Below are 72089 nucleotides of genomic sequence, written 5' to 3'. Positions count from 1 at the left end.
GATCTAAAAATAAAAGGATTGCTACATGCATGATTGAAAATTTAAAAAGTAAAATGTCAAATTCTTTATACCATACATCATACATGTACCTATATGAAAGTTCAAGCAAAATTTCAGAATCCTGTGATTCATAGTTTCCATGCATGAGAAGTGTTCATCACATCTGGGAAAATCACAGATGGATGGGCAAACTGATTCAAAGACATTGGCATCACTAAATACCACCGGCTTTTGAAGCGGAGGTAAAATTACATATATATATAAATTCAATCCAAAATTGTAGGGATAAAAGAAATATATATGAATGCTTAAGTAAATGTATGCACAAATACATCTGCAAAATTCCATTCAATGCTTTATATTACATGTAAATAAGTACATGTACCATTATACCTGTCAGAAGCATTGAAAAGATAAAATAAAATGAATCTTTAATACCTGGAAGGAAATGGACCTCATTAAAAGCCTCCTGTCCCCATGGTCCCCATACTGGTCTGCAAATGTTACAATCAGCCATTCCACACTTCTTAATCATGAAGAAATACTGTCGTCTTACCGTACAATGGTTCAGAAACTCCTGATAGTTCTTCTTGCCTGTAAAATTCAGAATATATTCAATTTTGATAGTCGTGTTTTATAATATAAACATCGCATATCGCATAAATGATATCAACAATATAATTCAATCAAAAATGAACAGGTCAATAGAAAGAAAAATATGAACATGTATGTTTTTTAAATTTTGTTTTGTTGACGGACTATCTGACATTTCTAGTTTAAAAATTTTGGCTGTGATTTTCACTGATTTGTACATGTACAGGTAAATATTCATTGTTTTTTGTTTATTATTTTTTTTTGTGATACATGTATGTCACAATCAATGCTCCGCAAATGCACCCCCACCCCAACCCCCAACGCCCTCCACTAAAGGTCAAAGGGTTGTGACCTTACCTGAGAGAGATTTTGATGTGGTATCATCTTTGGTAATTGTCTCATCTACTGGTGCTAATGAACTCCATACTTCATCAATCAACAAATCTGTCGCTGGTTTCCCAATCATGCATGGTCTGTCTTTCAAAGAGAGTCTACCAAATAACTGTGAGAGTATCTCAATGACTCCTGACAAACTGTTTGATAATGCATCAGAAAATCCTTGAACTTTTTGTCCAGAATCACTGATTGCCTTCATTGTATCACAACGCTGCATTACCCGTTCATACTGAGAATCCATTTGAGATCGTTCCAGTGCAACGGACCGCAAGTCTAGGTTCATGACAGAGTGCCATCTTTCTGCAGGGTTTGTGTAGGAATGTGAAGGGCAACACCTCGCTGCCAACAAAACATCTAAGTCATCAATCAGAAATAGAGCAACAAGGGCCAGCTGAACAGACGGATATGTTACCCTATGGTCAGGACCTCCATCACTATAAATGACCCTGATCGGTTTACCAAAATTACCAGTAACCCCTAACATTTGTCGAATTTCAGCTGAATGCCTTAACGGAGTTGACGACTGAAAAAGGCTATCCTTGAGTATTGTGCAGACAGTTCCTCTGTAAAAAGATCCATCCTCAATAGAATTTGGAATGTCTGGGATGAGAATTGTTGATGGAACAATTTTGCATTTTGTTGCTGTATCATGATCAGCTACCATAAATGACATGTCACCTTGAACGATTGTTTGTTTTCCCCTGGCTACGGTTGCCATGGGAACACCAGGTTCGCCAATGGGTATAGAAGCTTTGTCATCAACACAAACCAGTGCAGTAAATTCTTTGAATTTTATACAAAATTCTTTCAAGTATCTGAATACAGCCGCAGCATAATTTGCATCTTGGTGGTCAATGTTGAACTGACGAGACTGAACTTTAAATTTCAGGTTAAATCGACCAGTAAAATGAAGCGCTGACTTCTGATAAGGATTTCTTGGTTGAAATTGTAAGAAAAGCCATTTTTCTGACGGAACAGGTACATTTTCTGGTAGTCGAGACTTAATAATCTTCCGTAAATCAGGCACCGACATAGCAATTCCACTATGACAAACTGTCCCGTGACGACGGTCATCAACAGCTTTTGCTGTTTGTTCATTGAGATATTTGTCAAGTTCTTCCCAAAACACTGTGAAACTTTCTGGTCGGCCTTCATTTATGTTTCTTAGATCATATACTATATCAGGATCCTGAGTATCAAGTAACAACTTGAGTCTAGCTTGAACATCTTTGCTTGCTTGCGCTGACATTACACTCTGATCACCTGTGAGATACTGATATAACTGAGTCATGATAGCGGGACTGATTTTTGTAACAAGACTAAATCTGTACATGAACTCTTTTCTCATAGCTCTGGTGTGAAAACTTGGAATAGTACCACTACTTTCAATTTTGTGTACAACTGCATTTGTTTTGCAAGGATCAACTGTTCCTGATTTCCAACAAAACCACAAACTGATATGTATACATTTCAATGTTATATGACAACTTGATACCTGTTATGTAGTCAAACCTATTCTTTCTATGTATAGGGAGAACATCATTGATAAATACTGGTTGGTACGGTTCAACATCTTTTGTTATTTCTTCAAGATCTTTGTATTTTTCAATTTCAATTTGTGTTCTGACACCGCCTTTGATGAATTTAACCTGAGATGATGTTCCATCGTCAATGCTTCTTGCTGGTTGTAAACTTTGATGAAGTTTCTTTTGTCTCTCATTGGTCTGAGTAAGATTGTCTATGTACGCTTGAACGCCCTTGAGAGTGCTCTCCAAAGCTTCGTTCAGCTTTTTGTATCTAGGATTTGATAAAGTAACCGCAAAGTTTAATTTAATATCATACAATCCCTGTAGTTTCTGATCAAGGACATCTGCGCTCAATCATCTTGTTTTATTTTTGTGATTCCCAGGATTGTTGTATGTCTGTTCCATGGTCATGGAATCGTTCAAGAAACAATTAAAAAGTTCTGGAAATTTGAAGCTCCTAGAGCATATTTTTGTTAAATGTGGCAAAATATAAAACAGCACATCTGAAAATGCATCGACAATCGGTTTACCCACAGTCTTTACTAACCCACTAGGGAAGCCCATACCATTTTGCTGAAGAACTAAATCTATGAAGTCATTTCTCAAACGATAGTCTCCCCTAGTGCATTCATCTGGATTCGAGCCAAATTTTTCAGGGTATTCAAGCTTTACAGATTTTCCTGCAGACATCAGAACGTCAAATGCATTTTGTTTTGCTGTTAAGGGTTCATCAAGTTTGTAATCTTTTAGAATAAAATGCACAAAAGGACCAAATAATTCGCAACCTTGCATACATTTTACAGACAAGTTTGTTTCAATTCTGTCTTTCATATCTGCAGCTTGTGACACAAAGCACTTAATCAATGTTTTATCCGAAATGGCGATGGCCTGTTTAAAACGAGTATTTGACGAATCTCTTGCACTGGCAATAAAAAGGGCTTCCAACAGTTGGGAATATGTTTGATGTTGTTCAACATGGAAAGCGTATGCTGGCAAAACATCCACATTGTTATGTTTAACTGACACGCATACTAATGCTGCTTTGGAGGCAGCCGCCGTCATAGTTTTATTTTTTTTTCTTCTCACATTTCTTGTCCTTCGTGTCCTTGACACCTCCGAATCATTTATTTCCGTTAACATGAACGTTATAACACTGTTTTTGAAATCGCAAAAAAGATCTTAATCGAGGCGCCAATAACATTAGACATGTTTCCGGTAAATTTTCCGGAATTTATAAAAAACAAAACCGTTTCCGGTACATTTTCCGGATTTTTTTCTGTGTTTGTTTTTACGATTTCGGCAGTAAAAACCTAACCGCACGCGGGACGCAAAACAAAGAAAAACACAACTTTGGCCTAATCTAGATAATACTCACTGAAGCCTGTTTGATGTTGAAAGGATTTGTATATTGGATTTTCATCTAACTCAATTAAAAAGAAATATACAAGGATAGATCAGTTTGCCTGCGGCTTTAAAATATTTCTTTTATTGAACTTGTTAAAATCAGTAACACCGATGATAAATTATTTGGACTATCTTAAAGCTTCAGAAAAGGTCGTGTGTAGTATAAACAGGGTTACAAATTTCATACAGTAAGAAAATTTACTAGATTAAGAAAAAAAAATTTAAAAAAAATATTGATCAAGAGATATTCATATATTTAAAAAAAAGGAAACATAATAACATGTAAACGTATCTCTTTTGAACCATCGTTAACAGAAAATATTCTTTCTACATCATAGGGCATGCAAAACTTTTCTTTTTTTAATTATTTCTTTTCTATCGGCAATTTCTTAATCATTCTTCTGTGTATAGTGTACGCGGGGTTTCTTTCTTAAATCCAACTGCGTTCGGAATTATCGTATAACTGCTAATATCATAAATTACCCTGTAGGCATAACGTCAAAGTGACATCTATTGGCGGGGTGTTCGTTTAGGGGAGTTATCTATTCTTATCTACTGGTCACCAGACGATGAGAACAAGATGGGAACCAGAATAGAAAAGTAACACGAGTTATCTCGCCTTGAAATGTCCGTAATTCTTGTACATGGGCAATTGTTATTTGCTGCTTCCCCGCAAAGCACGTGACATTAAGGAGTAAGAGCAACGAATGGTCGACCCAGAGTCAAATTATTGTGTCCAGGTAGGCTATCATGGCTTCCTCTGAAAAGTTATCTAGTGAGCTAGCACGTAATAAATCCTGCCTAGCGTGTATTATAATACAGCAGAGTTAGTATACATTTTTCATTATCAAGCTCTCGTCTTGAAACTGCATCTAACTTGCCACTGGACGTTAAAAATCCATCCATATGTCCAATAAATAACGCTATTAACAACGTTGCACCAGAAATTTAGAACTAGTATATGAATGATAATAATAAAGAAGGGGAAACTATTTCATCTTTATGAAAATGATGTTGTTAAAAAAGTGGAAACAAGCACGTGTGTCCACAGTACGCAGATGTACCGCTTGCACTATTATTTTCCATGCACAATGAACCATGAAATTTGGTGAAATTTGGAACACAAAGTAGAAAGATCACATCTACTAGTATATAAACGTGTGTACTTAGTTTCAAGTTCATGAGACTACAACGTCATTATAAACTACCTTGACCAAAATCTTTAACTTGAAAATGTACTGTTTCTTACACTATCATATTTTCAAATTAAGTGAAACGTAAAATTGGGGTCATAAACAACTATGAAAGACCTCATCATAAGGAACATGTGTACCATGTTTCGGTGTTGTACTTCATCAAAAACTACGTTGTCTAAAATCTTTATCCGGATGCGGATCGGAAGGACGAACGGACGAACGGACGGACAAACATCAGAAAGACCGACGCATATACCAGAAAACTATCGTAGTTGGGCCCTTTTTTTTGTGCATTTTAAGTAGTAGTCTGAGTGCTTTGACGTCTGACAACCCTTTTAAGACTTGTTCGAGCCGTATTGATATCTCTGGTGTCTGACAGTGTTTTTTAAGACTTGCCAACTAACTGGTGCAGATGACTTTCAAATTGTTGCGCAAGACTTTCTAATGCAGGCGTGCACGAGAGATTGTAAGCTTTCCACTTTTTATTTTTCGCACATTTGCTTTAATATATGATTCGGTTGGTGAGAGTTTATGGGTGACCGACTTAAAGAATACTAGAAGAATACCGCGCGATCGCGGTTTAAATGATACTTGAAATGTTTATGGTTATATATAGCACATCCCTACATCGTGCAGTTGGGTTCATGTCAGTTCTCAAACTGTTGTTTGTGCTGACGCATGATGTTGATCAAATTTATTAGTTTGTATCCATGATTTTAATCGTTTGCATTACATTGACTGTTATTCTTTAATAAGGAGTTTTTATATGAATAAGAAGATGTGGTATAAGTGCCAATGAGACAACTCTCCATCTAAGTTTTAATATCCATTTGATAGCTTCTGTTTCTGTGTCACATCGGTGCTCCGAAAACGAAGGAAATAAATCAAGAGATGAAGAAAACCTAGAACACTGATGATTTAAAACATTTCTTCAGTGGTGCGAGTTTGTAGTATTTCTTTTTTTAGTGGTGCACTGCAGTTCTGTCTCTGTGTAACACATGTGCCCCGAAAAAGGAGGAAATAATTGGTAGATGAAGAAGACTTTCTCGTACTCTTTGATGATTAAAACATTTTTTCAGTGGACAGGTGCGAAATTGTAATATTTCTTTTTTTTGTGGTGTTAGCTTGATAAAGTAATGTGAGTTGATAAAAATTGGTGCATGCGAGTGTGTGTGGTGCGAGTTGGTCGTAGGCCGAAATTCATTAATTGCATTTCCGCATACTTTGAAAATGTAGACGGGAGGGAACCAGCTACGGAACAATATTTGTTGGTTTATTTGATTAAGCAACACCGATAATTAAAGCACTTTAAATTATAAAGTATATTATATACACTTACTGTTTATAATTATATAATAACTTCAGACGATCGTCGGCTCGTAGACAAACCGACTAAAAAATTTCAGTCTACACATTTAATGGAATAGATGTCTTTCCTTCATATTCTTACTTTTCTAAACAGTCATATAACTTCTATGACCTACATGTCTATAACCACATTGACTGAAAATTATTTTGAATGTTCCGTTATTTACTGAACTGAACTGAACTTTATTCTCATAAACTAAATACAAAGTTACAGAGAATTATACATTTTACATACATAAATATTATAACATGCATGTGTGAATTACAAAATATACAATTTAACTGAGGACTGACTTTCACATTAATGATTTTAATAAATTTGCACAGCTTTTCTAGTTGTATAGGATTTATGCAATTGAACAACAGATTAAATTTACATGTATTTGGATATTTCCAAAAATATTCAGATGAGATTTTTTTTTCTATCAGCTTTCATACTATGACATATCATAACGCAGAGGTATTCGTTGCCAATATCATTAGAATCAATAAGATGGCATACTCTATTGTCTCTCGTAATACCTTGCCATCTTCCCGTTTCAATTGGCAACCGATGACTACCACATCTAAATTTGCACAGAGTATATAAATGGGGAATAAATAAGGAAAATCGTCTTCAAAAATGTGCAAAACCTTCCAAACTTGAAAACCAACGAACTAATTTAAACACAATGCATATACATATCATTTCAATGAAATAAAATAAACTATGTAAAGTGTACAAAAATAGATGTTTCATTTACGATAGTTCGTCTACCCTTTCAAAGGTATGCTTATTTTTGGCTTTGGAATACTACGCATATCATACCAAATATATAACCCAAATATTAATCTTTTAAATACAATGAATACGCCTGTAAAAGTTCGTAAATTAAAAAGTAAACTTTACACATATAAACAAACACATAAAAAATGTTGAAATATAACCACAATATTTTAAATAATTTTGACACCTAGGCAAAGAAATAGTTAACGTCAGTATCTCATAACTGTGCATACTATAAAAAAATATATTGTGCAAATACATTTTTTATATGATATATATACCTAGGTAAAACATATTGAAAAGAAGTGGAAAATTTTACATATATATATCCAAACGCAAGAAAAGACTATAAATATAATCGTTATGTTTAGAACACTTAAATACCTATGGAAAGCAACGTTAAACCATAGTCTCTAAAAACTGAACATACCATAATAAATATATTGTGCAAATACATATTTTTACAGTGCTATGCATACCTCGGTAAAACAATGTAAATAATAGGGACAATTTTACATATTTATCTGAATGAAATAAAGACTACAAATATAACTGTTATATTTAGGACAATTAAATACCTATGGAAAGCAGCGATAAACTGCGGTCTCTAAAAACTGCGTATACCACCGTAAATAAAACCTACGCACATTCAAATTTATTGATGTAGTAGAACCTATGCAAACATATGCAAATATATGTATAATCTTTATATATATTTTCGATACTTATAAACTAATGCAAAGATAAGGGTTATGTGCACCAAATATTTGCGCAAATTTTGTGTAAATGTAAGTACAAGCTGTATTTCGTATGTTACATATAAGTAAGTAAATATATGAGGCAGCAAAGGAGTTATTTTTATCAAATATTTGCATATGTTTGCAAATAAATGTAAATTGGCCTTTTCGTGTAGTGCTCCTTTATCATACTTATCTTTTTTACTCTGGTACTGTGATTACAATGTTTATGTAAAATTATCTCTTTGATCATACTTATCTTTTATTACCCTTGAATACATTATGGAATATCTGTTTCACAGATGACGGCGGATATGTTAAAATTGTCGTAACTTCAATCCCTTCCTGAGATCCCCCCCCCACCCCAGAGTTTGGTGGGTTTCGTGCTGCTCGGTCTTTTGTTTACTATGTTGTGCTCTATATGCTTTGGTTTGTCTTTTTGTGTTTTTCTTTTTTTTTACCATGGCGTTGTCAGTTTATTTTCGACTTGTGAGCTCGAATGTCTCTTTGGTATCCTTCGCATCTCTTTTACATGAATACGGAGGAAAAGTTATTGATTGCGTTGGCCTTCTCCCCTTACCACATGTTTCTCTGTTTAAAATATGACATTGAAAATGGACGGCAGCATGGAGATAACCAGAGATCATTAATATGTAAGGGTCAAACAAGATTTGTTGGATAGCATTACAAAGAAAATTAAAAACCAATTGTTCAGAGAACAATTGAAGGTCTTTCCACCAGTAAGGATCTATTTTGATATGAAAAATATTAAAATTAGGTTTTAAATGTCAATTCCAGCGTCAAATGACAGCTTAATGTACGCTTATTCGAAAAATATATGGTTTCTATACAAAAAAAAATAAATAAGGGAGATAATTTTTGACTGCCGGTTAAAAAAATGTCACTTCCGGTATTGTTTGATAGTTTACTTGACACTGATTCCAAAAATATATAGTTCTATATACTTTTACATTAATTTAGTACAATAAATAGCTACTTCCGGTTTACAAAAGGTCACTTCCGGTTGGCTTTTTCAAGGTCAAATGGCTTGCAACCTAATGCAAAAAGTCCCATGGCTTTATCATGTATATATATGAGGTAAAAGCAAAGGTCAAAATATAGAACGTCGAATCAACCTTTGACCTTGACCCCAATTTCAAGGTCATGAAACAAGGGTTTCAAATCAAAATACCCTAGGTCTCAAGTATATATGATGAATGAGTTATATCACCATACGTGTAATTTTGAATATGATAGGGGAGAAAACTCCCATTAAATGTCTCCGTACCCTTTCAACTCAAATTTATGTGTTACGACTAACAATTCTGTAAAAAAAATTGTCGATATCTTATAAGATTTCTGAAAATTAGTGATAACAAGCCAAAATCAAAATTTTTTACATGACCTTGACCTTTGACCTTGACCTCATTTTCATTTTTATGGACCAAGGACCTCAAATCTAAAGACCCTAGGCCTCTATCACTTATGGTTTTCCAGTTACAAATACATTTCACATATATCAAATACAAAAGTGGAAATAACTCTCATATGGAGTCTTCGTAAAGCTTCGGTCTAAATAAAACCTAACATCCTGAGGATAAAACGAGTAATTTGGAAAAATAAATTTGTCGCTTTCTTTTACGGTTGCGGAGGAGATCTCATAACAAGAAAAACAGTGTTTGGGGAGATAACTCTTACAAAGAAAAGTGTTCGGTTAAACAGGGTCAGTTTCAAAAGCGTATAGACTGTATGATATCATATACCAAAAAACTAAGCGACATCTTTTGAAACAAAAATACACCGCAAGAAAAAAATTAGGCGGAAGAAAAAAAAAATAATCAGAAGAAAACCAATAGGTCTTTCCACGGAAAGGTGGAAAGACCTAATAAGAACTATAGTCAAGGGGAGACAAGTCTAATACAATAAAACAAAAACAAATACAAATGTATAATCTACCAAGAAACTTTTTTGGCATGCACACGTATAAAAATTGCGGTTTTTATCCAACGCAATCATAGCTTTGAACTTTGTTTTCAATTTAGACTTGTATATATATACTTTTTTGGCATGCACACGTATAAAAATTTCGGTTGGATAAAACCGCAATTTTTATACGTGTGCATGCCAAAAAAGTTTCTTGGTAGATATATATACATTTGTATTTTTTTTTGTTTTATTGTATTATATATATCTATACATGCAAAATCTATACATAATATCAATATACATCCTCGATAGCAATGTAATGATACACATTAATTGTCCAGTTGTGATATGCATTAGCATCCTATTAATTTTCTAAATAAAGTATTGTAATGCATTAAATGGTAACAAAAGGAGAGATCTCTCCTCACATATAAAAAATATTAAGTTTTGTTAAATCAATTTTCATTTACTCTCTTGCTTTTTGGTAATTTTTGAAAGGAGGAAGATATTCTTTCTATTTGGTAGGTATTTTAACTAGTTTATTCTCACGTGAAAGAGGTGGCAATGAAGCATGATTAAAGAGACAGGTATAAGTTTAATACTTAATCATGTTAATCAGAAAAGTGAATAAATTTAGGGAAACATCCCATGAATCTGATCCGAGACCAAGAATATTTTTGTTTGCCTTTAATATTATAGTCAAATTACATTTATGGTAAAAATGGGCTGAAATTTCTATCTATGAATTTCTAAAAGGAGTACAAAAGTCATTCCCAGAAATGAAGACTGATATTTAGTTTCCTTGTTTAGTTACATAAACTATGTATACTATCTACATGAATTGGTTTCTTTTAACCCGCATTTTTACAATAACGCGGGTTATCTGTAGCAAGAATTCTATGCAAAATTTGAAATAGAAACATACTAAGTTTGTCGTTGTAGTACACACAAAGGGTAAACTATAAATGAAATCCCAATCATTCATGCGAGTGTTCAGTTCTTTTCACATTTGTCTGCTTGTTTTTTAAGAACACTCTGAATACCAAGACAAAATTTTTTTCATAAAACAATTGACACATGATTTTTCTTATTATTTTTTAATATATTGATAAAATCCTTCCAAGCTTTCGATAGTATAGAGTGGTATTCCAAGAAATTGATATTAATACAACAGTAAGAAGGTGAAGTATGATTGCCAATAAGACAACTTTCCACCAGAGACCAAATGACGTAGAAGTTAGCAACTATAGGTAATCGTACGGTCTTCAACAATGAGCAAAACCTATACTGCATAACAAGCCATTTAAAAAGATCCCGAAATGACAAATGCAAAATAATCAAAACAATATTATAACGGCCTGTTTTATGTACAAAACAATAAATGAAGAACAAATATTATATACAGCAACAAACGACAACCACTGAATGTGGCGGGGTTAAACATGTTAGTTGGCGCTCAACCCTTAACCTATAAAATATCACTGTTCTCTTTGAGTAATTCACCTACAATGAAAACTACAGTTGTAACAGTTGGCAAGCTCATTGATTGAACATATTAAAAGGAAAAGAATATATTGGACAGTACAACAGATATTGCTAACACTAGACTCATTAAAACAAATGATGTACAAAGTAAAACAATTACGAATAACACTTTGTCTAGATATCCTGATTTGGTACTGACACAAAATGTGATAAGATGATATTATATCAAATATACATGAAATATTTGCTACTGGACATCCAGACAAAGTCAATCAATAACAGCATCATAAAGTCTGTTACAGGTAAAACTTCTTGGTTCATACATCTATTATCAATTATAATAAAGGAATCCATTTTCCGATTTTTCAGGAAAACGCTTGCTCAGACTGAAAAAAAAGATATAGTTTCGATTGTGAAGGTTGTTCTTGATTTAGCATATCTACTCTTACAGGCTTAAACTAATAATGTTTTCGCGTATATAAAAATGCATTTTGAATATACTTTCGAAATTCACATTTTCACAAATTTAGATTTTTCTTGAAATTTTAATGTCACAAAAGTATCCGATTATGTACATGTATATCTAATGTAAGTAGAAATTTATTCCTTAGCATGCACATATATTCTATACATAGGTATGGTAGTTACTTTTTCGAATTATCAAATATTGATGGTTAATATGGTTAATATGTCACAATCCAAAAATATAATAAAGGATGAAAAATTAATATAATTTACATGTCGTCAAGCTTTTTTGATTTCTTAAACTAGTTAGATTGCAAATGCGGCTTTGTACCATCATGTAAACTCGCCTTAAGTTAACAAATTGGTCAAATACTAAAAGTACATTATGGTTCTTTGTGCGCCAATTTTTTTTCTTCAAATTGGGTGGTAGACAAGAATCGTTAATCTTAATGTGTATTGTTGAGTTTTGTGTCAATGTTTTAAACACAAACAATTTAGCTAAAAAAAACCTCATATACAATAAGTTTGAAGCTCATAGGAATACACACGTTATCTGACATAAACACGCACTATGCTATTGTAAATGATTATACAACGTGTATCGAATTTAAAATTTACATTGGTGTCGTTTGGCTTTAGAGATATAAAAATACGCGGCCACGTCTGGACTCATCGGCGAAATTAAATACGCGTAAAAGGGTAAAGATAGGTACTTTTGATGCTGAGTAGCCTCGGTTGGGTTTCAAAGATAAAAGAAGTGTCTCTTTACATATTTTTTTTCTCATTGCTTTGTAGCACCATTCCAGCTTCGCCTGATGGTAGAGTATTTGTCTCTTGTTTAAAACGATATTCATGAGCTTGTGTTTCTTATCGCGAGGAAGTATTAAAGTTTCAAATAACGTTATATTTCTGTGTTGGTTAAATGCTCCACGAAACCTCTTTCAAGATTAATAACATTTATTTTAACAGTAATCCAAATCCAGAGCTACAGTGACTGTGAAAATACTTAGTCTAGGGGCGTTGTGAAACAGATGTGAATACTCAAAAAGCCCTGTTAGAATACTCACATTCTAATTCTGTTTCTTCCTTCATCAGTAACAAAACGTTTGACTTCTTTACCTGTACACTTGCATCTCTCATTATGAATTTAAAATTGAGAATGGAAATGGGGAATGTGTCAAAGAGACAACAACCCGACCATAGAGCAGACAACAGCCGAAGGCCACCAATTGGTCTTCAATGCAGCGAGAAACTCCCGCACCCGAAGGCGTTCTTCAGCTGGCCCCTAAACAAAAATGTATACAAGTTTAACATGTTTAAAGACAGATTGGAAGAATTAGTTTAACTATGTTTAATAACAATGAATGGCCAAAGAAGATATTATTTACCTATATATATATATGGAATTATTCCTTTCAGTTTCTGAAGAAACAACCTGGACGATACCAAGTTTCAATGAAATGTACTTCAAGGCATTAAATGATTATTATTTACCCCGATTAGAATGCAAACGACAGAGTACTTAAAAATTTAATTTGAATGATGTTGGGTTTTACTTCCTGAACATCTTTTAAAAGTTTAGGCAGAACTAATCCTTCCCTCTATTTTTTAGGCTGACACAAATACCGTTTACTCTATTAAATGACAACATTTTCCTATTTTCTATAGGGGAACAGCCACTTTCTTTAATTGCATGATATTTGATTCTTGTTCTCAATTTTTGAAGAAAAAAATTGTATTTCCAGGCATAAGAGAGAAAACAATAATTCTGAAAAATTCGTTAAAAATTGTTAAAACAATGGTCTGCTTTTCATTGATATAAATGTCGTGAAAAATTAGAAAAAAAACCCAGCACCCCTTTTATATAGCTTATATGATGAATTACTTACAAAGTAAATTGTATGTTTCATACATCTTAACAATTCATTTGCTTCTTACTTCATGCAATTACTGTAACATTTATATTGTAACTGGACAGTGATGTCTAACGTTTATTATATACATTTATCTAGATTAAGGATGTTCGCTACTCTGTTTCAAAATAACAAGCTTTTTAAAAGACTGTTCTAAAATGATAGTATATAAATAAAGGAACTTAAAAAGCAGGAAAAATGAACGGTCCGTGTTCTTGTTTTCGAGATATAAGTCATTGAAAATTTGGCGGGAAAAGATTCTCTCTATATTTTTCTTACTTTTTACATTGGCCGCTTTTTTGTTTCAAAAACTATGAAAAAAATAACAAGGATTTTATAAGATTTTCAAATATGGCTTTTTAAACTATACGTAATAAAATTATGAAAAGAAAAGTAGGGGTTAGTGGGCAAATTCTTTAATGGCGATACATGGATAAAACCAGAGGATTCCGAAAATCTGGCAAAAATTCAAAAACAAGAGGAGCAAACATCCTTAATAAGAAAGTTTTATCCCACATTAAAAATGAGTCCTGGGGCATGTTTGTACCTGAACGCGTAAGAAAATAATATTCCACTTCAATGTGATCGGTAAAATAGGATACAATTCCTGAAAACATTGGCCGAAAATAATATTTGTTGACGGTATATAAGCCAGATAATGCATAGTTTAAGGTTTTTCTTGTCGTATAACACACCTCGTGGTGTCAGGATTGCCCAAAAGAAAGACCTCCCTACGGTCTGTCTTTCATTTGATCATTCCTGACATCCTTCGGTGTCTTATACGACAGGAAAAACCTTGAAATATGCATTATCTATAACATAATCGCAATTTGATGTTCCTGGTCTACAAATATATTCCTTAGTCAGCCAATGTATTACTTGCAAACATTTTTCATACACCTTTCCTATTTATTTTTTAATGTTTATTCTTTATATTGCAAGAAGAGGGGCGAAATTACGTTTGAAAAAAACTTTGGTAATGAATTTCAAGGTAAATGAGTGATTCGGTCATGTTTAAAAAGATAAAAAATTGGTATGTCAGAAGCTGTCTAACTGAATTCAAGACCCCTCAACATAAAATTGTCCATACTTCGAGTTGGAGCTGATGAAGTATTATATAAATATTTAGATATAATTTGACTCAAATGTAGTACACCGCACCGTAAATACATGTATAGTATTGAGAAAGCGCACCTGCGATTGTTTTAATTTGTATTTATTAATCAAAAGAAATGCACGACAAATTATTGTTTATGCTATCGTGTCGTTGTTTTGTAATTTATTTGTAGATCTGTACTATATTTTGGTGGTTCTGTGGTATTATATGGTGTTCTATGATCAAAAAACGCTCCGCACAGGAAGTAACGATACATACACAATTGCAAAATCCTAAAAGAGTAACATGTTGATATAAAATGACAAATATCACTGATAACGATTTTTGACATTTACAAATATTAAAGATAATGTTCACAAATACCAAGGAATTCCATAGATGGCGTGGAAACAATTGCATAAAGGTACAAATAGTGTTAAGTTGAAAAATTGATTTTAGTGGCATCATGTGTTCTACGGCGCATGTCAGTACATTTCATACATAAAATTCAAGATTCTTGAAGTTTAAACTACAAGTTACAAAAGTTTGCTTTGGTTAAAAAATCAATATACAATGATAGAATGATAGAGAAAAGTAAATTATAAAACATGCAAACTTTACACTACACAGAAGGTTTTGATTAACAATCAACATGATCAACTGACAGTGAAAATTGGATGCAACCACGCATGGCGAAAGCATGGCCTAAATAGCAAACGACATGCAGATGTGGAATATAATAAATTAAATCACCGACGCCGTATAAGGACACACTTGCACAAAGTCGGTATCTACCTGCATAGAATCAAGGCTAGTCTAATGTAGCGTTCACACAGTGCGGATTATGGCTCCCGTTTGAGACCAGACAACGATAAGACATGAAAAGTGAAAAAGTCGGATTACTATCCTCAATTATCTGAAATGTCCTATCATTGTCGGAACGCAGTCGTATACTTTCGTAACAGATTTCTACGGATCGGGAATGGTCCAGAGAGGTCGGCCAAGCACCCCCGACAGTAAGGTGCGTCCCGTAACATTCGGGGAAACTCAGCCGATTTTGTCTAGTCGGATTACAATCGTGACTATGTCGTGACAGATTCTGCTGTATCGGATCAAAATCGTAACAATGTTCTGTGTTTTCTGGACGGTGTCCTGTGGAACAGGCATGATCTGGAGAAGTTTGTCATTGCTGTTTTTTCTGCCGATTGAGTCCAGATCTTGTCGAATGCGATCCGTCTTTGCCGAAACCGTTCCGGAACAGTCCCGTTATTAATACGAAATTCAGCATTGATACCCACGTCAGAGTCCCGACAATTACAGAACACAATACGACTGAGTCCAGACAAAGCCGTTTGCAATGCGGTACAGCGGACCGTGATAGGATTGCGTTCCGACAGTACCTGATCGTCCCGAATATAGCTACAATTTTCTAACGGATATCTTCCGTCAGCGTCGGTTCACTATCTGGTCACTGTCTGATCTCTGTGTGATCACATTCGGCAGAATCAGGACGCTGTCGGGACAGATTCGATCGTTTTTTACCATGCGAAAGATAAAAATCGGATCAGAATCAGATTGAGAACGGGATAATTGGGACAAATTTGCCTGTTACGGCTGAATTTGAACGCTTCCTGAAAAATATCTGATTGTTGTCGTGATTAAATAAATGTTTTGACAAATTTTGATTAAAGTTTGAATTTCCAGCCACTATTCACAGGATCTTGATCAGACTTTTGACAAATTTTAATCGGGAATGGTCCTGTCAAGAACGGCAGTAAAAATCGTGAATGTGTGACCCCGGCTTAAACTATGACAATGCTCATTTTTAAGTTATTGCCAGGGCCAAGTGAGCTTTTCTCACCACTTGGCGTTCATCGATTGTCGTCGTATTAAAGTTAACTTTTAAAAGAATCTTATCCTCTGAAACGACTTGTACCTATTTTGTCATTTTTAATATTATCTTGAAAACTGTAATAGATAGAAGAGAGACATTTGTAATAGCATAAATAATCAACAAGACACCATCTACAAATGAGTCAACATAGCAGAAATCGTCAATTGGAGGTATTGCCCTTTAATGACGATTTTCACAATTTTTTGTGTGTTTTTGTCTCATATCTAAAGAAGTACAATAGTAAATAGCTTAAGTTATCAGCAATAAAGATCTAAAAATAATTCAGATAGCCGAAATCTCCGATTGTGGTTATTGCTTTCCAATGACATTTTTTAACGATTTTTAGTAAGTTTGACTATTATCTGGAAAACTATAATAGATAGAAAGAAACTTTAATACCAAAAATGATAAGTAAGACAAGATTAACAAATGAGTAAAATTGCCAAAATCGTAAGTTGTCTCCTTATTGGAGTGATTGTCCTAACATGACGATTTTTTTACCCTTTGTTGTGTTTTGGGCAAAACTAAAAAAAAAAACAGAGAGACATTGTAAACAGAATGAATGATCAGTTATAAAAGATCAACAAAAAGATATTCTTGTCATGAATTCTAGTTTGCACAATGTAAGAGATTATTCATTGTTGAAGATGCATATAGACCTAGGGGAGCGACACGGGCTCTTTACAGTCTCTAGTTGTCGTTCCAGATATATAATAAAAAGCACTAGTGTGGTATGCATACTAGCAAACTAGAGTGCCATTTTTGTTGTTGCTCGCCTTTGAACCAACAAATAACAAAACTAAAAACATCTTTACTATATCTTATCATCTGTAATTTAAGAAAAACGTCATAAATCATCATGTTCATTTGTTTATATAATTCGAATTATAGCAGCACCGATCAGGACTGAATCACCAGCACAGAGCATTCTCTCGTAGTACTACGACAAGCTTACCCATCGTGAACCTCACCACGAGACGAAAATCACATTAGTTAAAAACACGCTCCTGGCTAGAGACGTTCGAATCCGATCCTAATTGACTAGGACATTCTTCGTTTTCTACCCAAAGATCGGTTGTATTACTTTGGTTACCCGGGCTTCTCCCGCCAATACAAATGGTTGCCACGATTGCCGAAAGTGGCGTTAATATACAAAAAATTCAAGCAAATGTATTGCCGCTCGTCATTCATAAACGCTGATAAAGTTTTTGGACATTTAACCATCTGCATTTAATTGATGATTGTATATTGTTCTGCAAACAATATTAGAGCTAAATAAAGAGAAGTTTCTTTTATTAAAAATAGCTAAAATGAAGAAAAAAAAAAAGGAAAAGATTATAAACTAAAATAGATATTGTAGATAAGTAATTTGTAACTGAGTGAATTATTCATTTTAAAGTCCTGACCAATTTTTTAGTAAAGGACATGTAACAACTCATTCATTTGCTAAATAAAGAAGATAGTTTTTTTTAAATAAAGATTGTCAAACATATGTAAAATTCCATAAATATATACTTGATGATCTATTTTTTTTAATCATATCATAATAGACGTCACTGTGCTTAAACGGCTGTGGATAATTTTGTGGGTAAGTAACCACAAGATGGCGGACTCGTTGCAAACTCTGAAACAGCGGTGAAGTTGCTTCACTAAACTATCAATATTTCTCCTGAAATAAAAAGGGGGGAAAAGGAGGGTAATTACATGGAAAAGGAAAAAAAGGGGGGGGGGGGTATTTACATGATCTGTCAGAGTGTTTTTTCCTAGTCAACGTGTGCCGTGAAAAAGCAAAGAAATAATTCAATAAATTGTTTACCTTAAAAAATAATTTTTTTATTGCAAGATTCGTTATATAACCCAACATTTGTTATCAGATTTCTCCTGATACTTCTATTTAAATATGTTCTGAACAAAAAAAGAACAGATCTACTGTAATTTAAACTGTGCAAATTTCAAAGTATGTTTCACTAACTAGTATAACTGGTATGTATACAATTTTATTGTTTGTTTCTTGTTATTAAACTTTCCAAATACACCCAGTGGCTGCAAGGGAGTTTCTATAAAATGATTGTATGTTTTATTAGATAGGGGTGGGGGTGGTCATTTCCGATTTGTTTTATCTGCTTAGTATCAAAGGTGCAGAATTGTCAATGGTTTATAAGAGGCCAATATTTCTGTTTATGTGTCTTAAAGTTCTCACGATATAAACACGAGTAGTATTTTTACAATTTTATTGATAGCTTGAACAGTAAATTTGCCTGCAAAAATTTATATGCAGTTATGTAAAAAGCAGAATCACGGCCGTCACTCGGCTAACCGAGAGATTGGTCGGTTAATCTATATTGAGTATGCGGCTATATCGGCGGTTGGTCTGTTAATTGGGTTGGCTAAAGTCTGTTAATCAGGTGTTATCGAGAAAATACTTGCAAGTTCAGTATGTTTCATTGTATAACTTTTAAAATATATTTTTATCATAAAATTTATTCATGTCTGACAAAACAATTCAATGTACTGAATCCAGTGGTGTAATTATTTTTTTTCTAGCTTCGATAAACAATCAATAAAATGAAAAGGCGAGTTACTCATCAATAAATTTATACACATTTTACACACACAAAATGTACACAAAAAGACAACTTGGCTGAATTTATTTGCATGCAATATTTTGAACATCGAAAAAAGACAGGCATTATGTTTGTTAGCCATATTAATATCATTGTGTGAAAAATCTACACGAAAATCTGTATTTTGGTGATATTAATCAATTTTTATTAAAAACCTGGTCTGTTAATGTGTCGGATGTATAAAACCCGGTCTGTTATTTGGTCTGTTAAGAGTTATGAATGGCAATGAAAATATAATTTGATTGCTTTATGGGGAGTTATCGGATCAATTGGGTAGGCTCAAGACGAGTGGCTAAAATATACGGAAACAACACATGAACAATGAAACATAAATTTAGACAATGGAAATTGGAAATTGATGAAAATAGTTTCAAAAAGTGTAATATTAAAGTAATATTAATTTCATTCAAAAATGGTCGCATATATCATGTGAATTCTGTTTCGTTGTTATGAATGACACTAATTTGTCATCTACATTGGTAACCAGTATATACATCATTTTTATAGTTCGTTCTTATGTTGTACTGTTATACCACTGTCCCAGGTTAGGGGAGGGTTGGGATCCCGCTTACATGTTTAACCCCGCCACATTATGTATGTATGTGCCTGTCCCAAGTCAGGAGCCTGTAAATCAGTGGTTGTCGTTTGTTTATGTGTTACATATTTTATTTTTTTTCATTTTTTTTATATATATAAATAAGTCCGTTAGTTTTCTCGTTTGAATTGTTTTACATTGTCATTTCGGGGGCTTTTATAGCTGACTATGCGGTATGGGCTTTGCTCATTGTTGAAGGCCGTACGGTGACCTATAGTTGTTAATTTCTGTGTCATTTTGGTCTCTTGTGGAGAGTGGTCTCATTGGCAATCATACCACATCTGCTTTTTTATATCAGAGATAAACGTCGTAATGTAACTAAACATCAGTAAGTAAAATATATTGGGATGCTAAAATATAAAGAATAGAGAAAGAATAATTAGAAAAATAAATAAAATGTAGAGAAAAGTGACATAACAATTTAAAGAATACAGATATAAACAACACCCCCAATCCGGACCCTCATGGTATACACGAGAATCTGGATGGAGACGCAGAATATAGAATAATAGATAAGGACAGTAGAGAGTGATGCATTGCTAAAAAAGAGAGAAAAATAAAAATTGTTTAAGAATACAGACATGAAACACCCCTTTGTACTATTTAGACCCTCCAAGATGATTGTTAAAACAATTTTGGCATTTATTCCACATCTCCTTATTTTTAAATTAATAGTATAGACAACAATATCTATATATATGCTTTGCAATTTTTTTTACTGTATATCACTTTATGTTATTTGAGACTGGAGTCCGATAAACATTGGCCTCCTGTCAACCGCTTAATCTGATAGCTCAGTAAATATTGTAAAGTGCAAACAAAACAAAATTTCAGGGGAAGGGGGTGGTCGAAACAGTAACGGATTGCGATGTACTCAAATTGGTGACAAATGCTAGAATTTTACAAGCGCACAACTTCAGTTCTCCTCTGCACTTATGTAGAAAGGAACTAAACGGAATAACATGAATTATAACTTAAGATAATCAAATGTAGCTGCATTCGCTTCTTTCCATTTACTTCTTTAGAATATTTTGTAAACAACATATGATTAAGTAATAGAACAAAAGAACCAATTGGATGATGCTGACGAATTAGGGTTTTACGTCCAGTGGCAAATATCATGTCAATATGAGAACGACAGCACGTTATATGTACCCGGTGTTGTATTGACAGACACTTTCAGTCGGATTTTTGAACGTGCTTCTTTGAACAGACACAAAAATCAAGGCTGATTGAAACGTTAATAATAAATTCATGCATATTCCAGCGGCCAATCCATATCACGCTATATTGCAGTGACACACCTTTCAATAAAATGCAAAGAAAGTCAAAATAAAAATGCTCTTACTACAAGGATACTGTTGCACCGTATTGTAATTTTTTTTTTTACTCAAGTTCATCTCATGATCTCATTCTTAACTTTTTAATTGGAAATTATAAAGGTAGCAAAACTATTGTCGTGGCTAAATAACTCTTAACTGACACAATTTTAATTGTCCAACCCATTAACAGACTTTATTCCCCTAATAGTCACTAAAACGTGGTATTACTCACGTTATATTACAATTATTAAATATTTACTAATGTCAATTTATTTTTTAGAACCAAAGTACTATTTTGTGTTCTTTAAATGATATCTAAAATTGTTTGTTTCGCCTTTTATTAAGACAATTGCTATGCGTATAAGCATAAATACCACATACTTGCGCGACGCCTTTTAGTTTTACTGAAGTTTGCGCAGACTATGAAATGTTTTTATAGGTGGAAAATGTTCTATGATAGATATCATTTTGTCAGACACTTTTCTTTTTTTTTATTTGGTTCTTATAATATGCCAAAAATCTGTATATAAAACAGAGTTGAACATTTAAATTGTGCGTTTTACTCTTAACAGACGTATAACCGACCCGATTAACAGACCAACCGCCCATATAGCCGCATACTCAATATAGATTAACCGACCAATCTCTCGGTTAGCCGAGTGTCGGCCGTGAGAATGGAAATGGCTAAAACTTAATACAATTCTGTGTATTAGTTCTTAAAGAGTGGAGTTCTAATGAAATAAAAGGGTTCCGACTCCTATTGGTCTAGTTTAATTTGTATCTTTTTTTAAAATTGCCACAAAAAAGGGGAGATCAACACCAAGGAATCCTCTTCTGTCCCTGCCACTGTCTGTACTTGGAATTTATGTTAGATTTTTAAGGAACATGCTCTTGAACTTTATCAATGTTTTAGGATTAATTCATTTTAACTGAATTTAAAAAAAAATACACATGTTTGGTCGATTTTGTACGGTTGACGGTTTATCTTTTAATATATAGCAAAAGTACGAAGTTTTGATAATGTTAAAAATTTCATTTGAACGTTTTATTAGATTTTTTTTCTATGATAATATTATATATCAATAGAAAAATGGAATGACTAAAGACCTTATTTACATATCAGCTTTTACAAAATATTAGTAATGAAATAAGATAGCATGTACATATTTTCAACAATGCATTTTATAACTTTTGCTAATTTTCTAATGAGACGTGACGTTTTGCTCGGTAGAGATGAAAATAACAAGGAAGAATTTAATAGTACATGCAACAGCTTTGTAATGTGTCGCAGACGCGTTTATTTTAAACAAACGAGGAAGCTTTTTCATAATCATTGTAGCGTGTATATAATTATATTATTTTGATACAGTGGAACATAACATTACTGTGGGACCAAATCAAACATTTTAAATTTGATATCATAGTAATATCATTTCTGTGTGGGATTTACTGCAATCACAATAACTAATCTCGCATTTTCTTTCCCATTGTTCAACAATTGAAATGAAAAAAAATCACACGCAAAATCTTAACTACGGTTGTTCTTATCTCAATTGTTGAACAATGGGAACGAAAATGCGAGATTAGTTATTGTGATTGCAGTAAATCCCACACAGAAATGATATTACTATGATATCAAATTTAAAATGTTTGATTTTGTTTTAAAAAAACCTATTCCTCTGCAAGTTTCGCCCAAGTTTCTAAAAATACAGTAGTTGAACAGCGAAACGATTAAGAGGTCTCAAATAGTAATATAAAATAAGGAAACCAAATGACACTGATGTTTGCAAACTACAGGTCGCCGCTCGGCCTTCAACAATAAGCTAAAACCAATTCGCACAGCAAGCTATCAAAGACCCGACATAGCAAAATGTAAAACAATTCAAATTTTTTTTTCTATGATAATATTATATATCAATAGAAAAATGGAATGACTAAAGACCTTATTTACATATCAGCTTTTACAAAATATTAGTAATGAAATAAGATAGCATGTACATATTTTCAACAATGCATTTTATAACTTTTGCTAATTTTCTAATGAGACGTGACGTTTTGCTCGGTAGAGATGAAAATAACAAGGAAGAATTTAATAGTACATGCAACAGCTTTGTAATGTGTCGCAGACGCGTTTATTTTAAACAAACGAGGAAGCTTTTTCATAATCATTGTAGCGTGTATATAATTATATTATTTTGATACAGTGGAACATAACATTACTGTGGGACCAAATCAAACATTTTAAATTTGATATCATAGTAATATCATTTCTGTGTGGGATTTACTGCAATCACAATAACTAATCTCGCATTTTCTTTCCCATTGTTCAACAATTGAAATGAAAAAAAATCACACGCAAAATCTTAACTACGGTTGTTCTTATCTCAATTGTTGAACAATGGGAACGAAAATGCGAGATTAGTTATTGTGATTGCAGTAAATCCCACACAGAAATGATATTACTATGATATCAAATTTAAAATGTTTGATTTTGTTTTAAAAAAACCTATTCCTCTGCAAGTTTCGCCCAAATTTCTAAAAATAAAGTAGTTGAACAGCGAAACGATTACATTGTAAGAGGTCTCAAATAGTAATATAAAATAAGGAAACCAAATGACACTGATGTTTGCAAACTACAGGTCGCCGCTCGGCCTTCAACAATAAGCTAAAACCAATTCGCACAGCAAGCTATCAAAGACCCGACATAGCAAAATGTAAAACAATTCACATTTTTTTTTTCTATGATAATATTATATATCAATAGAAAAATGGAATGACTAAAGACCTTATTTACATATCAGCTTTTACAAAATATTAGCAATGAAATAAGATAGCATGTACATATTTTCAACAATGCATTTTATAACTTTTGCTAATTTTCTAATGAGACGTGACGTTTTGCTCGGTAGAGATGAAAATAACAAGGAAGAATTTAATAGTACATGCAACAGCTTTGTAATGTGTCGCAGACGCGTTTATTTTAAACAAACGAGGAAGCTTTTTCATAATCATTGTAGCGTGTATATAATTATATTATTTTGATACAGTGGAACATAACATTACTGTGGGACCAAATCAAACATTTTAAATTTGATATCATAGTAATATCATTTCTGTGTGGGATTTACTGCAATCACAATAACTAATCTCGCATTTTCTTTCCCATTGTTCAACAATTGAAATGAAAAAAAATCACACGCAAAATCTTAACTACGGTTGTTCTTATCTCAATTGTTGAACAATGGGAACGAAAATGCGAGATTAGTTATTGTGATTGCAGTAAATCCCACACAGAAATGATATTACTATGACATCAAATTTAAAATGTTTGATTTTGTTTTAAAAAAACCTATTCCTCTGCAAGTTTCGCCCAAGTTTCTAAAAATACAGTAGTTGAACAGCGAAACGATTAAGAGGTCTCAAATAGTAATATAAAATAAGGAAACCAAATGACACTGATGTTTGCAAACTACAGGTCGCCGCTCGGCCTTCAACAATAAGCTAAAACCAATTCGCACAGCAAGCTATCAAAGACCCGACATAGCAAAATGTAAAACAATTCAAATTTTTTTTTCTATGATAATATTATATATCAATAGAAAAATGGAATGACTAAAGACCTTATTTACATATCAGCTTTTACAAAATATTAGTAATGAAATAAGATAGCATGTACATATTTTCAACAGTGCATTTTATAACTTTTGCTAATTTTCTAATGAGACGTGACGTTTTGCTCGGTAGAGATGAAAATAACAAGGAAGAATTTAATAGTACATGCAACAGCTTTGTAATGTGTCGCAGACGCGTTTATTTTAAACAAACGAGGAAGCTTTTTCATAATCATTGTAGCGTGTATATAATTATATTATTTTGATACAGTGGAACATAACATTACTGTGGGACCAAATCAAACATTTTAAATTTGATATCATAGTAATATCATTTCTGTGTGGGATTTACTGCAATCACAATAACTAATCTCGCATTTTCTTTCCCATTGTTCAACAATTGAAATGAAAAAAAATCACACGCAAAATCTTAACTACGGTTGTTCTTATCTCAATTGTTGAACAATGGGAACGAAAATGCGAGATTAGTTATTGTGATTGCAGTAAATCCCACACAGAAATGATATTACTATGATATCAAATTTAAAATGTTTGATTTTGTTTTAAAAAAACCTATTCCTCTGCAAGTTTCGCCCAAATTTCTAAAAATACAGTAGTTGAACAGCGAAACGATTAAGAGGTCTCAAATAGTAATATAAAATAAGGAAACCAAATGACACTGATGTTTGCAAACTACAGGTCGCCGCTCGGCCTTCAACAATAAGCTAAAACCAATTCGCACAGCAAGCTATCAAAGACCCGACATAGCAAAATGTAAAACAATTCAAATTTAAAAACAAAGGGAATGGACACGTATGCAATATATAATTAAGAATGGAAACGGGGTGTATGTCAAAGAGACAACAACCCGACTAAAGAGCAGACAACAGCCGAAGGCCACCAATGGGTCTTCAACGCAGCAAGAAAATCCCGCACCCAGAGGTGGTCCTCAGCTGGCCCCTAAATAAAATTGTGTACTAGTTCAGTGAAAATGGACGTCACACTAAACTCCAAAACATATAAATGAACTAAAATTAAAAAAAAAACATACAAGACTAACAAAGGACAGAGGCTCCTGACTTGGGACAGGCGCAAAAATGCGGCGTGGTTAAACATGTTTTGTGAGATATCAACCCTCCCCCTATACCTCTAGCCAATGTAGGATAAAGAAACACATAGCAATACGCACAGTAAAACTCAGTTCAAAAGAAGTCCGAGTCCGATGTCAGAATAGGTAACAAAAGAAACTAACCAAAATGACAATGATACATAAATGAACAAAGGACTACTAGCAGTTACTGACATGCCAGCTCCAGACCTCAATTAAACTGATTGAAAGATTATGTCTTCATCATATGAAAGTCAAGTACAATCCCTCTCGTTAGGGGTTTAGTATCATACCATCATAAAATATATGAGAAGAACATTACCCGTATCATGCCAACAACTGGTTATAGAATAGATGTGTTTATTTCCGATGCAAAGACCCTATGAGTGATTCAATATTAATACCAAAATATGCAATCCTTAATGACTTGACAACAGTATCGTAACTATATCCTTTCCGAATAAGTCTGTTTAAAGGTTGTTAGATTTTCCTTAGTAAACACTTAAGTTAATGAAACTCAGCACTTTTTATTTAAGTGGTATGCATACAAAATCTTAAACTAAGTATTTCCTAAGTAAAATCTTAGTTGTTTTAAGTCACGCCTACACAACTTAAATAGCATCCTAAAACCCCTTATACTAAGAAAACGCCTAAGATTATACTTAAGCCTAATGTACCTATACAGCTACCTTACATTTTTAAAAATAGTTAAAAATTAGTCGAAAGTATGCGTTTTTGTAGAACATTAATAGATTAGCTACCATTTAATTGATTTATAATTATATCAATAATAGTTCGTTTGTTTATTGCTAGATATTAACGATCATTGTAATTTTCACAAATACGTATAGTCAACAAATCAAGAGATAACAGAGGGTAGTTATTCAAAGTTATATGAAACCTCAAATTTAAAAAAAACAGTTGAACATGTTTTATATACTTGAATAGCTAAGGTTAACTCTAAAAGAAGTAAACGTATCTTTATTTTAAAAGATAAACCTTTATATTATCAAAATCTTTATAAATGTACCGATATTGATTTATTGACTTCCTAGACATTATTTCGCCGATATTTTACCGTATGCAGTGACCTTAACTACGAGAACTCTCGTTATAACTTCGGCCACCGCACAGCGCAAGTGCGAGGGGAAACCGTGAAGAAAGAATGTAAAAACACGTGCTCTTGAAGGTAAATAGAAATAACAGATTCTTAAAGAACAAATTTGATACAATCTGAATATAGTCATTTTCATAATGAGTAGAATTAGCAGGAGCAATATAAACATGTTAAACAGCACACAAGTATACGTCATATATAAAGCCACAGAAATTTTTGTCTAGTTTAAGCCATAGTCTGTTTTGTGAATTAGTACCTACTTGAATATGAGATATTTTTTTTAAGGGTATATCTGTATCCCCCCATTATGTCTTATTGCTTTTTTCTTCTTTCGTCTTATTTTAAAAAAGGTATTAAAACCAGAAATGTTATATTTTTTACATTCTCCCTTCCAAGTTTCTAATAAGACTTTTTAAACTATTTAGAAAAAAAAAATCATCATTTGATTTGCATAAAGACCATAAATATTCCAAGCAGATATAGTAAGTTGTTCAATTAATGTGTGTTGATTCATTACTACTCAAAAGTGAAATGAATGACTGAAAACCAGTTATAAAGCTTAGTAATATATCTATAACATTATCATAATCCTGTGTCAGTATACATGTATCATACATCTGTTGAATATTTTATTGATTCTTTACCTGAAACAAAGGTGAACGTTTTTCAAAACTTAAAAGTACTAGTCACAGTGGATAAAAAAAGACGACTTGACTAGATAAGCAACGCTGAATATCACTACCTTGCATTATTCGTTAAAGTTAGTTTTAACAGACACGTTGTACAGAACAGGCAACATGCACAAGCAAACTCTGATTTATTTAATGTTCTTGATAGTTCAAACAGGTAAGAAATTACTTTATTTTTGATTGTTCACACATATAATGGAATTTTATGCGACTGTCATACAAGTGAGAGGTTTTGCTAGCTATAAAACTAGGTTTAATTCACCATTTTCTACATAAGGAAATGTCTGTACCAAGTCAGGAATAAGACAGTTGTTTTCCATTGATTTGACATGTTTGGGCTTTTGGTTTTGCCGTTTGATAAGGGACTTTCCGTTTGAATTTTCCTTAGAGTTCGGTATTTTTGTTATTTTACTTTTTAATTGTTAATTATCACACCTTTAATGACTTTTATGTACATATAATGAGATGGACACATATGATCGATGTAGCCTACAACATATATTTTAGACTCAAACATACATTTATTATAGTAAACCGGAACAATTGTTTGTTTACCTTTAGTGTTGACCTTATCAGCAAAACAGATGAATTAAAAAGAAAAAGACTTAATAATATACATCTAGTGGGGTAACAGTATTCCGTCAAATTTGATTCTTATATAAAATGTTGGTTGCTCGTTACATTAAGAGGTTGGAATAACAGGTGCATTGTTAAATTTGTTGACATCTACTGGTCATTGTAGATTTTCTGAATGGTTTTCTGTCCCGTCTAGATTTTGTTCTTGTAACTGAAACCCTTTCCTTCATCCAGGCGGAACTCCTCTCTATTGGGGACTTTCCGTTTTGAATTTTCCTCTGAGTTTGGTATTTTTGTTATCATACTTTTTGCTGGATTCATCACCAGGCATCCTGAAAATAAAGTTTTAGTAACAAATGTAACTAAATATTTCAAATGTAGTATTAAATAAAATTATTATCATTGACTTCGATATATTATATAAATATTATAATGTGCCGAATAAGTCTATGCGTAGATGATTTATTTTATTATTATATTTTTACATTCATACATATACAATAACGACTTCGTTAAAATTTTGCTTTATTTATTTATTTATTTATTGAAGCATATCCCAACATCAAATAGTAGTAAATTATTATACTTAATGTATATACCATTGGAAAAAATGATTTAAGTGAAGACAAATCACTGCATGTCCGTTTAAGAATACATTAGTTACAAAACAGAGTTCGCAGTTTAATAAATAATTAGTATTTTTTATGCATACTTTACATATTACATATGTAAACGACCTCGACCGAATGGTACCTGACTTGAAATGGAACAAGTAGTAAGGTTAAGCTCTGAAATCAAATACAGCAAGGTATTTTACATGTTTGTCAACATCATACTCGAGAGAATACACTTATTGCAATTTGCAACAAAAAATTGGTTGGACAATTTTAGGAAGTAGCAAATTTAAACCAAATTTCGTAAATACCTGAAAAATTAACTGTTATGTTTATCCCCAGTCAATGGAAACTGGTCACCATGGACTAGTTGGAGACCATGCTCAGTAACTTGTGGAAGAGGAAAGAATTATAGAATACGAACTTGTATTGTAATTCAAGGTCAAGTTGCAAACTGTAATGGTTTTTCTGCACAGTCAAAAGACTGTTACAACATAGCATGTGCAAGTTAGACTTTGTTTAAGTTTTGCTTTATTTATTCCGTGTCATGTTTGATTTTCTTATTTTTATTACAATTCACTTTGAAGCATATCCCAACATCAAATAGTAGTAAATAACAATTATTGATTCATATACCGTTGGCAGAAATGGTTTTAGTGAAGAAAAATAAATGCATGTCTGTTAAAGAAGACATTGTTTACAAAATAAAGTGCAGTTTAAATAATTTGTATTTTTTGTATGCATACTTTGCATATTACATAGGGAAACGACCTCGACCCAGTCCCTGACTTCAAACTTAACAAGTAGTTAGGTTAAGCTTTAAAATTAAAAACAGCATGTAATTTCACATATTTGTAAACATCATACTCTAGCCTGTCGAGAGAGAACACTTATTGAAATCTGTAAGAAAATATTTGGTCGGACAAATTTATGAAGAAGCAAGTTTAAACACAATTTCCTAGATACCTTGAAAATTAAAAGTTTTTTTTCCCCAGTAAATGGAAACTGGGGATCATGGACTCTTGATGGACCATGCTCAGTAACTTGTGGAGCAGGAGTGCAGACAAAAAGACGAGTCTGTAATGATCCTGCTCCTACACAGGATGGAAAGCCATGTGATGGTGCAGAAACTATATTAGAAGAATGTAACAAGGAAGCATGTGCAGGTAAGACTTCGTTTAAGTTTTGCTTATTTATTCCTTGCCGTGATTGATTTTCTACTTTTCTATTACAATTGACTTTAAAGCATATCCCAACATTAAGTAGTAGTAAATTATAATTATTCATTTATATACCGTTGGCAAAAATGATTTAAGTGAAGAAAAATAAATGCATGTCTGTTAAAGAAGACATTGTTTACAAAATAAAGTGCAGTTTAAATAATTTGTATTTTTTGTATGCATACTTTGCATATTACATAGGGAAACGACCTCGACCCAGTACCTGACTTCAAACTTAACAAGTAGTTAGGTTAAGCTTTAAAATTAAAAACAGCATGTAATTTCACATATTTGTAAACATCATACTCGAGCCTGTCGAGAGAGAACACTTATTGAAATCTGTAAGAAAATATTTGGTCGGACAAATTTATGAAGAAGCAAGTTTAAACACAATTTCCTAGATACCTTGAAAATTAAAAGTTTTTTTTCCCCAGTAAATGGAAACTGGGGATCATGGACTCTTGATGAACCATGCCCAGTAACTTGTGGAGCAGGAGTGCAGATAAAAAGACGAGTCTGTAATGATCCTGCTCCTACACAGGATGGAAAGCCATGTGATGGTGCAGAAACTAGATTCGAACAATGTAACAAGGAAGCATGTGCAGGTAAGACTTCGTTTAAGTTTTGCTTTATTTATTCCTTGCCGTGATTGATTTTCTACTTTTCTATTACAATTGACTTTAAAGCATATCCCAACATTAAGTAGTAGTAAATTATAATTATTCATTTATATACCGTTGGCAAAAATGATTTAAGTGAAGAAAAATAAATGCATGTCTGTTAAAGAAGACATTGTTTACAAAATAAAGTGCAGTTTAAATAATTTGTATTTTTTGTATGCATACTTTGCATATTACATAGGGAAACGACCTCGACCCAGTACCTGACTTCAAACTTAACAAGTAGTTAGGTTAAGCTTTAAAATTAAAAACAGCATGTAATTTCACATATTTGTAAACATCATACTCTAGCCTGTCGAGAGAGAACACTTATTGAAATCTGTAAGAAAATATTTGGTCGGACAAATTTATGAAGAAGCAAGTTTAAACACAATTTCCTAGATACCTTGAAAATTAAAAGTTTTTTTTCCCCAGTAAATGGAAACTGGGGATCATGGACTCTTGATGAACCATGCCCAGTAACTTGTGGAGCAGGAGTGCAGATAAAAAGACGAGTCTGTAATGATCCTGCTCCTACACAGGATGGAAAGCCATGTGATGGTGCAGAAACTAGATTCGAACAATGTAACAAGGAAGCATGTGCAGGTAAGACTTCGTTTAAGTTTTGCTTTATTTATTCCTTGCCGTGATTGATTTTCTACTTTTCTATTACAATTGACTTTAAAGCATATCCCAACATTAAGTAGTAGTAAATTATAATTATTCATTTATATACCGTTGGCAAAAATGATTTAAGTGAAGAAAAATAAATGCATGTCTGTTAAAGAAGACATTGTTTACAAAATAAAGTGCAGTTTAAATAATTTGTATTTTTTGTATGCATACTTTGCATATTACATAGGGAAACGACCTCGACCCAGTCCCTGACTTCAAACTTAACAAGTAGTTAGGTTAAGCTTTAAAATTAAAAACAGCATGTAATTTCACATATTTGTAAACATCATACTCGAGCCTGTCGAGAGAGAACACTTATTGAAATCTGTAAGAAAATATTTGGTCGGACAAATTTATGAAGAAGCAAGTTTAAACACAATTTCCTAGATACCTTGAAAATTAAAAGTTTTTTTTCCCCAGTAAATGGAAACTGGGGATCATGGACTCTTGATGGACCATGCTCAGTAACTTGTGGAGCAGGAGTGCAGATAAAAAGACGAGTCTGTAATGATCCTGCTCCTACACAGGATGGAAAGCCATGTGATGGTGCAGAAACTAGATTCGAACAATGTAACAAGGAAGCATGTGCAGGTAAGACTTCGTTTAAGTTTTGCTTTATTTATTCCTTGCCGTGATTAATTTTCTTATTTCTATTACAATTGACTTTAAAGCATATCCCAACATTAAGTAGTAGTAAATTATAATTATTCATTTATATACCGTTTGCAAAAATGATTTAAGTGAAGAAAAATAAATGCATGTCTGTTAAAGAATACATTGTTTACAAAATAAAGTGCAGTTTAAATAATTTGTATTTTTTGTATGCATACTTTGCATATTACATATGGAAACGACCTCGACCGAACAGTACCTGATTTCAAACTTAACAAGTAGTAAGGTTAAGCTCTAGAATCAAATACAGCAAAGTATTTCACATGTTTGTCAACATCATACTCGAGAGAGAACACTCATTGAAATCTGTAAGAATATTTGGTTGGACAATTTTAGGAAGTAGCAAATTACACCTTACAATTAAAAGTTATTTTTTCCCAGTAAATGGAAACTGGGGATCATGGACGCTTGACGGACCATGCTCAGTAACTTGTGGAGCAGGAGTGCAGACAAAAACACGAGTTTGTAATGATCCTGCTCCTTCACAGAACGGAAAGCCATGTGATGGTGAAGAAACTAGCTCAGAAGAATGTAATAAGGAAGCATGTGCAGGTAAGACTTCGTTTAAGGTTTGCTTTATTTATTCCGTGCCATGCTTGATTTTCTGATTTCTTTTATAACTGACTTTGAAGCATATCGGTCCGTTTATATTTGCGTCCATTCGTTTTTATTTTGAAATATCAAAAACAAAAAACAAAAACCGAGAGTGTTTTCATTTTTCGTTTTTGATTTCTCAAAAACCAAAACGGAAAACGAAAGTGTTTTCATTTTTTGTTTTTGATTTCTCTAAAACCAATATGAAAATAAAAAGTGTTTCCGTTTTTCGTTTTTGATTTCACTAAAGATGAATGTAATTTTAATTATTCTCGTTTTATAATGTACAATTTTTTCCTTTCTTGTTTCACAGTCATTGATAGTAAATAATGTCAATGTAAACACCCCGGTGTTCTTTCAACATAATGTAGACAAAATAGACCGCCTGACTTATGAATTGAACTACGGTGATAAATGAATCAAAGCCTTTCAAATTACCTTGTTTATATCTTTACTAAAAAAATTATTATATTTAAATATTAAACGAATCATAAATTTAAATTGTACAATATAATATTATATAAGTATCGTACAAATAGATAGATTGAATACAATATCACATTAACAAGGGAGGTTACTACTTTTAAAACTGATAAGAAAACTCGCCCAGTCCTTAAAGTATACATGCACAGCGGTTATCAGATCTATAGTATTTAAATCGAAGTTAATGTCGACGGATGCAAAAGTCTTTATCAATCTGAACAATAAGGGTGCGTTATCTTTACTTTTAAGTTTAGAAAGGTTGATCTAAGATGATTAGAATTGAAGACCAAGGTCCATCTGCCAGTATTATACGAACATTCAGGACGATAATGTGTTTTGCTTGATCAATTGATTGAAAAACAAATTTGCGCAATTTCACAGTTCAAACCGGGATAAGCATTCAATCATTTTGCCATTTGGAGCCTATTCGGTATTAGTTTTGCTTATTTGTGAAAGTTATATGGTGACCTGAACTGGAGGGTGTGGAAGGGGGGGGGGGGGGGGGTACATTTACGGAATAGAGAATAGTGGGCAAAAAATATATATAAAAGAGACAATGAACCAAGACATGAAAAAAATAGAATAATGAGGTGTTTAAATATGAATAGAACAAAATAATTGGCAAAAAGTAAAAAGAAATAAAGAATAGAGATAAATGGCCTAAAACACTAATTAAAGAATAGAGAAAAATGGTATAACATATCAAAGAATACAAAAATGAAGAACCCCGCATCCAGACCATCGTACTAGTTGCCTAAACCAACGTTATTTTGTTTCCGGTAGATTGTTATTGGTTATCATACGTTTTCTTTTTATTTCTGTGCCTATCAATTAAGACGTGAGCTTTCATGATTTGCCAGCTTATTACATTATAAAAACAGACTAAGCCGAACATCACCCTGGATTTTTTCTCAAGTAGACCTCAGATACCCACCCAACCACACCATTACCGAAAAGTTAATAAAAAAATGTCTACGGCAATACTTTTGTCCGCACTAGGTGCAAAAGGAAGCTAGGTAGCTGAGGTTTACTGTAGAAAAATCCATGGTGTTGTTCGGCTTAGTTTTTTTTTTCTAAAGTACATTTGTAGGTCCAAAGTTGAGGTCGGATACCCTACCCAACCCTTCCAGAAAAGATAATAAAAAAAAAATCTACGGCAATACTTTTGTCCGCACCAGGTGCAAACGTAAGCTAGAGATCTAGCGCATACTTGATCAGAATTCCTAGTTTAGGTATAGCACGGATTATTTTTTTAAAGCTAATAAATAATTTCCTTGTCCACCATACTTTGAGTACAAAAAATAAACCTTTCGTCCAATCATAAGTAAGCGAAATCCACTGGTTCAGAAGTAGAATCTTTTGTCAAAAAAGTTTAGTGTGGCAAACAAAAAAGTTAAAGCACGAGTGAAACTTTCTTTTCTTCTAATGCATCACAATAGTTACTTTTCATGAACTATTTGACAGGATGCCGAGAATATGGAAAGCTATTTCACACAATAGTGCAATTTTGCCAACATTTAAAATAATTTCATAATTATTTACGATTCTATATACACTCAAAAGTGTTGACTATTTAAAATGTAAAGCGTGCAGCACGCTGTGTGATATATTGAAAGCGATTTCTATTGCATTTATATAATTAATGAACAAGAAATGAAATTTTAAAATTCATTGAATAATGTCTTTGACTGCTTAATTATTTATCAAAAACTGATAATATAGTGGTTATATATTAATAAAAACATCTGAAGAACGTTTGAATCTTATGCAACATTTGAGTTTATATAAATATCTGAAAACTGGCTGCTAGCGAAGTGGCTGCTAGCGAGTGGCTGCTTGCTTGAGCCTGGTCTTACAAACTCCGCATTTTCATTCACGTCTTCACATTACAGGTTGCAACACCTTGCCAAATTATTGGGTTCCAATAAACGTTTAGCAAATTATGCCAATGTGCTTTCCCATGGGATTTTATACAGAACAATTACCGGAAATCTATGGTAGTTTGCAAAATAATTGTCAAAATCGAAATCTTACTAACAAAGTAGATACTCACATTAAAAAAGGTTGAGGCATTGAAGGCCAAATAAGTTTTTATATTTCACATTCTTACCTGTCTAATTGAAATCAGACGGTCATTGTAGAGTTCCAAGAAGTTTACAAATTAATTTAATACAATGGCAAAAAATAATGTAAAGTTTCATTGGTGAAATAATAAATTAATTAAGACTGAGAATGGAAATGAAGAATGTGTCAAAGAGACAACAACCCAACCAAAGAGCAGAAAACAGCCGAAGGCCACCAAATGAATGGGTCTTCAACACTAAGGGAAAATCCCGCAACCAGAGGCGGGCTTCAGCTGGCCCCCAAATAAAATGTATACTAGTTCAGTAAAAATGGACGTCACACTAAACTAGAAATTAAAAAAAAAAAACATACAAGACTAACAAAGGCCAGAGTCTCCTGACTTGGGACAGGCGCAAAAATGCGGCGGGTTTAAACATGTTTTGTGAGATCTCAACCCTCCCCCTATACCACTATAGCTATCCAATGTAGAGTAAACAAACACACAGCAATACGCACAGTAAAACTCAGTTTAAAAGAAGTCCATTCCGATGTCAGAATAGGTAACAAAAGAAACTAAGCAAAATGACAATGATTCATAACTTAACAAAGGATTACTAGCAGTAACTGACATGCCAGCTCCAGACCTCAATTAAACCGATTGAAAGATTATGTCTTCATCACATGAAAATCAAGCACAATTCCTCCTGTGAGGGGTTTAGTATCATACCGTCATTAAATGTACGAGAAGAAAATGACTCGTATAATGCCAACAACTGGTTTTAGAATTAATGTGGTTATTACCGATGCAAAAACCCTATAAGTGAATCAATATTAATACCAACATATGTCATCTTTAATGAACCTTTTTGTGTGATTATTTGATTACTAGACCAAATATTTCATGATTATTTGATTATCTAGGACTGTATTTTAGATTAATTAATTACCAAGTTTAGAAAATAAATGTGTGTGTATAGCAAACATCTAAAATTTGGCTTGAAAGACGTCAATGTTTTTCGCCTCGCTCCGCTCGGAAAAATTGTTAAGAATTAAATCCGAAGATTGAACGCGTCTGTCCAGTAATCTTATTAAAATTCATACATATATTAACGTGCTCATACATATAAGTATAACGAAATCAGAGATATATCTTGTAATTAGATTGGTTCGTCTAATTAAGTATTTTTATCCGAAGTAAATTTACTAACTTCTTTAATAGAGAATTTGAACAAGAATGTGTCCATAGTACATGAATGCCCCACTCGCACTATCATTTTCTATGTCCAGTGGACCGTGAATTTGCCGTCAGAACTTTAACTTGACATTAAAATTAGAAAGATCATAATATTATCATATGGAACATGTGTACTGAGTTTCAAGTTGATTGGACTTCAACTTCATCAAAAGCTACCTTGACCAAAAACATTAACCTGAAGCGAAACAGACGGATGAACGGAAGAACGAACGGACGCACAAACCGAAAAACATAATGTCCATAAATGGGACATAAAAAAAGTACTGAAATTGAATGAAGGTCTGGTAAATCTCAATGAGACCATAACAGGCATATCCAAATAAAGTTCCCTGAAGTCAAAGACAACTTCCCCCACCTGAGATCTATTTCCACTACTTCTGCAATATTAAATTTATCAATAATAATATAAATAGAAATTGTATGTATGTAAATTAAAAACGATCAGGGTAAACTTATCAATCCTTTAAATAAACTTATTTTAAAAGGTTACCAATTGAACACTGTAAATAGATCTCTGAATATTGTTTTAATTGGTATAAATATAAATTTTGTTATCAGTAACTTAAAACCATACTACATATTATTGTTATACACACCAAGGTACTACAATCTGTTGATACCTATGATTTAGCATTGCACAAGGTCATGTCTTTCTCTGACTGTTAATAACGTCTTTACACTAAGTCCATTGGATGTTGGATGTGTACTGATTGATATGTTAGTCTTAGATGCAGGATTTGTTTTATTAGTTGTTATTGGCTTTAAACTAGCTGTCAGTAACTGCGATTACTCTTAGATCTGTACTTTGTGTCATTTTTTTGTTTATTAAGGATGTATAAATACCCTGCCACGTCCGGTCTGTGCTTTTGTTAGATGTTTTTTTCCCCTGTTTTTATCGATCTGATATGTTAAACCCTTTTCAACTGATTTTCATAGTTTGTTCTTATGTTGTGCTGTAACAAAACTGTCCCAGGTTAAGGGGAGGATGAGGGCTCACAAACATGTTTAACCCCGCCACATACTGTATGTGCCTGTCCCAAGTTAGGAGCCTGTAGTTCAGTCGTTGTTGTTTGTTGATGTCTGTCATATTTGTTTTTTGTTTTATTGTGTTATAAATTAGGCCGTTATTTTTCTCAATTGAACTCTTTCATATTTTTCATGTGAGGGCCTAGTATACCTGACTATACTGTATGGTTTTTTTTCTCATTGTTGAAGGTGGTACGGTTGCCTACATTGTATATATAACTGTTTACAGCCACTTCATTTGAACTTTGGGGATAGTTGTCACATTGGCAATCATACCACATCTCCTTATTAAAAAATGTTGAGGGGGTTGAAATTTGTATTTCTTAGAAAAGTTCCAATGTTTTCTTCCCAGGTCACCCAGTTTTAATTGGATATTTTTACATTTTGCTGTACCCTTGGATTTGTGTTTAGAGCCAACCAGAGCTTACTGCCTTTTGATGGGTAGTTGAAGACCGTATTGTGAGCTCTAGTTGTCTTTTTGTGTATTGCATATGGTGATTTGGTGATGTCTTCATGCCATTGTCCCATTACTTTGTATAGACAGCTTATAAGTCAACCTTATCTTTCAAAGACGACAAATGATGGCCAAAGCTCTCCTGGGCTTTTGTATAGTCAGGCGAGAAACAATATATAAACTGATTTGGCTTGGTATAAACATGTATATTTAGTAAACTCGAATAAATTCTAGTCAAATTAATATTTTAAGACAACAAAAAATATAAAAGTGTAAAAAAAAATGTTTTTAATACATGTTGAAAATATTATTAGGGCCCCGCCGAATGGCAGCGCCCTATAGTGATCAGTCTGTCCGTCCGTCCGTCCGTCCGTCCGTCCGTCCGTCCGTCTGTCTGTCTGTTCGTCCGTCCCTAACAAATTGTGTCCACTCTATATCTAGAAAACCGTTACAATTTCAAAGTTTATACTTGACATGTATATTAACCAACACCAGAGGGTGTGTCATAATGTATGTACAAATTCCTAGGTCAAAGGTCAAAGTCAAAAACTTTGGTTTCAGTTGAGAACCCCATGTCCTATGGTAAATATCGTGTCCGCTCTATATCTTGAGAACCGTTATGATTTCAAAGTTTATACTTGACATGTATATAAACCACCACCAGAGGGCGTGTCATAATTTATGTACAACTTCCCAGGTCAAAGGTCAAGGTCAAAAACTTTGGTTTCAGTTGACAACTCCATGTCCTATGGTAAAGATACAATTTTTTTAATGCACATTATTCACAGCGGGGCCCACAGATATGGCTCCCATCTCAATGATATCTAGTTGTATTTGTGAGTGGCCGTGGATAAACGCATGTTTTATGGTCTGGATTAAAAAAAGTATTAACTTCGGGTACAAATCCCTGCCCCACCCCAGAGAATCAAATGGTTGCTTCCTTGGGAACAATAGAGATTGAAGATGTTGAGAATGAATATCAGATAATATTGTTTTGTTCTGCGGCGACGTTAAAGGAACACCAATCAGTTAATCGATCTTTATGACTATGACTTCAGTTGTGTTATATTCCTTGTTGTAAAAGTTCATTTTCTGCTTTGTGTAGACTTATTAAAACTTGGAATAGATCTACGAAGACTAATGAACGGTCATGTGTGGTTTTGCAATTTTATATGCCTACCGATGTCTAGATATGATACGATGCTACCGGACATAAAAAAAACTGTCCCTTTTTCATGGAAAATTAAACTGTTACAGTATATTAAAGAATACAAAACTGGCTCTATTTTCTGTAAATACAAATAAAAAGCTGACATGGGTTAAACTAAAGCTAGAAATCCCAATCTCCCGACATCAATTCATTTAAAAAGACCATTTATATATTTGTAAAAGAAAAACCATTAAAGGTCAAAGTACGGTCTTCAACACGGAGTTTTGGCTCACACCGAACAGCAAACTACAAAGGGCCCCAAAATAACCAGTGCAAAACCAATCTAACGGGAAAACCAACGGTCTAATCTATATACTAAACGGGAAACGAGAACACTTATGAACCACATCAACAAACGACAACTACTTCACATCAGGTTCCTGACTTAGGACGGGTGCAAACAAATGCAGCAGGTTTAAACATTTTAATAGGTACCAAAATCACCCTTACCCGAAACACTAGTGTAACATATGACCTTAAAATTTAACGTTGAAGGGCTAAACTTGCATTGAGCCTTGTTTAGGCCCTAAAATAGAAAATAAAGAGAAGTGGAGTAAATGTGCATGGGACAACATCGCACACAATACATAGAAAAAATGAAAATTATCAATGAACAGGGCTTTTATTCCTGTTCTTCATCTTGAAAGTAGCCGGAGGGTCTTCAACGAGGCAACGAACCATTCATACCCTAAAACAACAGCCACACACCTGACTATGTGGATTACAATGTTTTGTTTTATCCTACATATGTCTTTTGATGTTGTCCCTAAATTCTAAAAGTCTTACACTGAATCTATATATTTTGATATATTGTCGAAAAAATAAATAAAACAAAACTTGCGTTTTAGATTAAGAAAGGGTCCGAAAGAAACGTTCAGAATGCACGATTTTGCGTCATTTTTTCCAGATCTTTTTGGGCCTTGAGCCCTAGACCCCTCGCCCAAAATAAATTTTGCTTCACTTGTAATAGAGGCTATAGTTACGGCCCTGTCTTATCACCTTAGATCAACCTTTCTAAACTTAAAAGTAAAGAACACGCACCCTTATTGTTCAGATTGATAAAGACTTTTGCATCCGTCGACATTAACTTCGATTTAAATACTATAGATCTGATAACCGCTGTGCATGTATACTTTAAGGACTGGGCTAGTTTTGTTATCAGTTTTAAAAGTAGTAACCTCCCTTGTTAATGAGATGTTGTTATCAATCAATCTATTTGTACCATACTTATATAATATTATATTGTACAATATAAATTTATGATTCGTTTAATATTTAAATATAATATTTTTTTTTTTAGTAAAGATATAAACAAGGTAATTTGAAAGGCTTTGATTCATTTATCACCGTAGTTCAATTCATAAGTCAGGCGGTCTATTTTGTCTACATTATGTTGAAAGAACACCTGGGTGTTTACATTGGCATTATTTACTATCAATGACTGTGAAACAAGAAAGGAAAACATTGTACATTATAAAACGAGAATAATTAAAATTACATTCAAAATTCATCTTTAGTGAAATAAAAAACGAAAAACGGAAACACTTTTTATTTTCATTTTGGTTTTAGAGAAATCAAAAAAAAAAAATGACAACACTTTCGTTTTCCGTTTTGGTTTTAGAGAAATCAAAAACGAAAAACGAAAACTATTTTGTTTTTCGTTTTGGTTTTTGAGAAATCAAAAACGAAAAATGAAAACACTCTCGTTTTTTGTTTTTTGTTTTGGATATTTCAAAATGTAAAACGAATGGACGCAAATATACACGGACCCATAACCCAACATTAAATAGTAGTAAATTATGGTAATTAATTTATATACCGTTGGCAGAAATGATTTTAGTGAAGACTCTCAATGCATGTCTGTTAAAGAATACATTGTTTACAAAATAAAGTTTGCTGTTTAAACAAATCGTATTTTTATGCATACTTTACATATAATATATGGAAACGATCTCGACCGAACAGTACCTGACTTCAAATGTAACAAGTGGTAAAGGTAAGCTCTACAATTAAATACAGCAACTCGAGAGAGTACACTTATTGAAATCTGTAAGAAATATTTGGTTGGGCAATTCTAGGAAGTAGCAAATTATACCTTAAAAATTATAAGTTATTTTTTCCAGTCAATGGAAACTGGGGATCATGGGGTATTTATGGATCATGCTCAGTAACTTGTGGAGCAGGAGTGCAGATGAAAACACGAGCTTGTAATGATCCTGCTCCTTCACAGAACGGAAAGCCATGTGATGGTGCAAATACTAGCTCAAAAAATTGTAACATGAAAGCATGTGCAGGTAAGACTTCGTTTAAGTTTTGCTTTATTTATTCCGTGCCATGCTTGATGTTCTTTTTTCTACTATAATTGACTTTCGGAAGACGTAATTTGTTTTTTGAGTAAAGACATTTTTTATAATAAAATAAATACTATACAATACCTAGAAACAGAAAATTTAAATTGCCTGTTTTTTATTTAAGAAAACAACCAATACAAACGCAAGACTTCAAAGCTTTTTAGTAACATCGAAGGAATATGCTTTGTACTTATAAATAAAGGCAACAATAGTATACCACTGTTCGAAACTCATAAATCGATAGAGATAAAAACAAATCCGGAATACAAACTAAAACTGAGGGAAACGCATCAAATATAAGAGGAGAACAACGACACAACAAAAACACAACATTAAAATGTAACACACACAGAAACGAACTATAATGTAACAATGGCCATTTTCCTGACTTGGTACAGGACATTTTAAGAAAAAAATGGTGGGTTGAACCTGGTTTTGTGGCATGCCAAACCTCCCGCTTTTATGGCAATGTTAAATATAACATTAAAATGACAACATTACATGACATGACTACAATATAAATAAATGGGAGAACATATAGGACAAAGAAACACACGAATTATAGCTAACAAAAGGTACTAGGTTTAAAATTTAATACGCCAGACGTGCGTCTCGTCCACACAAGACTAACCAATGACGATCAGATGAAAAAAGTTTGAAAGCCAAAACAAGTACAAAGCTGAAGAGCACCGAGGACCAAAACTTCCAAAAAGTTGCGCCTAACACGGCCAGGGTTTTCTGCTTGGGACAAGAACATCCTTATTATTTAGAATAATTTATACTTTTGCAAACAGTACGTTTTATAAAATGACTATATAATAGATATACATGATACAATCGAAGTGGGGACTAACTACAGAATAAAAACGGATACATTACATAAAACAACTTAATCCAACACATAAAAATACACAGCCGAGCTAGCCAAAGCCTCAACGCACAAAGTGACGTCACATTTGAAATTCTAAAAAAAACACACAAAGTGACGTCACATTTGAATTTGTAAAAATATTTCCCAAAAATAAGATAGAATTAGGATTGATTCAAGATTAGATTTGTAATACTGACATTACATTTATTAATAACAATGAAAATTACAATACTATTAATATCAAATTGTGGTAGTAATTAGATAATTAATTGTATTATCTAGCTATGTCGGTGTTTCTTCTGAATCAAACTGTAAACCAAATATATCGTATAAATTTCGTTGAACCAAACTAAAATCTAATAAATGAAGGGGGTGATTAATTATCTTTACCATAACACACGAATATAACAGAAAAGACGTTAAGACATTTGACAAAATCCGACGAGAATAACAAATATAACATCAAAATAAAATACATGAATTTGGGATAGAAAAGTACCGTGACACGTCTTATAGCAATGCGGTTTCACACTCAGTAGATGGTTTATAAAGATATGATAAATATAACGAATGGGTTCCTGTCATACTACATTTTAGTCTGGTATTTGTGATATGTTTTTACAAGTTATAGACATAAAGTTATTTGCCGATCTACAAAAAGTAGGGTAACATTGGTTTCATTCAAAATTCGAATGCAGAGATAATGTATTGGAACATACGAAATAAAAAAAATATCAGTCCTTGGATGGTGTAAACTTCCCACTAACACCATTACACCATACACCCTGTGCCATTACACCATACACGTTAAACCTTTGCACCATACACCTTACACATTACACCATAAGGCAATTTAATTTCAAATAAAGCGTGCGACTACAAAATTATTTATTTATTTTAAAAAAACGAATTTTGATCACAATATTGTAAATTAATGTATAAAATTAAAAGAAATCAGTTCTTATCAATATTTTTAGTTTTAAATGTCGTACACCATTCCTGATCGCACGTTACACCATTACACCATCCCCCTTACACCATACACCATAGTACCATACACCTTCTACCATTGCACCATATGCCATACACCATTACACCATACACGTTTTTTTCGGAAGTTTACACCATCCAAGGGCTGTAACACAAGCTTTGTGACATAAGAGAGTACTTCTCAGTAAGTATATGAATAAGTTAAGAGAAAGCTTTAACGCAATCTGTATAATCTAATATGTTTTTATTTATTTTGTAGATTGTCATCATGGACAGTAGATAATGCAAATTGCAGCAGCCTACGTGCAAAGTTTAATGACAATGCATGATGTTCCTGTATCAAAAATAAAATTTGCTGCATTTTTACTGATCATAAATGAATGTGTCGTCTTTTTTATTTAACACACCAGGAAAAAATGTTTTCTGCTTTTACGTTATGTTCGTTTTATACTTCGACGAATCATAACAAAATAGATGTAAGAAGATGTGGTATGAGTGCCAATGAGACAACTCTCCATCCAAGTCAAAATTTATAAAAGTAAACCATTATAGGTCAAAGTACGGTCTTCAAAATGTCTATATTGATAAAAGATCAGGAATACACCTATTTCTAATGTAACTTTCAATGCTGACGAATTAACTAAATAATTTGGCTACCTTTTTCGGTGAGCAGTTTATTAGGTCTTTCCACTTTTCCGTGGAAATACCTTTTAAAATTTGCTTTTGTTCTTCCCCCTAATTTATTTCTTGCGCTGTATTGATGTTTCAGGAGATGTCGCTTAAATATTTTTATATGATATTGTACAGTCTATACGCTTTTGGAACTGATCTTGTTTAACAGAACACTTTTCTTTGTAAGATATATTTCCCCGAACACTGTTTTTCTTGTTATGACTACTCCTTCACAACCATAAAATATAGCGACAAATTAATTTTTCCAAATTGCTCGTTATATTCTCAGAATGTATAGAAACCATATATTTTTGGAATCAACGCACAGTTAGCTATCATCTGACACTAGAAATGATATTTTTAATTCGATTTTAATATTTTCATATCAGAATACATGGTTTTTTGGTGGAAAGACCTTCAATTGTTCACTGAACATTTTGTTTTTAATCATTGTCAGATTTTCTCAGATTTTCTTGATATGAAATCATATAAGAAATAATGTGACGGGGAAATAAATATCCTTATCTGGTAAGGTGAAGAAAAATATTGTCCGAGACAGCAAGAAAATTAATACTTTCTTTAATTAAATGCAGGAAATAATTTTGTACGAAAGAGAGAAAACATTTTTGCACAGTTAGATGGCCTAGAAACAGGGTATCAGAAATTCAAATTGTACCGTTTTAAATATGTGGTTCAGGATTCGCTTTTAAGCATCATAATCTTTTACATGCACTCGTTTTTTTCGTATGAAACGGGCTAGTTTAAATATACGTTAAACAAAAATGGCCATTTCGATATATACTGAACAACAAATTTATAAAGACATGCTTATTTTATTTTAATCGAATGTAAACCATTGTTGGTGTAGATTACCCAGCACTATCCTAACCCTTTACTTGTGTTCGAAAAATGCTGCATTTACTGAAAAGTGACTATACAAATGTTGATCAACTGCGAGCGGAACGTATACATTTATCTATTTTACTGCAAGAAAAATATTCGAATATTCTAGTAAACACAAATTTCGAGAAGGTTCACCGTTTTGGTGTTCAATCATAAAATATTATTCATATGAACTATGATTGTGATAATGTTTAGCGCCATTTGAAAAATAAGAAGATGTCAAAAAGGGGATCAAAAGTCGTCCTTGCAACAAATAGTCCAAAGAGGAAGAGACGATAAGACGGTGTACAACATAATACACAGAAAGCCGTTGATTAATCAGCATACATCCTACCATACAAGAAGGTGAACTGCGAGGCACTTAAAGGAGGGTCTGATTTGGGGTCCTTCATTTTTGTATTCTTTAATTTAAGGCCATTTTTCTCTAATCTTTATACTTTTTGTCCATTATTATCTATTCTTTATATTTATGCACCTCATTATTCGTGTTATTCTCTAATTTTTATATTTGTTTGTCCATTTGTTTCTATTCTGTAACCCAATCCGCACCTTCATAAAGGATAAGCAGTTCCTGTTAATTTATAACACCAGTTATGTAACAACTAATAAAATGCGGCGATTTATAATGGACATGTGGTTAAAGGCATCATATGAAAAAGATCGAAATATGCATACTTCATGTTTAAATTTTAACCATTACCTACTTCAAAAATAATTGCTACATGTTATTCTCTATCCCCAATACACAGGGGCGGATTCAGGCTGGTGTTCAGAGTACATGCGCTACAACAAAATAGGAAAAATTATCATTTTTGCAATTAAAAATACCGTCATAAAAGAAATTACTAGGGTCATGCTTCGAATTCTTCACCTAACCCTAAAATCCTGGACCCGCCCCTGATACCTGACCGGATCAATACAGCTGCAACTGTTTCCGAATAGGTAATAGACAAATATATTATCAACAGAAAAAAATCACAATACACTTGGTTGAAGCAAAACCAACATGAACCCAACTTAAGAATTTTTTAAAGGCTGCATATGATTCGTCTCTTTCTTTGTTGATGAAACGTATGTGCCATTAAGGATAAATCACTGAATGGGAAGACATTTGAAGATTTAATATAAAATGAAAACGCATCATTCAGTAACTGGTATTGACAAAGACGTCAATGAGATAGCAAGTGCATTTGGTGTTCCATTTATAAAGAAAATGAGATGTGGAATTGCTTGGGATTTTTGCAAGCACATCGATTTACCCTGACTGTCGCCAGTCATTCACACGTACTTTATCAACATTAACAAGCTAAAACAATCAAAAAGATCACATGATATTAGAATTAATCGTTAGAACTCATAAGCGATACTATGATAATAATTTGATACGACAGACTCACAAATAAAATACAGACATAAAAAGTAAAAAACAAAAAAACTCTTGGTGAAGGGGACCTCAAAGTTAAATTTTTTTCAACCTTATTATATGTTTAGTTTGTTTTCCATCATAATGTAACATTGTTTAATTATTTTACATTCTACTCCTTGAGTATTAAAATATGAAATGTTCTTATTTGAATTAGGAAACGGATTACTATAAGTTAACAGCTTGCTTCCGGATCCTACTTATTATTCAATTGTAATTATATGTTAATGCCAAATTGTGTACATTATCTAACTTGAATTTAATTAATAAAATATGTTTACACTAAGTAAGATAAAAATAAAGACCGGGAAAGTTATCCAACAAAGAATCTTCTAGCTGTTAATTATTTTATCAATACGACTTCTAAAAAAATTGAATGAAGAAGTGCATAATTTCTTGTCTAAACATGTTATTTTTTTAATTTTATCTTGTGTGCAGAACACATATTTGTTAGACGCCGAGGTGTCACAGAACTTAGCAGCATAGCATATACTTTATGCTGGCTATGAGGACAAAACACTTGCTATTGTCCGAATTATACAAATGGAACAGATTTCGAGACAACGCAATGTTATTTTCTTTATACTACAACTCTTACAACTTTTCCAAAATGAAATATTTTGGGTAAACCGTCAATTTTGAATTTGAAACTGGCGACGTATTAACCGGCCTTAGAGTGCCGCGTTTTTTTGTTGTTGTTGGTAAAATACCGCGAACCCATATCCTTTGTCATAAAAAGTAAAATAAAAATACCGAACTCCAAGGAAAATTCAAAAATGAAAGTCCTTCATCTAAAGGCAAAATCAAAAGCTCAAATACATCAAACGAATGGAAACAACTGTCATATTACTGACTTGGTACAAGTATTTCCTTATGTAGGAAATGGTGGATGAAACCTGGTTTAATAACTACCTAAACCTTTCACTTGTATGACAGTTGTTTAGAATTCTATCATATTGGCAACAATGTGTGAGCAAAACAAACCGACATGATAGGTAAAAATGTCAAAAATTGGGGTACAGCAGACAACATTGTGTTATTATCTTAATTACTGTAAAAACAAATAACTATTTCAACACAAACACATAAAATGGCACAAAGACACTCTATAGACAAAGTACATAACAAAAAATGAAAGACAGGAACACAAAAATAACCATAGCACAATACCACAATGGCGGGATGTATAAATACCGAGCCACGCCAAAAGTGTATTAACAAAAATGAATTCAACAGTAAAGGTTAAAAATATACGAAGCAAAGACAAAAAAACACAACCCACTATAACACGTAATTAGGATGATACACAACGTCAATACCTAGAATCTATTCTTCAAGACTGTTATGATATTGTAATTATCATGTTTATTTATCTTGGCCTAATTTGTTTTGTGTGGCCTAATAAGATGTTTACATAATTGGGTTATAGTTGTTTACAAAATAATGTAATAATTGTGCAGTTTAGAAATCACAAGAACAATCATAGATACTGATGGAATGATTAGAACTTTCTATTTGACTTGCATAATAATTTCCGGAATGATCATAATCTACGATGCGTAATTCAAACTTCTACTGTAATCTAGAAGTTTCTCTTCTAAAGTTTTCAAGTAGTTTCCCTTCTAAAGTATACAGCTACTTAGATCCATCAGTATAGGAAAATACAAAGCGCTACTCATCCACAAAGACCAAATTGTAGTAAATCCTTATGCTAAATGCAACAAGTGTTTACAGACGGGACACACACAAGAGACCTGTGACAATGACTGGGTGTGCAACTCCTGTGGCAAATCCGGTCATAAAGCCAAAGAATGTCAACAACCGATGGACGATCCAGCAGCAGATCAAGATCAGAATGGTGATGTTCCTGATAGTGTACCTGAAGCTGCTAACGTTGATAACGTTCAAGATGAAACTAAAGATAAGCAACCTGCAAGTGAAAGTAGTGATGATTCAAATGATGATAGCGAAGATGATGAACAACAATTAGTAGTCTTAAAAGAACGTAAACAAATTACTACGAACAAAGAGCAGACAAACAAAAAAGACAAAAAGACAAATAAAAAAAAATCAAACAAAAATAAATCAAACAAACAAAATCTGCCCAAGTCAGCTTCTGGACCCATGGATCACTATATGAACTTTAAAGATCCTAAAACACCAAGCCAATCAACTGGGAAAAGGCAAGCAACAACACCGAACGATGAATTACATAAACGAGTAGTAGAGCCGACAAAACAGAAGACAAATCCCTAACCAGTGACCTAGTTAACTTTAATGTACAGTAGTGTGTTTTTCAATGCACAGTTTTTGTGCATATGTATATATGTTAGTTATATTTTTATCTTAACTGAAAAATGTGAAAAAAATAATTCATTGTGTGATACAATAATATTTGATTGTATACACTCTGTAAGGAAAAATATATTAAATGTTGATATGAAATATTTTATTATGATTATCATGAAAACAAATGAACATGATCAAATAGTTGATCCATTGAAAGTTATTATCATCTTTTTATAAACCAAGAATCAATTCAAAACATGTGTAAATCCCAATCTGAATGGTTCCAGTATGATTGGTAAATTGATTAACTGTAGCTGCGTTCCACATCACTTAGTTGATGAAATCACTTCCTTGAAAATAAAATCCATGTTAATAAATGTCTCAATTCCTCACATACATGTACCAGGAATTACTTTAAAACTGAACAAGATCGGCCATATACATGTACATTATCTCACTTAGTTCACCTGGAAACAATTAGTATCAATTTCAAAGATTGGCATATCAAAAACACCACTATTGCCTTAGGTACCAAAAAAATGAAAATTAGTTCCTTCTATATAGTTCATGTATTTTTTGTACAAGCTACTTCCACATCCATGGTGATTGCCACTCTAAAATACCTGAAAAGAATTGAAACATATGTAAATAAAAGTTATTTGTTTGTTCTTTTACAATATAGTTTATATCAAACGCACACATCAATAAACAACTATTTAAGTAGGTCAATCAATGTAGTCGTCAATGTAAACATGTATCGTCTGTCAAACACAAAATATCTGCAACTATATTTAAATGTTCAAGAATATTTTCTCTTTTTAATTTGCATTATCGTCATACATGTGACATACCTAACTAAAAACAGTATAACTACAGTTATATTCATGCAGACCCTATTCCAAAAATCCACAAATATCTCGGTTTTCACCGAATCTAAAAATAGATTACTCGATAAAACAATTCAGAGATCGATGGGAATCATGATAGCGTCTTTCCTGATTATTGGAAAAGTGTATAGTTATTTGAATGATATATTTGTATATTTAAATACACTTAAGCTTTGTTATTCTTATATTAGATACATAGTATTGATATGTAAACAAACAAAATTTAGCTCGAAAGTGGTTAGCATAATCAAATCTGTTATTTATTTTATGTTACACTGTAATAATGGTCATTTCTTACAACTATCCTTCTTTATAATGATATTTTTATTACTATAATGTGTCTTTGAAAAAAAGAAGTTAACAGTGCATTTAACCTTGTGTATATACAAACATGTAAAGAATGTAATAAGGCATGTTGTTCTAATAATAGTCTCATTAAAATGTACTATTGGGTGGGTTATTACACTAATTATGAGTACCATAATTGTACAGTTACATTTTATGTATAAAAGTGAACAGTTCCTAGGTAAAAACAATGAGTGACAATATACATATTATATCCTTAAACTGTCAAGGTTTAGGACAGAAAGAGAAAAGAGAGAGATCATATTTGTGGAATAAACATCAAAAATGTAATATATTATTTATACAAGAATCCCATCTAATAGAGAAAAATGAACATATTATTAATAGTGAAGTAAAAGGTAAATTTTTTCATAGCTATGGAAGTTCCAAATCCAGAGGCGTTTCAATAATGATTAAAGACAGTTTAAATTATAAACTAATAAATGAAGTTAAAGATAATGATGGGAGAATTATTTTGATCAACATTGAAGTTAACGATAACATTTTTACCTTGATAAATGTATATGCCCCCAACATTCATACTAACAGAAATAATTTTTTTAAAAGCGTAAATAACATCATAGAAAATAATCGCTTAGGTATCTTAATTTTAGGAGGGGACATGAATGAAACCCTATTAAAGATAGATAGGAAATCAAATAGCTCTCATAAATACTACAAACCAGTAAATAGTCTTAAACAGCTCATTAAAAAAAACCAAATTAATAGATATATGGAGGGAAATAAATCCAAACAAAATTCAATTTACATGGAGAAGGAAAAACAATACGAATATAACAAGTAGAATAGACTTCTTTTTGATCAGTCCAGACATAAGACCACACGTAATCAATTCTGCTATGATATCACATACTGATCACCAAGCCATTTCGTTAAAAATAAGACAAAATCCCCATGGCACAGGAAGAGGTTTCTTTAAAATAAATAATAGTATTTTAATAGATGATAATTATAAAAACCATATAAACAACCTTATTTTAAAATATAAAGAAAAGGCACTTACCAGAGATTCTAGAGATTTTTGGGATATCTTCAAATCTGAAGTAAGGGACATAACTGAAATGTATTGTAAATACAAGTCATCTGAAAAGAAAAATAAAATAAAAGATTTAGAAATGAACTTACAAAGAATAAATAATAAAATTAATCCTTCAAAAGAAACTAAAGATGAAATAGAAAAAATTGAAAAAAATCTAGAAAATCTTTATAAAAATGAAGTTAAAGGTGCACAAGTAAGATTCAGAGTCAAATGGTTAGAAGAAGGGGAAAAAACACAAAATTCTTTTTAGGTTTAGAAAAATCAAGACAAACAAAAAAAATATTTCGGCACTGAAAGATAAGCAAGACAAAATCATAACAGAGCCATCAGAAATTTTAAATTTAGAAAAATGTTACTATGAAAATTTATATAAAAGTACAAATCCAGATGTTAATAATATTAAGCAATATGTTGAAGAAACAAAAATAGATCATAAATTAACTGATAACGAGAAAAGCTCTCTAGGCAGCAACATCTCAATAGAAGAATCACAGAAGCCATTTTTAATATGAAGCTAAACAAATCACCAGGTATAGATGGTCTAAGTGTTGAATTGTATCGCGCATTCTGGGATAATATAAAAGAACTAGCTGTAGAAGTTTTCAATAAGTGTTATGAGAAAGAAGAATTAACAAAATTACAAAAAATAGGAATAGTATCTTTATTGTACAAAAAAATGACCCACTATCCCTAGACAATTATAGACCTATAACTCTACTAAATGTAGACACCGAATTAATAGCCTATACTTTAGCCCAACGGTTAAAACCTGTTTTATCGAAAATAATAAATAGTGATCAGAATGGATATGTAAAAAAAAGGTACATTGGTTTCAATATCCGACAAATTCAAGATATCATAGATTACTCTGAAACTTTTAATATAGATGGTGCTTTATTATTTATAGATTTTTCAAAAGCTTTTGATGCGTTAGATTGGTCATTTATGTATGAAGCTCTTTTAAAATTTGGTCTCCCGCATTCGTTTATTAAATGGGTTAAAACTTTATATAATGGTGTCAAAGGTTGTATGCTCAATAATGGGTGGATTTCTAAAACCTATAGCATCTTGCGTGGTATTAAACAAGGGTGTTCCTTGAGTTCGATTATTTTTGTTATAGCTGTAGAGATTCTGGCATGTAGAATAAGACAAGATACAGGTATTAAAACACATAGTCTTAAAATCTCACAGCTTGCAGATGATACTACACTTTTTCTTAAATCAAAACAAGAAATAAGCCTGGCATTAAATTTAATTGAAGAATTTGGAACTCTCTTTTGGTCTTAATAAATCAAAAACTAAAGGAATATGGCTAGATAAATTAAAACATTCTAAAGATAAATATGAAAACATTAGTTGGAATAAAAGCCCCATTAAAAGTTTAGGTGTATATTTTGGAACTAATAAAGTTGAATGCAATAAATTAAACACAGAAAATATTTTGAGGAAGTCAGAAAAAGCAATTTCAAATTGAAAGAAAAGAAAGCTTACAATGATTGGGCGAATAACAGTAATAAACATTAATTATACCAAACATAACCTTTTTAGCATCAGTAACCAATTTATCGAGAGACTTTCTAACACAATTTAAAAAACTAATATTTAACTATATATGGCAAAACAAAAATGAGAAAATCAAGACATCTACGCTATGTAATGATTATCTGGAAGGAGGTTTAAAAATCATTGATATAGATAGTTATATAACATCAATTCATATATCTTGGGTTAAAAGGTTAACAACAGAAGAATTTTCAAATTGGAAGGTTATACCTTTATATTACTTTAACAAATTTGGAGCTAACTTCGCTCTATTTAACACGGTCCGGTATGCGGTTCGATAAAATTGCTCCCCTTGTTTATTTCGCTCTCCTGTCAAATCATGTAATTTCGCTACCTCCAATGGTAGACGCGACAACGATGGGTGTCGTCAGGACAGGTACGATTAAAGGAATCAGTTAGGAATTAGACGATCCCCATTGGTATAGGTGAGTTGTTTAATAGTTGTTGCTTTAGGATACATGCATGTTTTAGATTAAATTCATAATCAGGAATAGCTGGAAGGGAAAGAAACGTGTTGCAACGAGAACCCGGAAACCGATGGTAGAAAATTTAAAAAAAATCTAGAGACGATCGTTCTGAGTGTGCCACCTACACATTCAAACATGTACACAACCACAGTATCCCCTATATATCTAATGTGTTTTCATAATTATGTGATATAGGGCAAAAAAAGGTAGCAGTTTTTTGTGTCTTGTTGTTAAGCATTTCCAGGGGAGATAATGTTATTTTTTACGGGTGTGTTTGATAGGTTTGTTACACTGTAACATTATATAATACACACTCATAAAGTTGCTAGAAAGCGCCTCTCACACACAATTAACTTAATTTCAATTATTCTATTTACCGGGTTATTGTAGGCCTATAATATAAGACTTCGGAGGTTCATATCATTTACATTCAACGTTTTATATCGGATTTTTTTTTTACTTTCAGTGTTGAATATAAGACTTCGGAGGTTCATATCATTTACATTCAACGTTTTTATCGGAAAAAAAATTCCGATAAAAACGTTGAATGTAAATGATATGAACCTCCGAATTCTTATATTATAGGACTACTGGTTATTGGTTCTTTATCCTTACTAAATGTTTTTGTGGTGTATATAACAAAAAAAAAAAGGGGGGGGGGTGCTTTAAAAACACCGAAATACCTTAACAATCCTACAATACCTGTTTACAGAATAAGAGAGATATTTCGTATTCTAAACCTAACTTTTCTCACATATTTGTTAGATATGTTGAAAATATAGCCAAATGTTAAATACGTATATCCATCCCCTCTTTTTCAATTCATTAGTTAAACAGACAGCTCTAAATAATAGGCAAAAACCGAACATTGATAATTTAGCTAACAATGAATTCAGTACATTTTTTCAACAAATAAAGACCAATGGAAACATTTGATATGATTTGAAATCATGGTCAATTAAGTAGGATCTTGTGGTTTCGTAGACATTAATGATAATTCAACATTTTCTTTTTATATATTTCTTAATTTCATATACTAGTATATATCATAACATGTATATATTTTGTGATGCATCTGATGTATAAATCCAGTGGCAGATCCGGGGAAGAGTCCTGTGTTCAGATCCGTTTGTATGGGGAACATGTGGTTGGAACCCCCGCTTTAATTGCTTGTTTGATTTTTTTTTTGCAGTGTCGAAAAGGATGATAGACAGTAGTTTTATCAAGAAGTTATGGAGATTGTTCCCGAATAGATTCCTTAACATCACAGAGTATAAGAGACTTATGAGCCTCGTCTAGTGCAAGCAACTGACATGCCTTACCTGTTACGCTGACAGAAAAGCCCCTACTTTGAAAGCACGTTTAAATGTTGTGTGGAAGTTCTGCTATACATCTTACAGTCAGATGTCTTGGAATTATTCTAAAGTACATATGCCGACCAAAGGCATGGAACAGAGGGGAGAGGTTTTAAAGTGATGCTAATCTGAGATTCCAATTTGAACTATAGAAAGCAATATATAAAGATATGTAGGAGAAATAATCTATATGAATAAAATTATCCCACAATAGGAACTGTCTTCTTTTTCCATACAGAATTTGTCAAATTTATCCATAACAGAAGGGATGTTAATGTTTCCTTCATATATTTGTAATACTGATGGTAATTCAGATGCACAGTTGTTTTTCTTCTGCTTCATATATTTATTAACACAAGCTTTATTTTTTGTGATATAATTGCTGAGATGATATAGCAGTGCCATTGGTTTCTCCTCTCTCTTTGTTCAAAGATCTTCATCATCTGAACTCTTTTTTTTTAGATTGGAGTTCTGTTCAAGAACAGTTAAAAGAACATATGCTTCATTTTCGTTATCTTTTTAAGACCAGCATCATGATCAAAATAAATTTTTAAAATAAAACAGGCGGTACATTCTATAAAATATGCCAGTCAACCGGAAATGTTAACACACAAAAAAGGTCTTCAGTATATTCATTTTTAAACTTACAAAATATGTCGAAGATTTTAGCATCCCCAACAATTACCATGTGTTTTGAATTTTTGATTTGTCAATATCAAGCAAATTGTCGATATTTTCCAAAACATGATAATAGTTCCGTTTTTATTATTAACAACAAAGGACTTACTCTTGTACATAAAACTGTAACAGATTATCAAAGACTGTCTACAAGCCGCTGTTCTTTTAAGCACCGTGTTAGCGACGGCTTGGTTGATTGTAAGTGTTGGGTGCAGAGACTGAAATATTTGTCTTTAAATAATCAGACTTGAGACAATAACATTGAGGTAAGTATGTGTAAGGACAACGTTTTCAAGGTTGGTTTGAACAGTGCGAAGGTCGTCTTGGAATGTAGAAAAAAGATAATGAAAGTTTTTGTGCTGGTTATTTACATAAGGGAACGACCATTTTACTTCAAAAGGTGAAAAAGGGGAGGGGTAAGATTTATTCCAAAACAAATATCGTCTGATCCCCAATTCGATGGAAAAAATATTGTTGTCAGGCAAAATTTATAACCCAAAAAATATTATGAATTCTGATTTCCCCATACCTTATAATGTTAAATTTTGAAAAAAAAAATTATTTGATTGATGGAGGCGGAAATAAAATGTTCGAGCTCAGACAAGAAAACCATACCCTCTTTGAAGTTAAATGGTTGCTTCCTTGTTGAGGGATTGTTTCCTGGCTTGTTTTGATAGAGTATTGTTGCATGTTTCACAGATGTTGCTTTCTTCTGATAAATAAAGATATTTTTCCTCTTGATTGCAAGCAAATAATTAGTATAACGTCAAAGTCGGAAATTTGACGAAGATCGCGTTGGCGGGCGATTTTCTCAGACCAATGTGGCATACTACATGTTATTGACAAGAAATGTATCGTGTCCCGCGATCGTTTACAACGCGATTCGCAAAGGAAAACTTTGGTGGGATTAGTTGGCGACTCAATAATATGTTCCTCCATAACTTCCAAAAACTTTGGCATATAAAGTATTTCAAGGTTATGTTGTCCGATGTTTACACATTACTAATGGATGTCTTTTTTTTTGTCTCTTACATGGTGGCTTTCCTGAAATAATTTCGCCATTTTTATATTGCATACATTGCAGATACAATCATCCGACCGTATGTTAAACATACTGTTAGACCAAATTGAAGATAATCTGAGGGTTTGCATGAGTTATGGTAACACCGCCAATAATTGGTTGACTAACATTTCACGCACAGTAATCATTTGTGTTTAGATTTGAAGTTCATCATACTTTGGGTTAATACGTAAAAGATTTTTGTTGACTACTTCATGAAACACAAATGCAATTTCAAGACTTAATTTTTAAATTATCCTTGACATAATCTTTTCAAAAACAATACTAATTATGGGGCACTAGTAGTGACATTGTTAGCTCTAAATAGGACCCCAAAAGTTTGAACAAGAATGAAAACATGCTAGAGTAATACATATGTATGTGTAGTACATGAAATATGAAGACACTCGTGTACTACGAGTAGTTGTAATAGTGAGCATGTATGAGAAAAACTGAAATTATAGCGAGCCACCGTATAAGGTAAAAACTTATATTAGTGAGTCCTTATGCAAATAACTTTAATATTCTTGAATCTGTTTCTGAGTTGTGAAGAACTAACATACAACTAACAGTAGGACAGTTATTTAAGTAAAGTACTATAATACAATCGAGTCCTTATGCGAAGAACTATAATGACAAAAAAAACCCAACTGCAATCAACAAATAAGAGGCAAAGAGTCACAAGAAATAACATAGCCAAAACATGACACCAAAGAAATAAGACGCAAACTAAATTATAAGATCAATATAAGATGTATAAAACATAATTCCGAACACAAACAAGAGGAATACAACGATATAAATCTATGCTACCCCAAAAACTCAACTTGACAATGATCAACCAATCCGGGTTACCGCATAACTAAGGTGTAACAAAATGTGTAACAAAACTTTTTAAATAATACAGAAATTATGACTGTCGGATTAATTGTTATTGTTTATGAAAAAAAACATGTCAAACATGCAAATATTATTTTTAAATAATATTTTTAATCACTAAAAAGTCATGTGATGTTACATATATAGGACGGGGTGTGTTCGTTGCGTTAATCAATGAGGAAAACCCCGCCATTTAACACCCAACTTTGAAATTGCGTACAAATATCAAATTTAGGTGTGCCACTTTGGGAATGGTCTTAACCGATTGATAATTCATTTTTCAATATTCATAATTTTTCCCAGATTTTTTCTATGTCGGGCAAAAAAAAGTAGCAGTTTATAAGGAGACCCCCTAATTGACGTAACAACTTGACTTATGGTCGTTTTAAAAACGATTGTTTGCAAGTTGCATTGTTAACAGTTGTACAATATGAAAATTTGTTAACGTGAATGCAAATATTCATAATGTTTTTACGGAAAGTAACTTTTGTGTCATCTTGACAACCGTACACAAAGCTCATTTCACTTTTCTACCTTCTAAACACAATTCAAGAGTTCGAATTCTTTTGTTGTTTTTAAACCGCATACCGGACTGAACATGAACCCTGAAAATATATATGACATACCAAATTTAAAAAAATCTATGCCAGAATTTTATTTAGAAATATTAAAAAGCTGGTATAAAGTACATAATAGTTCCAAGATAAGCAAGGGGTTAAATTTCAAAAGTGTAAGACAGCAATTCATTTGGGGTAATCAATCAATTAAATTAAATGGTAAAAGTCTTGTTTTTCCAAACTGGATAGAAAGTGACATTTTTTTTATTAATGATATCATAGATAAACAAGGTAGTATCTCCCAAAAAGTAATCTTAAATAAATTGAAAGAAAAATCAAACTGGATAGCAGAATTTTCTAAACTTAAATCTGCAATCAAAAAGGAATGGAAAATCATGTTAAAATCAAATCAATCAATTTCAACTAAAGTTCAAATAGACAGAAATCTTTACTTAGAAGCGAAAAACAAAGCCAAAACAATTTGCATTGAAAAATCAAAAGCTAAAGATATATATAATTATATCAAAGGTATAGAAAGTGACACACCTATTGGCTTCATAAAATGGAAAAAAAATATTCAATCTAAATTCTTCAAATCATATACATGATATATTAAACTTTACATTTCACCAGTTAAATGATAACAAACTAAAAAATGTTTAGGTGGAAATTGATCAATTATATATAAACATGTAAGCAACTGCTTTATCAATGGAAAATAATGAAGGATAATCAATGTCATATATGTCACCAAGTAGAAAATTATGATCATTTTTTTAAAGAGTGTGATTTTTTACAAGAATTTTGGATTAAAGTTGGGTTGCTACTTGATAAAATAAAAATAGGTACACATATTTTATCAATGCAAAATTTAATACTTGGATACAAAATTCATGACAGTTCATATTTTGATATTAATGTGTTGTTAACAATAGTTGTATTTGCTGTTTACAAAAGTAATTATGCATCAGAGTTAAAACACAAGTACATAGATGTATATAGTGTTTTTAAATTAATTCATAGAATGGTATGAAAATAGTATACTCTTAGAAAGAAAATGTAGTAAATTTTTGAAAGATACATTTAAATATATCTAATTTAAGTAATTAACCGCAATGTAATTCAATAGGAGAGGTGTGCAAGTACTCATGATTGAGTAGTTGTGTGACAGGGAGTGTGAGTGTGCAAGTTTTGTGACCATGTTTTTGAGTAGGTATATGTGTGTGTCTCTGTTTATGTGAAAGTTAAGACATTATACTCGTAGAGCAACACTATGTTTTTCATTTTTTTTTTATGTATACTGTTTCTCTGTTTACACGAAACGATTGGCAATACTTTATACAAAGTATCAACAAAAACTCATTCCATATCATGTTATAAACTTACCATCAGAATGTCATCAATGATTGATATATACTCATAATGCTTCAAGTTTTCAGTATTCTGTAGCGTGTACAAGTTATCGTTAAAGAAAACAAAACAGTTATTTCATTAAATTTAAAACTTACCAAATAAGTTAAGAATATTCCAACACACAAGAATGAATAAAATACACGTGTTCGAGATACATAATAAACATCTATACTACGTGATATACAATTAAAATAAGTAGAAAAACGTAAACAGAGAGAACGTGTGTTTTCCGGATTTGTCGCTATGCAGATTTTGTAAACTATATCGATTGTAATATTCTATTAACCACTTTTGAAACTTATAATAAGTTTATCTTGTGAATCCCGTGGTTCATTTGATAATTCACACACAGGGATAAACCTATTTGGGATAGTTGTAACTTTTAGGGTATTTGTTAACAACCAATTGTGCAATAAACTGAATAATTATTAAAAAAAAAACTATTAAAAGTTAGTTAATCAAAATCACTGCATGACATAAGGCACGTATTCAAACCTTACAATTCATTAAAAGCAACATGCACAATGATTTTTCTTAAAACTAATCAGGAACGATAATCAGGTTTCTGAAAAGTAGCAGGGTTAAATATTTTTTTTATTTAAGTCTCAATCCTAACCATTCTAATCACTCAGTTGACTAACAAACTAACAAAAAAATCAAAGCGGAAGGGCACTTTCATGTTATAGAATAATAAAGGCTTTCTAAAAAAACATGAGTACAAACAAAAAATAATAAGCAAAACAATATCAGAAGGCAAATAACTACATCTCGTTTTTCAGACTTTTTAGACGGTCGCTTGAGAGCTTAACGTTTTGTAAGGGCTCATGTTTGTTGTTGAAGACCATATTTGACCTATAGATGATGTTTGTTAATTTAAAGTATTCCCGCCTCTCCTTTTTATTCAAACAGAAGCTCTTTCCTGGATTAATTTTAGGCTTCAGCATGAACAGTCAGATTAACAACATGTTAAGTCGAACATTTATAAAAATATCTGGAGAAAAATACACTTTATTCATACTAGCTACTGTAGAAAATATAGTATTTGACACAAAAAGAGTTTACTTGGGGGTGGTGGTTGATACCCAATAGTGTTTCTTGCAAACTGACAATGAACGGTGATAGCTTACAGTGTGTAGGTATTATTGCCATAGCTGATATTTCAAAAATGATATTACTAGTATTTTATTATATAAACCAGTGCTACCGTATGGATGTTCTTTAGAAGACACTATCAGGTGTCGCTAATTTGGTCATAATAAAAAAAAACTATATTATAGATCCAAATGGCCTAAAAGGATCAACACGATACGCTTTAAAAAGATATTTTCAAAAACTACCTAACTAATCAAGGCAAAACTTGCTAGATATGTTCCATGTGTAATTGTTTTGGCTCTGATGAAAAGCTTTTGCTTGCTATCTGGTCAAAATATTTTCAGGTGTTCGATTCTTCATTCATGGAACCTGTAGATACGGACGCAACCATTATGGAATATCTTTGTCATGTGTCACCATGCATGGAGATGCAAGTTTTGTCGTTGTCACAATCCGATCGTCCTCTTTTTTTGTTTATATATCCATATATGATATGAATTTATACATATATATGTAGGACTTGGAGGTGCGATGGGTACGCTGAAGTGCAATCGTCATACTTGAGTGCGATGGTCACCCTGAAGTGCTATGGTCCGTTCGGTGATGTGCGATGGTTCGCGTGATGGCTATTTCAAAATCTACAGATGTTCAAAATCTACAGATGTTCAATATAAGTAGATTTTTGTAATAGTTGTATAAAAATTTGCATTCGTTATCACTACAAACCAGTAAAAGTCTGAAATGGCCTATATCTGTACTCGACTGTACTGATTTTTACTCGACCAGTCTGAATTGGTCTGAAATTTACTTGATAATACTCGACTGTAGTCTGAACCATACTTAACAGTCTGAACTTGTACTAGACCAGTACTTAACCACTTTATACGCGTCTGAACCATGCTCGACCTAGTCTGAACCATACTCGACCTAGTCTGAACCATACTCGACCAAGTCTGAACCATACTCGACCAAGTCTTAACCAACCTAGACCTATTTTTTGTATCTATCTATTGTATTTCATCAATTTAGGAACTGTTTTTAACAACAGCTATTTCCCCTGGCTAGAAATTTGAACAACAATTTGAAATTAAAAATGTATTCAATATAGCATTGAAACCAAAATTTCACAATAAACATAATATAACTTCATCACCATATTCATGAACACTTATATAAATACATATATATCACCTTTAAAATAAAAATAAAACAAGCTGATCAAATAATCTCAAAACTGAATTGTGACTAATATTTTCAATGTTATTCAAAATTTTTTGAATGTTTCAGATATATTTTATGGTTACTGGACAATTTTCACCATTAACTTAAGCCTCGTATAGATTTATGGTGTCAGTTGAGTTTAGTTAATAATGCAGTGAACATTTTTTTTATTAAAATATATATAAAATAGCATATAAAGCAACTTAATAAATTTAAAAAATGACACCTTTGTTTTGTTAAACCAAGAATTTAATATAATCATGATAATAGAACTTCCATAGTAATCCTGTGATAAACTTTTTAAAAAAGGAAATGTGTTCCAAAGTTAAAGTAAAATTTTATTTTAATTAAATTTAAATCATTTTTGTCAAAATTAAAGACATGGCATACAAGAAGCACTTTAATAAGGTTTAATTACCTCAGTACATGTGTGTTTTACAGGTAAAAAGAAAGCCCCATTTTTCTTAAACTCGTGTATTACTTATCTAGTGAATTCAAAAGGCCTTGCGATTTAAGTTTCACAGGATGTTGCAATTTTGAATGAATGTTATTTAGAATTTAATACTCTCTGACCAGGTGTGATCTTTTTCATGAGTTTGCCCCAAGCAGGAGGTATTACTTTATACTTCACCACTAATCAGAAGAACAATTTTATTAATTTCTCTAATTTTTAATCCCTTTTTGATATATATTGTATATAATATATCCCAAATTATAACAATAGATATATTTCTAAAATAAGGTTAAACAATTTCAGTGATTTTGTTGGCTGTTGTTACCTCATTAAAAAGATAATTATATAACTATTGTACATTTTTTGTATGTAACCATGAAACCTATGTAGTTTTTATTTAGGAATTTAGGAAAATTAATTTAAAAAAAAAAACACATGCCAAACAAGAAGCACCTTAATAAGGTTTAATTACCCTCAGTATAGGTGTGGTTTTTCGGTAAAAGAAAATCTTTTTTTAACAAAACTCTAAAACTTTAAAATTAATATAATTAAATTATTATTTAAGATAATTTCATTTAACTATCTCTTTTCGATAAATCTGTGAATCATGTAAGAATGTAAAAATCTGTTTTTATAATATATCTTTATTTTATTGTGGCTGTTGTCATGTCAGTCAAAAAGAAATTTATTTTAACAGTTAAAATTTAGAAAAAGTAGAGGTTATTTGGTCAAGTATGGTTCAGCAGACTGGTCGAGTATTGTTCAGACCTTTGGTCGAGTATGGTTTAGACTGAAAAAAATAGGTCGAGTACAGGTCGAGAATGGGATAAGACTGTTTCAGACTGGTCGAGTAATAGTTCAGACTATTTTCAATGGCAAAGATAAGGGTCAAGTACAAATCAGTACAGTCGAGTATGGTTAAGACTGGGGTCGAGTAATGTCGAGTAAAATTCAGACCAATTCAGACTGGTCGAGTAAAAATCAGTACAGTCGAGTACAGATATAGGCCATTTCAGACTTTTACTGGTTTGTAGTGCGTTATTGTCTATGTATGTCGTTATTTTTAGTTACAGTTGCATACTTAATGAGAGATCGTCTTCTTTGATTTTATGCACGTGAACACGCTTTTGCGTTAACGTTTTTTCTTTACTTGGTTTCTTTCATGAGTTCCACGTTTACCGTAATATCATAATACGATGATTCCATCTGCGGACTTGTATATGTACTTAGAGAATGACTTTGTATATTAAAAAAGAATCTTCTGTAGATTTAATCCGTTACAGAAGGTTACCTTTCCCCTCTGCACCAACTACCTGTTTTCCGTAGTGCTAAAAGTTTATTAGCCCCTTAATAACTTAGAGACCCAAAAACTGCTTATAACAAACCAATGGACTTCTACATCGAAACGCAAAGTAATGAAAAAAGTAAAATAAAAAAAGTACCGAACTCCAAGGAAAATTCAAATCGGAATATATAGTTAAGGAAGTTCATCGCGTGTCAGCGTTACCACCATCGCACTTCGGCGTAGCTTTCAACAAGATAGCGTCACAATGTCACCAGCGCACTTCAGCGTGATAGAAAACGCACTTCAGCGTCAAATCATCACACATGAGCGTGACCATCGCGGTTCAGAATCCTATATATTTACATATGGTAAGGAGGGGGTGTAATTCCAACTTCCCAAAAAATAAACGCTGACTCCGAAATTTCTTAGCAAATAAGGCATTCCTTCTCGGATACCCAAAAATAAATGAATCGTTACTTTCCAAGACCCGATAAGTGTAATTCCCAAATCGCCGCAAAAATAAGGCCCACACACGATGCAACGAAAAAGGTCATTCCGCCCCTCATATATAGTATGTGTTTTGCTTACTTTTTATTATAATTTATTTCAGTAAACTGTACATGATGCATAAATTCAATCACAAACCGTAAAAAAATTAATATCGGAGGAAAACAAATAATATACTTAAACATTGGTACAACATTTGTACAGATATTCATGAATCCAAATGTTATTAAGCTATATTATGAATAATTTTGACAAGATACTACATTTTAATAGAACTTTGTATTTAAGTACTGAATCACGTCTGCTTATAAACATAAGTATCAAAGGTACTAGTAACATGCATATTCAGAAAAAAACATGCATTTCATTGGGAACCAACTTTGCTCCTTTTCTTGTCGACTTGTTCCTTTATTTATACGAGACTGACTTCATACAGGAACTTCTTAGGAAGAAAGAAAAGAAGTTAGCAGCATCCTTTAACTGTACTTTCCGCTATATGAATGATGTTCTCTCACTAAATAACTCACAATTTGGTGACTATGTTGAACGCATCTATCCCATCGAACTTGAGATAAAGGATACAACAGATACAGTGAAGGCTGCCTCATATCTTGACTTACATCTAGAAATTGACAATGAGGGCCGGTTGAAATCAAAAGTTTATGACAAAAAGGATGATTTTAGCTTCCCAATTGTGCACTTTCCATTTCTATGTAACAACATTCAAGCAGCGTCTGCATACGGAATATATATCTCCCAGTTAATACGATATTCCAGGGCTTGTATTTCCTATCATGATTTCCTTGATAGTGGGTTGCTACTCACAAGGAAGCTATTAAACCAAGAGTTTCAAGTGGTAAACATGACGTTATCCCTTCGTAAATTTTACGCACGCAATCACGAGTTGGCTGACCGTTATGGAATATCCGTTTCACAGATGATAGTGGATATGTTCCAAATTTCGTAACTTCCATCCCATCCCCTTTTCCCCGAACGTCATCTACCGAAATAAGGTTTCTACTAATATGAGCAACACGACGGATGCCACATATAATGCAGGATCTGCTTGCCCTTCCGAAGCACCTGAGATCACCCCCAGTTTTTAGTTGGTTCGTGTTGCTCAGTCTTTAGTTTTCCATGTTGTGTTTTGTGTACTGGTGTTTGTCTGTTTGTCTTTTTCTTTTTTAGCCATGGCGTTGTCAGTTTACTTTCAACTTATGAGTTTGAATGTCCTATTGGTATATTTCGCCTCTCTTTTACATAAATACATCCTGCTTGGAATTGGCATACAGACTGAAACTTACTTCTGACAAGCTACAGCACAAATGCATGTTATAGTCCTAATAAAGACGTACCCCGGAACGACAAATCTTTGCTATAAACTCCTGCACAAAAGTAAATCAACAAATAACTAGCATGTTACCTTCTTATAGAAAAAAAAAACACTGTTTAATTCGAAGATGAGGACAATCTTTCAATTGGGAATGACAAATACTGGTTTTACTACGAGAACCAGTTATATGAGACATAAGTCTAACGTTAAGAAAAACATACCAACTTGACAGGTTGCGTGCTTAGTTGTCAGTAATAGATGAATTAATCTTCAGTAGTTTCAGAACTGAAGGAAATATTATTAGTTAGGAGTATTTTGTATTTTCTTTTGTGCATTAAACGACCAATTAGTGATACGCTAGCATTGTATCGATTCAGAAAATAATAAAAGAAATTAAGACGGAAACCTTTACTATAATTATGAAACCTGACGGTGGTTAAAATTAGGTTTATCATAGAAAGAAACATAAATTGGACAATATCACTTAATGGACTTCGTGTTAATTTAATTTATAGACCTATATATGTATCGCTTATAGGGGGAAATTGGGTTATTAATCCATACATCTTAAAAGAAACTGAGAGAAATAAATTAAATGAAATGAAATTTGTTTCATAAACCTCAGTGTTGTTATTTTAAAGCATAATCCTAATGAAACGAATTTAAAAACTTTAAGTAAATTACACATGCTTAATAGGCTGACATTTACGTGCACAATATGCTCATTAAGAAAAATAACATGAAAGGTAGTGAAGTTAAATAGTATGTTCATAAACCAAATGTAATCGTAGTCTTTCAACATAGTTTTGCTTAAGTATGGATAGACTTTTATAGTTAAAATAATGATTAAATCAAACCGGACCATATTACATTTTATGCATTCACTATGAACTTAAGGTAACACGATACCGAATGGCATATCTCCCGATTTCTAAAATTTTTTGGCACACTGGTACTTTGAATCGAGTTACATCGGAATATGAAATAAAAAAATGGGGTCACCATTCTTGTTTTTTTGTAATTTTGATAAGTAAATGTCAATTTTGGCGCCAAATTTACATAGATATACAGGGAAAATGCCTTTTTTCGACTTACTTTTCTAGATTTTTCAATGGATGGCTATTTTCTCATATACGGAGAAAGACTAAAAACTAACATAATATCCAGGATTGTATACCAAATCTATACATGTATAAAAAACATATGCCACCATCCTTGATTTTTAGATAAATCGCTTCAAAGATGACCGATACGCTTAGAAATTGACAAAAATATGTGACGTTACGGAATACAGAATAACGTTATTTTTATTCAGAGGGATTGAAAAAAAATATGTAACGGGATCTGAATGGTGTTTGTTATTTTATTTTCATCCCCCCTGTCGGAAATTTCCAAATAATTCAATATAACATTCTAATGAGTTAATTTTATTTCGTCCTAACTGGGTGCACTTTTAGCTTTCAAAACTGAATCTTCAACTTAACCCTACCAAACTAGATGTATCCATGCATGAATAAAATAAAGTACTTCAAAAAATTTATGTAAACAGTGATATCGAAGTACAATTTGAATTGATTGATTGATGGTTGCGTAAAGTCCAGTTGCAAATATTTCATGGATTTTAGGACGATACAATACAATTTGAAAAGTTATGTCTAAGAACACATTTGATGCAGCCGTCAAAAAAGATTACACATTCTGTAAGTTGTGAAAATTATAAAGAAAATCAATATCCTGATAAAGTACGTATTCTATAAATATAGCATACTCTGTGTGATGTAAACGTGTTTGTTGTGTGTGTAGTTAGTCGGACAAACCTTGCGAACTGTATGCAAAATTTCAATTGAATAGACAAAGTTCAACATTCTGTCATTCTTGGAAAATTATTAAAAAAAGTGATCCTGAGAATATACATGCAATATAGTTAAAAAAATACTTGATATATTATCAAAATGCCAAATTCAGCAACCTGGCAATAAAAAATTAAATTTTGACAAGATGCGCGTTTTGTATATGTACTAACACCAAGTACATAATTTAAAAGTTAAAGCTTTAAAACTGTAATCCTTAAAAAATCACCCGTATAAACTCTATATACCAAGTAAGGGACGGACTGTCGAAGGACACGGGTAAAACAATATGCTCCCAGCGTTTTGTTAAGGGAGCAAAATATATATTAGCATATATGATGATGTTCTATTTTATAAATCATTTGGTGACAAAATATCTTTTTGAATAAGCAGTTCATAGTGGAATGGTAATATGGAGATCTCAAATGTAGCAACGTAAGCAAGCTAACGTCTACGTCATTTGGTCTTTGATGGAAAGTTGTCTAATTGGCAATCATACCACATCTCCTTATTTCATAAGCGATTGAGTTTTCTCCTGAAATACAAGAATTTTAAAGACTAACAAATACGTACTAGGAGACTGAAATATGCTGCTGTTATAGTTAAAATCTGATTTTTGTTGTGAACATGTGATGTTATGATTTGATAGATTTACTACTTGCTATACTAAATATACTTTCCAATTCAAGGGACCAACGAATCTTCACTAAAACTACAAATTAGCAGTAAAAAAATACTCGTCCATCCTGCATTAGTCACGTGTTATATAGATGTCTTTGGTTTTGTGTGTCGTTAATTGGCCATTTGCTGTTTTATTGTATATCCCACATTTCCGTTTATGCACACAAAGAAAAAACAACCCTTTTAATTTACATAAACACTTGTATAGTTGTTGTAAAAACTTCTTTTAAGACTGTGAAGTATCTCGGGCTTTTCCCGACGACTATGTGAGCAATATGCCCATCCCCAAAAGGCACCTTTGCTAATCGTCTGTGAGTCGTTTTTCTTCCCACTTTGTGAAAAGGTGCGTTTTTATCAGCTGTACCTGTACATCATGTCCAACTCAAAACACAAAAAACACACCCCTCCCCCAAGACAAAGTGCAAATTAATATGAATCTAAAATAAAATTGATTTTAAGATCTCGTTGGATTTTTGTCCCCGCGCGCGCGTTGTGGTGGACATACAAATACCGGGCGTCCGCCCTTCCGTTCGTCCGTTTGTCTGTCCGGTCTTGTTAGCTCTCCACTGAGGTGTTCAATTCTTGCCTGATTTTTATAAAGCTTATATATTAGGTTTATATCAGCATTTTCACTGACAAGTTTGAAAATCAATGCCGATCAATTATTTTTAATAGAGCCATGCCCCTTGGATATATTAAATAATATATGGAAAATTGCATTTTTAAGCGCTCTCACGTTTACAATTTTTGCCAGATCTTTGAATAATTTATATTAAAGGTTTATATCAGCATTGTCTTGGATAATTTCGAAGGTCAGTGCTGATCAAATATTTTTAAAAGAGTTATGCCCCTTGGAAATAATAATTATATCGGAAATTTCATTGCATTTGCTCTCAAATCTGCATTTCTCTATTAACGATATTTATAAAAAAAAATCAATCAAAGAACAAACATTTTTTTTAAAAGTTATAATGGCCATTGACAGATACAATATGTACAACGCGGGAGAGGGGTGGGGTGGGGGCATTGGAACTGTTATTTTAATCAGTTTGTTTTTGCCGTTTGAATAAAATAGGTTAATGAAAATATCGTTGTGTAGCTTGTTTGCGTTCGAAGTGCTTTTCTGGATTAACCTTCATCGAAGCACCGATCATTCATTCATTGTGGGGCCACAGTTTTTTGATTAATCGTTTGATTGTAAATTTCGAGAAAATAATTTATTTCAGAATGGTATTGAAAGAAAAAGATGTAACGGGATCTGAATGATTTAATTTTATTTCGACCTAACGGAGTGCGCATTTAGTGTTGACATTCCATATGTTTAAGCATTTGTTAACTTTCTCCTTATTCCGATGTAGCTGTCCTGTTTAGACTGTGCTTATAAAATTACAATGCTAGCAGTTTGTTTTAAACAAACTTCCGAAACCATATCGGATTTCTTCTGTACAGTCCAATAAATTTCAGATACTGTTTACACTTAAAACATAGGGAAAGTTGTTCAGTCAAATAGCCAATTTCAACAACTCTTCATTTTTCATTCCATGCCAATAAACCAGTTTCTGTCTGAGTTTGTACGTCTGCTTGCATGGTGTTTTTCCGCTAAATTCTATCGGTATTCTTTTCCAAATTGATTTCCTTTTTCTATTTTGCTAGCGACGTTTTTCGGTGACCATTTAAAAACGAATGGGCTTCATAGCGGAATTTCATTAATTATTTTAATTGTGGTACAATTCCCCGTATTTTCATACATTATCATGCGTTTCTATAATTTTGATTTCTACTTTCAACCCAGAAAAAAAAGCTCAATCTGTTATGCATAAGAACATATATAGATTAATCGTACAGCATTTAAAAAGTATATATTCAAATGTGAAGAATGAGAAGAAGAATGGGAGAAAGACGCCGAAACAATCAATTTCAAATAACGTATTGCATCAAATCCCTCGACATTCTGCATCTATGCAAAGTTACTATTAAAAATGAAAATAAAAGGCTAATTTACTATTCATATTTCACCTGTGATTTTTTTTCTCATTTTTGTTCTTTTATTTGAATCGTAATTATGCAAAGGTGTTTGTGTTGTGATTGAATATGATACGTATAGAAAGCGACCGACGTTAAAATGAAGGTATTTTTAATATATAATCATATATATTTACAAATTTGAAATAAAGAAACATTTATCTTTCAACTATTTTATACCAGACTGAGGCAAATTGTTTGTTTAATTCGTTCTAAGTTATTTTAAAACATCAGGGTTTACGTTTGCCGTCAATTTCAAAGATGTCGACAACAGCAGGAACGATAACTCGTGGCGTAACGTCATTCGGTATCGTGTAACCTTAAATAGAAAGTTGATGAATACCCAAATGTAAAGCTATAAAACCACAGAGGGCTTATATCTGTTTCCCATCATCCTTTGGTCTTTGGCGGATAGTTGTCTCATTGGCAAATTATAAATAGTTTACTTGCCGAAATGTTGGTGGTTCTCTGACTTCTTCCATAAAAAAACAACTAGCCGCAATTGTAAACCCAATTTTGCTTAAAGTGGTGTCAAACACCAACAAAAGACCCATCTTAGACGTTGCAAACATATTAATAGAACATTTTAGGACTTAACCGATACTGTGATAGATCATTGTGTAGGTATTGTTAAGAGTGATGAATTAGAGGAGGTATTCGTTTTAATCTTAGCTTGTCGTCTCTAGAACTTTACGTTGTTTGTTAATTAATATATTTCATTGAGAATGCAAGGTTTACGTTAATAAACAGTGAATTGAAAATGAAATGAGAAGTTCATGCATACATTGGTAAATGGGAAGCGTCAATGGAACCAACTCCACAATGTTTATAGTCATTTCATTATAATTGGAAGGTGTGTAACGTTTCTACAGGTTTAACTTGCAAATAATTTTTTTTTAATTATGATATGGTTTAAAGTTATCGTATAAATAATTAATTGGAGAATGTTTTTGAAATAAAACTCAGTGGGCGCCAGTCTCAAGCTTTAACACATTTCTTGTTCATTTAAAGACATATTGGACAAACGTTATCTCGTTGCAATTTACCGTTCATAAGTTGTTGTCTATTGACATAAATTCAGAATTTTTTTTGTATCTTTAACATCATGGTAATTGAGAATTGAATACGCAGCGTTGAATACATCCAGGTGATATAAAAACACAGAAAGTAACCATTTAATTCAAACGGGTAACATGAACCCCTCAGAGGAGGCCCCATAGCAATACTTTATATCCTTATTCAGGTAGTTTGAATTTTGCTGCGGTAATCAAATGATAAAAAGTATCAATCTTCTGTGTTATAGCTTAAATGGAATCCTTGTAATGAAAAGTTGTAGAAATAAAAGATTGAAATAAAATATCCCTTAACATTTGTTCATGCAATCAGACTTGATTTTGATTACCGCATGCAAAACAAATTATAAGGTCTGTAAATCACAATATCCAAAAACTCCTCGATGGCGGTTTTGTTTTTGGATTTTGTTTTTGGATACTTTCAATAGACTCGGGTCCAACTCGAGACAAATATATTGTGAGGACACCTGGTCGTATTTTAAGACTATGTTGTCATGCCACTACGGATTCTAACATATCTTATCTTGGTTTACTTTCGATTTAAGGTTAAACAAATAGTTACATGAATGATGCAACAACGGTTCAGTTTTCAATTCTTAAAACTCTTGTAAATGGTGTGATTATTAGAGCTCAAATATTCTGCCAATTTATTTGATTGAGTTTGTTTATATATGTGTTTTTATAGTTTATTTGCTGCCTTATTTTCATTACCCCACATATTCTTTTATTCATACTAGGAAAACAATTCTCAAACACAGATAAAAGGGTAAATATATTCTAGGCCACATGAAAGTCGGTGGTTCTCTCCGGGCACAACAGTTCCCCCCAACAACAAAAACTGGCCGCCACGAAATAGTAGAATTTTGCCCGAAGTGGCATTAAATACCTATCAATCAATCAGTGCTTTGTCAACCAATATAAAGCTTTCTATAATTGAAAAAATGTAAATATGCCTGTATGCAAATATTTACATGAGATGATAAAAGTGTTAATTGTCTCCTCTCTCTCTCTCTCTTTATATATAAGTCTAAATTGAAAACAACGTTCAAACCTATGATTGCGTTGGATAACAAATTTCTTGGTAGAGGGGTCTAAATACAGCACAAACAACATTTTCCAAAAGACCGAAAAAGTGAAAAAGCATATTTTAACAAAACACATTTGACTAACAGATCGACTGCTGACTGCCATTGGCGATTGCCAAATAAACGGATCACAAGATGTAACAAAATGGATCTTAATTATTAATTTAATACCGAACAGAAAACAATAAACTTGCGGAAAAGATGGTAAACCGCAAACATGAGGTGCAAAAATTTGTACACCATATCCGGATTTCGACAATTAATGTCTCTTCAGTGATGTAAGGAATCGAAACGGTATTTGGAAGGCCATATAATTTACCTCAAAATTTGATATATATATATACGTTTCGACAATAAAATTTATCGGAAGGTTGTATGTATCAAATACT

At 32.5% G+C, this 72089-nt stretch overlaps 1 protein-coding gene and 1 long non-coding RNA gene across 2 annotated transcripts; one reads left to right on the top strand and one right to left on the bottom strand.

Moving 5' to 3' along the window:
* The first annotated feature begins 29401 nt into the window (after window positions 1–29401).
* On the top strand, window positions 29402–43825 carry LOC127702016 (hemicentin-1-like). The gene is made up of 8 exons (XM_052205993.1): window positions 29402–29408; window positions 30018–30188; window positions 30677–30847; window positions 31337–31507; window positions 31997–32167; window positions 32630–32800; window positions 41458–41628; window positions 43806–43825. The coding sequence occupies exons 1-8, from the start codon at window positions 29402–29404 to the stop codon at window positions 43823–43825; spliced, it is 1053 nt and encodes a 350-aa protein (XP_052061953.1).
* Window positions 43826–48971: 5146 nt separating this feature from the next.
* LOC127702418 (uncharacterized) lies at window positions 48972–59287 on the bottom strand. Its single transcript, XR_007982416.1, has 3 exons — window positions 59193–59287; window positions 51090–51169; window positions 48972–49456 (listed from the first exon to the last, which is right to left on the bottom strand). It is a non-coding gene; the product is annotated as an uncharacterized LOC127702418 (long non-coding RNA).
* Window positions 59288–72089: the final 12802 nt, after the last annotated feature.

This window comes from Mytilus californianus, unplaced genomic scaffold (genome assembly GCF_021869535.1).
Source record: "Mytilus californianus isolate M0D057914Y unplaced genomic scaffold, xbMytCali1.0.p SCAF_5, whole genome shotgun sequence".
In the NCBI taxonomy this organism is placed as follows: domain Eukaryota; kingdom Metazoa; phylum Mollusca; class Bivalvia; order Mytilida; family Mytilidae; genus Mytilus; species Mytilus californianus.
This window is presented reverse-complemented; position numbering and strand designations above follow the sequence as displayed.

Bases quoted from the DNA above. Each gene is read 5' to 3' on its own strand.
- LOC127702016 (XM_052205993.1), top strand. The intron at 30,189-30,676 runs GTAAGACTTCGT...TTTTTTCCCCAG, and splicing joins TAACAAGGAAGCATGTGCAG to TAAATGGAAACTGGGGATCA. The intron at 32,801-41,457 runs GTAAGACTTCGT...TATTTTTTCCAG, and splicing joins TAATAAGGAAGCATGTGCAG to TCAATGGAAACTGGGGATCA.